Source organism: Ranitomeya imitator, chromosome 4 (genome assembly GCF_032444005.1).
Source record: "Ranitomeya imitator isolate aRanImi1 chromosome 4, aRanImi1.pri, whole genome shotgun sequence".
Classification (NCBI taxonomy): Eukaryota; Metazoa; Chordata; class Amphibia; order Anura; family Dendrobatidae; genus Ranitomeya; species Ranitomeya imitator.
In genome coordinates this window covers 255080347-255148121 of record NC_091285.1, presented here as the reverse complement: position 1 = coordinate 255148121, position 67775 = coordinate 255080347, and the positions used below count along the sequence as shown (strand labels likewise).

The 67775-nt window shown below is 47.5% G+C and overlaps 1 protein-coding gene across 1 annotated transcript; it reads left to right on the top strand.

Annotated features, from left to right (window-relative positions):
* Nucleotides 1-21715: 21715 nt before the first annotated feature.
* On the top strand, nt 21716-30483 carry LOC138675901 (synaptotagmin-1-like). The gene is made up of 2 exons (XM_069764519.1): nt 21716-21846; nt 27632-30483. The coding sequence occupies exons 1-2, from the start codon at nt 21736-21738 to the stop codon at nt 27836-27838; spliced, it is 318 nt and encodes a 105-aa protein (XP_069620620.1). The 5' UTR covers nt 21716-21735; the 3' UTR covers nt 27839-30483.
* The last annotated feature ends 37292 nt before the right edge of the window (nt 30484-67775 follow it).

Below are 67775 nucleotides of genomic sequence, written 5' to 3'. Positions count from 1 at the left end.
CACATGTCCTTACACCTGCTTCAGACTGGGCGGCCTCAGCTGATCCCTTATCGCATGCCGCGGCCATGAGGCCGCACAGTCAGAAGAAGGCGGAAGGAGGGGAGTGAAAACAGGGGAACATATGCACTGCTCGTGCCCATCAATCACACCCTCGCAGTCAAAATATATGAGACAACGGGGGGCGTTGTGTCGGACAGGGGGGACGCACAGGCACAGCCAGCCAACCAATGATGTCAGGAGACGGGCAGCGCTAACAATGGGGGTGCTGCGTGTCATTAAAAAGGAAAGTCACACCTCAGGGACATTGTAATGGTCTGTAATGAGACACATTTTGTACTTGTTGAGTTCCACGTGTGCAAGGAGAAAAAGTCAGCCACCTTGTACAAATGCAGCAGTACTGCTGTACAAGGTGGCTGTTATACATAGAAACACCTGTGGGTGGGGGGCAGGCTCCCTTCAATTTCAGTTCATGTGCCTGCGTGGCGTTTGCAGGTCACGTTGCAAGCTACACAGCAGGGGAACAGCTGGCGTTGCTGAACCCCACTGACACATTGACTGGTGTTTTTCTCTGTGCACATTGCATGTCCGGGCAAAAACTAGCGGTGTTAGAGCCCAGGGTCAGCAGGAGGAGGAGGAGAGGAGCAAAGTGTAGGCCGCAGCCTGCACTGGTGGCAGCTTTTGTTCTGTTGTGCCAGCGTGGCTTGTGCTGGACACGTTGCCGACTACACAGCAGGGGAACAGCTGGCGGTGCTGAACCCCACTAACACATTGGCTGGTGTTTTTCTCTGTGCAGCTAGCATTTCCGGGCAGAAACTGGCGTTGTTTGAGCCCAGGGTCAGCAGGAGGAGTAGAGGAGCAGAGTGTAGGCCGAAGCCTAGTTGAACCAATTTCAAAGGTTACCTTTAACCCCCCCCTCAGGTGTTGCAAGGTACAAGAGCCACACCTTGAACAGCATTAATGATGCACAAGTCAAAGGTTGCTCTATTTAATTTTGCTCCTTGCACACGCTGAATTAAACACGTACACTATTTAGCCCATTATACTGTCAAACAGTTGTGGAGGCGTGACTTGTCTTTTTAACGAGACGCAGCACAGGTGTCAAAATTTGCACCTAGGTACTGGGCGCAGATTCCTGAGCGTTGTTATTTGCTGTACAGGAGTCTGCGCTCTTGTGTTATCCCTTGGCAATACCCTGTTAGTGCAGGCCGTCTCATGACCTCATTTCATGTTGGCCGGTGCGGTTAACGATGGCCATAAATCCCAGACCCACAGTGGCTTTTCCTAAAGTCACACTGCGGTGCTGGGATTCGTGGCCTTGTGCAGTAAATATGATCGCCGCTCACACATGTCCTTACACCTGCTTCAGACTGGGCGGCCTCAGCTGATCCCTTATCGCATGCCGCGGCCATGAGGCCGCACAGTCAGAAGAAGGCGGAAGGAGGGGAGTGAAAACAGGGGAACATATGCACTGCTCGTGCCCATCAATCACACCCTCGCAGTCAAAATATATGAGACAACGGGGGGCGTTGTGTCGGACAGGGGGGACGCACAGGCACAGCCAGCCAACCAATGATGTCAGGAGACGGGCAGCGCTAACAATGGGGGTGCTGCGTGTCATTAAAAAGGAAAGTCACACCTCAGGGACATTGTAATGGTCTGTAATGAGACACATTTTGTACTTGTTGAGTTCCACGTGTGCAAGGAGAAAAAGTCAGCCACCTTGTACAAATGCAGCAGTACTGCTGTACAAGGTGGCTGTTATACATAGAAACACCTGTGGGTGGGGGGCAGGCTCCCTTCAATTTCAGTTCATGTGCCTGCGTGGCGTTTGCAGGTCACGTTGCAAGCTACACAGCAGGGGAACAGCTGGCGTTGCTGAACCCCACTGACACATTGACTGGTGTTTTTCTCTGTGCACATTGCATGTCCGGGCAAAAACTAGCGGTGTTAGAGCCCAGGGTCAGCAGGAGGAGGAGGAGAGGAGCAAAGTGTAGGCCGCAGCCTGCACTGGTGGCAGCTTTTGTTCTGTTGTGCCAGCGTGGCTTGTGCTGGACACGTTGCCGACTACACAGCAGGGGAACAGCTGGCGGTGCTGAACCCCACTAACACATTGGCTGGTGTTTTTCTCTGTGCAGCTAGCATTTCCGGGCAGAAACTGGCGTTGTTTGAGCCCAGGGTCAGCAGGAGGAGTAGAGGAGCAGAGTGTAGGCCGAAGCCTAGTTGAACCAATTTCAAAGGTTACCTTTAACCCCCCCCTCAGGTGTTGCAAGGTACAAGAGCCACACCTTGAACAGCATTAATGATGCACAAGTCAAAGGTTGCTCTATTTAATTTTGCTCCTTGCACACGCTGAATTAAACACGTACACTATTTAGCCCATTATACTGTCAAACAGTTGTGGAGGCGTGACTTGTCTTTTTAACGAGACGCAGCACAGGTGTCAAAATTTGCACCTAGGTACTGGGCGCAGATTCCTGAGCGTTGTTATTTGCTGTACAGAGTCTGCGCTCTTGTGTTATCCCTTGGCAATACCCTGTTAGTGCAGGCCGTCTCATGACCTCATTTCATGTTGGCCGGTGCGGTTAACGATGGCCATAAATCCCAGACCCACAGTGGCTTTTCCTAAAGTCACACTGCGGTGCTGGGATTCGTGGCCTTGTGCAGTAAATATGATCGCCGCTCACACATGTCCTTACACCTGCTTCAGACTGGGCGGCCTCAGCTGATCCCTTATCGCATGCCGCGGCCATGAGGCCGCACAGTCAGAAGAAGGCGGAAGGAGGGGAGTGAAAACAGGGGAACATATGCACTGCTCGTGCCCATCAATCACACCCTCGCAGTCAAAATATATGAGACAACGGGGGGCGTTGTGTCGGACAGGGGGGACGCACAGGCACAGCCAGCCAACCAATGATGTCAGGAGACGGGCAGCGCTAACAATGGGGGTGCTGCGTGTCATTAAAAAGGAAAGTCACACCTCAGGGACATTGTAATGGTCTGTAATGAGACACATTTTGTACTTGTTGAGTTCCACGTGTGCAAGGAGAAAAAGTCAGCCACCTTGTACAAATGCAGCAGTACTGCTGTACAAGGTGGCTGTTATACATAGAAACACCTGTGGGTGGGGGGCAGGCTCCCTTCAATTTCAGTTCATGTGCCTGCGTGGCGTTTGCAGGTCACGTTGCAAGCTACACAGCAGGGGAACAGCTGGCGTTGCTGAACCCCACTGACACATTGACTGGTGTTTTTCTCTGTGCAGATTGCATGTCCGGGCAAAAACTAGCGGTGTTAGAGCCCAGGGTCAGCAGGAGGAGGAGGAGAGGAGCAAAGTGTAGGCCGCAGCCTGCACTGGTGGCAGCTTTTGTTCTGTTGTGCCAGCGTGGCTTGTGCTGGACACGTTGCCGACTACACAGCAGGGGAACAGCTGGCGGTGCTGAACCCCACTAACACATTGGCTGGTGTTTTTCTCTGTGCAGCTAGCATTTCCGGGCAGAAACTGGCGTTGTTTGAGCCCAGGGTCAGCAGGAGGAGTAGAGGAGCAGAGTGTAGGCCGAAGCCTAGTTGAACCAATTTCAAAGGTTACCTTTAACCCCCCCCTCAGGTGTTGCAAGGTACAAGAGCCACACCTTGAACAGCATTAATGATGCACAAGTCAAAGGTTGCTCTATTTAATTTTGCTCCTTGCACACGCTGAATTAAACACGTACACTATTTAGCCCATTATACTGTCAAACAGTTGTGGAGGCGTGACTTGTCTTTTTAACGAGACGCAGCACAGGTGTCAAAATTTGCACCTAGGTACTGGGCGCAGATTCCTGAGCGTTGTTATTTGCTGTACAGGAGTCTGCGCTCTTGTGTTATCCCTTGGCAATACCCTGTTAGTGCAGGCCGTCTCATGACCTCATTTCATGTTGGCCGGTGCGGTTAACGATGGCCATAAATCCCAGACCCACAGTGGCTTTTCCTAAAGTCACACTGCGGTGCTGGGATTCGTGGCCTTGTGCAGTAAATATGATCGCCGCTCACACATGTCCTTACACCTGCTTCAGACTGGGCGGCCTCAGCTGATCCCTTATCGCATGCCGCGGCCATGAGGCCGCACAGTCAGAAGAAGGCGGAAGGAGGGGAGTGAAAACAGGGGAACATATGCACTGCTCGTGCCCATCAATCACACCCTCGCAGTCAAAATATATGAGACAACGGGGGGCGTTGTGTCGGGCAGGGGGGACGCACAGGCACAGCCAGCCAACCAATGATGTCAGGAGACGGGCAGCGCTAACAATGGGGGTGCTGCGTGTCATTACAAAGGAAAGTCACACCTCAGGGACATTGTAATGGTCTCTAATGAGACACATTTTGTACGTGTTGAGTTCCACGTGGGCAAGGAGAAAAAGTCAGCCACCTCGTACAAATGCAGCAGTACTGCTGTACAAGGTGGCTGATATACATAGAAACACCTGTGGGTGGGGGGCAGGCTCCCTTCAATTTCAGTTCATGTGCCTGCGTGGCGTTTGCAGGTCACGTTGCAAGCTACACAGCAGGGGAACAGCTGGCGTTGCTGAACCCCACTAACACATTGGCTGGTGTTTTTCTCTGTGCAGCTAGCATGTCCGGGCAGAAACTGGCGTTGTTTGAGCCCAGGGTCAGCAGGAGGAGGAGAGGAGCAAAGTGTAGGCCGAAGCCTGCACTGGTGGCAGCTTTTGGTCGGTTGTGCCAGCGTGGCTTGTGCTGGACACGTTGCCGACTACACAGCAGGGGAACAGCTGGCGGTGCTGAACCCCACTAACACATTGGCTGGTGTTTTTCTCTGTGCAGCTAGCATTTCCGGGCAAAAACTAGCGGTGTTTGAGCCCAGGGTCAGCAGGAGGAGTAGAGGAGCAGAGTGTAGGCCGAAGCCTAGTTGAACCAATTTCAAAGGTTACCTTTAACCCCCCCCTCAGGTGTTGCAAGGTACAAGAGCCACACCTTGTGCAGCATTAATGCTGCACAAGTAAAAGGTTGCTCTATTTGTTTTGCTCCTTGCACACGCTGACTAAAACACGTACACTATTTAGCCCATTATACTGTCAAACAGTTGTGGAGGCGTGACTTGTCTTTTTAACGAGACGGAGCACAGGTGTCAAAATTTGCACCTAGGTACTGGGCGCAGATTCCTGAGCGTTCTTATTTGCTGTACAGGAGTCTGCGCTATTGTGATCCCTTGGCCATGCGCTGTGAGCGCTTCCTGTCTTCTGACCTCATTTCATGTCGGCCGTTGCGGTTAGCGATGGACATGAATCCCAGACCCACAGTGTGTTTTTAAAAAATCACACTGCGGTGCTGGGATTCGTGCCCTGGTGCACTAAATATGTTTGCCGCTCACACATGTCCTTACACCTGCTTCAGACTGGGCGGCCTCATCTGATCCCTTATCGCCTGCCGCGGCCATGAGGACACCCAGTCTGAAGAAGGCGGAAGGAGATGAGTGAACACAGGCAAACATATGCACTGCACATGCCCATCAATCACACCCTCGCTGTCCAAAAAAATAAGACACCGAGGGCCGTTGTTTCGAGCAGGGGAGATGCACAGGCGCAGCCAGCTAACCAATGATGTCAAAAGACGGGCAGCGCTAACAAGGGTGGTGCTGCGTGTCATTACAAAGGAAAGTCACACCTCAGGGACATTGTAATGGTCTCTAATGAGACACATTTTGTACGTGTTGAGTTCCACGTGGGCAAGGAGAAACAGTCAGCCACCTCGTACAAATGCAGCAGTACTGCTGTACAAGGTGGCTGATATACATAGAAACACCTGTGGGTGGGGGGCAGGCTCCCTTCAATTTCAGTTCATGTGCCTGCGTGGCGTTTGCAGGTCACGTTGCAAGCTACACAGCAGGGGAACAGCTGGCGTTGCTGAACCCCACTGACACATTGACTGGTGTTTTTCTCTGTGCAGATTGCATGTCCGGGCAAAAACTAGCGGTGTTAGAGCCCAGGGTCAGCAGGAGGAGGAGGAGAGGAGCAAAGTGTAGGCCGAAGCCTGCACTGGTGGCAGCTTTTGGTCGGTTGTGCCAGCGTGGCTTGTGCTGGACACGATGCCGGCTACACAGCGGGGGAACAGCAGGCGGTGCTGAACCCCACTAACACATTGGCTGGTGTTTTTCTCTGTGCAGCTAGCATGTCCGGGCAGAAACTGGCGTTGTTTGAGCCCAGGGTCAGCAGGAGGAGGAGAGGAGCAAAGTGTAGGCCGAAGCCTGCACTGGTGGCAGCTTTTGGTCGGTTGTGCCAGCGTGGCTTGTGCTGGACACGTTGCCGACTACACAGCAGGGGAACAGCTGGCGGTGCTGAACCCCACTAACACATTGGCTGGTGTTTTTCTCTGTGCAGCTAGCATTTCCGGGCAAAAACTAGCGGTGTTTGAGCCCAGGGTCAGCAGGAGGAGTAGAGAAGCAGAGTGTAGGCCGAAGCCTAGTTGAACCAATTTCAAAGGTTACCTTTAACCCCCCCCTCAGGTGTTGCAAGGTACAAGAGCCACACCTTGTGCAGCATTAATGCTGCACAAGTAAAAGGTTGCTCTATTTGTTTTGCTCCTTGCACACGCTGACTAAAACACGTACACTATTTAGCCCATTATACTGTCAAACAGTTGTGGAGGCGTGACTTGTCTTTTTAACGAGACGCAGCACAGGTGTAAAAATTTGCACCTAGGTACTGGGCGCAGATTCCTGAGCGTTGTTATTTGCTGTACAGGAGTCTGCGCTATTGTGATCCCTTGGCCATGCGCTGTGAGCGCTTCCTGTCTTCTGACCTCATTTCATGTCGGCCGTTGCGGTTAGCGATGGACATGAATCCCAGACCCACAGTGTGTTTTCAAAAAATCACACTGCGTGGCTGGGATTCGTGGCCTTGTGCAGTAAATAGGTTGGCCGCTTACACATGTCCTTACACCTGCTCCAGACTGGGCGGCCTCAGCTGATCCCTTATCGCCTACCACGGCCAGGAGGCCGCACAGTCTGAAGAAGGCGGAAGGAGATGAGTTAAGACAGGCGAACATATGCACTGCTCGTGCCCATAAACCACACCCTCGCTGACAAAATAAATATGACAACGAGGGGCGTTGTTTCTAGCAGGGCGGATGCACAGGCGCAGCCAGCTAACCATGATGACAAAAGACGGGAAACGCTACCAAGGGGGGTGCTGCGTATCATTACAAAGGAAAGTCACACCTCAGGGACAGTGGAATGGTCTCAATGAGACACATTTTGTACGTGTTGAGTTCCACGTGGGCAAGGAGAAAAAGTCAGCCACCTTGTACAAATGCAGCAGTACTGCTGTACTAGGTGGCTGTTATACATAGAAACACCTGGGGGGGTGGGGCCAGGTTCCCTTTTAATTTCAGTTCCTGTGCCTGCATGGCGTTTGCAGGTCACGTTGCCGGCTACACAGCAGGGGAACAGCTGGCGTTGCTGAACCCCACTAACACATTGGCTGGTGTTTTTCTCTGTGCAGCTAGCACTTCCGGGCAAAAACTAGCGGTGTTTGAGCCCAGGGTCAGCAGGAGGAGGAGAGGAGCAGAGTGTAGGCCGAAGCCTGCACTGGTGGCAGCTTTTGTTCTGTTGTGCCAGCGTGGCTTGTGCTGGACACGTTGCCGACTACACAGCAGGGGAACAGCTGGCGGTGCTGAACCCCACTGACACATCACCTAGTGTTTTTTTCTGTGTAGACAACACTTCCAGGTGGCAACTGACAGTGTTGAAACCCAGGGAATCAAAGAGGAGCAGAGTGTAGGCCGAAGCCTGCAGTGGAGCAAGTTGAAAGGGAACCTTTAACCCCCCCCCCCAGGCATTTGTTGCTGAAAGAGCCATCTTGTACAGCAGTAATACTGCACATGGAAAATGGTGGCTCCGAAAATTATGCTCCTTGCAAACGCTGAAGTACACACTCATATAATGTGTCCCCTCACACCGTCAAACCATCCCGGAAGTGGGACTTTCCTTTGTAATGTGACACAGCACAGCCGTCATTCCAACCCCCTTGGTGCCGGGCACCACCTCCTCAACGTTGTTTGGTTCTGTCACGGAGCCCGCACTGTAATGTTATCCCTTGGCCATGCACAGTTAGCGGTGCCCGTCTTCTGACATCATGTAGGTGTCAGGCTGGCAGTGCCTGTGCGTCCAAGCTGCCCGAGATCCAACCTTGCAGTGTCATCTAATGTAGTCCCACTGCGGGCCAGGGATCCATGGGCATGCGCAGTGCATATCATCGCCTCTCACTCACCTCCTTCCTGCTTCTTCAGACTGTGCGGCGTCACGGCCGTGGCATGCTATTAGGGATCAGCTGACGCCGCCTAGTCTGAAGAAGCGTGAAGAAGGGGAGTGAGAGGCTAGTATATGCACTGCGCATGGCCATGGATACCAGGCCCACTGTGGGATCACATTAGACGACACTGCGAGGTGTGATTTCGGGCAGCGTGGACGCACAGGCGCAGCCAGGACGACAACAAATGATGTCAGAGGACGGGCAGCGCAAACTGTGCATGGCCAAGGGATAACATAACAGCGCAGGGTCCATGACGGAATCAAACAACGCTAAGGAGGCAGCGCACGGTGCCAAGGGGGTAGCAATGACGGCTGTGCTGTGTCACATTACAAAGGAAAGTCCCACCTCCGGGACGGTTGGACGGTGTGAGGGGACACATTACATGAGTGTGTAGTTCAGCGTTTGCAAGGAGCATAATTTCAAGAGCGACCTTTCCCTTGTGCAGTATTAGTGCTGCACATGGTGGCTCTTTCAGTAACAAACGCCTAGGGGGGGGGGGGGACAGGTCCCCTTACATTTTAGTTGTGCCAGCGTGGCGGTCGCATGACACGTTGCCGGATACACAGCTGGGGATCAGCTGACGTTACTGAACCCCAATAACAGAGGAGCGACTGTTGACTGTGCACACAGCACTTCCAGGCACCAACTGGCGGTGTTAGAGCCCAGGGACAGCAGGAGGAGCAGATTGGAGGTATTGCCGCACACACAGCTGGGGATCAGCTGACGTTACTGAACCCCAATAACAGAGGAGCGACTGTTGACTGTGCACACAGCACTTCCAGGCACCAACTGGCGGTGTTAGAGCCCAGGGACAGCAGGAGGAGCAGAGGAACAGAGTGTAGGCCGAAGCCTGATTGGAGCAAGTTGAAAGGAAACCTTTAACCCCCCCCCCCAAGACGTTTGTAGCTGAAAGAGCCATGTTGTGCAGCACTAAGGATGCAAAAGGAAAAGGTTGCTCTTTTAATTATGCTCCTTGCAAACACCGAAGTAAACACTAAAAATGTGTCCCTTTATACCGTTAAACCGTTCCGGAGGTGCGAATTTCCTTCGTAATGGGACACAGCACAGCTGTCATTCCTATCCCCTTGATGCCGTGCGCTGCCTCCTCAGCGTTGTTTTAAGCTGCCACGGAGCCTGCGCTGTTCTGTTAGCCCTTGGCCATGCCCAATTAGCGCTGCCTGTCTTCTGACATAATTTGGTGTCAGGCTGTCAGTGCCTGTGCGTCCACGCTGCTCCAGATCCCACCTCGCAGTCTCATCTAACGTAATCCCACTGCGGGCCTTGGAACCATGGGCATGCACAGTGCATAACCTCGACTCTCACTCCCCTCCTTCCCTCTTCTTCAGACTGTGCGGTGTCACGGCCGTGGCATGCTAGGGATCAGCTGACGGCGCACAGTCTAAAGAAGGCGGAGGGAAATGAGCGAGAGCCCGAGGGGAAGATATGCACTGCGCATGCCCATGGATCCCAGGCCCGCAGTGTGACTCAATCAGAAGACACTGCGAGGCGGGATCTCGGGCAGCGCGGCCGCACAGGCGCAGCCAGCCTGACACCAAATTATGTCAGAAGACAGGCAGCGCAAATAGGGCATGCCCAAGGGATAACAGAACAGCGCAGGCTCCGTGACAGCTTAAAACAACGCTGAGGAGGCAGCGCATGGCACCAAGGGGGTAGGAATGACGGCTGTGCTGCGTCACATTACGAAGGAAAGTCCCAGCTCCGGGACGGTATAACGGTATCAGTGAACACATTTTATAAGTGTTAAGTTCTGCGTGTGCAAAGAGCTAAAAAAAAAGAGCTACCTTTTCCTTGTGCAGCATTACTGCTGCACAAGATGGCTCTTTCAGTAACAAACGACGGGGGGGGGGGGGGACAGGTTCCCTTACATTTAGGTTGTTGTGCCAGCGTGGCGGTCGCAGGACACATTGCCGGCTACACAGCTGGGGATCAGCTGACGTTACTGAAACCCAATAACACTGGGTCGTATGTTTTTACTGTGCAGCCTGCACTTCTGAGCCGCAACTGGCGGTGTTGGAGCCCAGGAATAGCAGTTCAGGTGGTAGAAAGATGAACACAGCAGGAGACCTGGATGACACCCAATTACTTAATCAGGCAGAGGAGTGGCAAATTCCTGCGAGATCCAGGCCTGGTTCATTTTCAGGAAAGTAAGCCGGTCAACGTTATCGGAGGATAGTCGCATGCGACGGTCTGTTAGTACACCACCTGCGGCACTAAAGACACGTTCCGATAAGACACTAGCCGCAGGGCAAGCCAGCACCTCCAATGCATACTGGCTTAGCTCTGGCCATGTATCCAGCTTAGAGACCCAAAACTTGAACGGGGAAGAGCCGTCTGGGAGTACAGTAAGAGGGCAAGCCATGTAGTCTGTCACCATCTGACGGAACCGTTGCCTCCTGCTGACTGGAGCCGCCGGTGATGGTGTAGACATTTGGGGCGGGCACACAAAAGTGTGCCAGAGTTGTGCCATACTGGGCTTGCCTTGGGCAGAGGCACTGCTTCTGCTCCCTCTTTGGGCAGAGCCTCCCCCACTGCCTCGACGCACTGAGCTGCTTTGTAAAGCACTAGCAGCACTCCTCTCAGTTGGACAGGAGAAGATGATGGAATTCACCAGTGTGTCGTGGTACTCCCGCAATTTACGCTCCCGGGTCAACGCAGGGATGAGGTTTTGGACGTTGTCCCGGTAGCGAGGATCGAGGAGGGTGAACACCCAATAATCAGGCATGTTGAGAATGTGGTCGATGCGGCGGTCGTTTCTCAGGCACTGCAGCATGAAATCCACCATGTGCTGCAGAGTGCCAACCGGCCCAGAAACGCTGTCCCCTGCTTGAGACATGATCTCTGCCCGCTCGTCATCACCCCACCCTCGCTGTACACACTGACCACTGGACAATTGTGTCGCTCCCTCCTCTGGACGGAGCTCTTCCTCCTCCATTGACTCCTCCTCATCCTCCTCACAAATTGGCCCCTGCGTACCCCTTTGTGAGGAACCACGTGGCGCTGACTCTCCAGAAGCTGATGGAAAAGGTGACTCCTCATCCTCCACCTCTTCCACCACATCATCCCTTAACCCTTGCAAAGTTTGCTGAAGCAGGCAGATAAGGGGGACAGTCATGCTGACTAGTGCATCATCTGCACTTGCCATCCGCGTGGAATAATCAAAAGGACGCAAAACCTGGCAGACGTCCTTCATAGTGGCCCACTCTGTGGTTGTGAAGTCTGATCGGCGCTGACTGCGACTTCTTTGCGCCTGATGCAGCTGGTACTCCATAACTGCTTGCTGCTGCTCACACAACCGCTCCAACATATGTAACGTGGAATTCCACCGGGTAGGTAGGTCACATATGATGCGGTGTTCCGGAAGGCGGAATCGGCGCTGCAGAGCAGCAATGCGGGATCTGGCCAAGCTGGAACGCCGCAAGTGAGCACACTCTAGGCGGACCTTGTGCAGCAGGGCATCAAGATCCGGATAGTCCCTCAGAAAACTCTGCACAACCAAATTGAGCACATGTGCCAGACATGGGATGTGAGTGAGGTTGCCAAGGGCCAAAGCTGCCACCAGATTTCGGCCATTGTCACACACTACCATGCCTGGCTGGAGATTCGCTGGCAGTAACCACACATCGCTCTCCTGCTTTATGGCATTCCAGAGCTCCTGCGCTGTGTGGCTTCGATGCCCCAATGAAACTAGTTTCAAGACGGCCTGCTGACGTTTGGCCACGGCTGTGCTCATGTCGGTCATAGGTAAACGTTCACGGGTCCATGTGGGGGTGGACTGTGACGGATCCTGCAGAGAGGAATCAGAGGAACTGGTGTAAGAGGAGGAGTCGATGCGTACAGACTGGATTCCTGCAATCCTTGGAGTGGGCAGGACACGTCCTGCGCCACTCGCACGATCTGTACCTGGCTCAACAACATTAACCCAATGGGCAGTGAGGGAAACATATCGCCCCTGTCCATGCTGACTGGTCCACGCATCGGTGGTGAGGTGGACCTTGCTACTGACGGCGTTCAGTAGCGCATGTTTTATGTTTGCCTCAACATGCCTGTGCAGGGCAGGGACAGCCTGCCTGCTGAAGTAAAAGCGGCTGGGCACCTTGTACTGTGGGACTGCCAATGCCATCAAGTCACGGAAGCTGTCAGTCTCCACCAGCCTGAACGAGAGCATTTCCAGGGACAACAGTTTGGCAATGCCTGCATTCAGAGCCTGTGCTCGGGGGTGGTTGGCCGAGAATGCCCGCCTTTTCTCCCATGCCTGTACTACCGATGGCTGTAGAGTAGACTGGGAGTGTGAGGATGACTGGGAAGGTGGTGCTGTGGGTGGAATTACACAAGGTCTCTGGGAGGAAGCCAAACCAGCTGTGCGTGAGCTGGAGGAAGAGGCAACACGAGCTGAAGAGGTGGTAGCTGCCGCTGTTGGTTGGCCTACATCTTCAGTGTGTTTCTGTAACTCCACCGCGTGCCTGGTCCGCACATGTTTCCACATATTTGTGGTATTGAGGTTGCTGACATTTTTCCCTCTTTTTACTTTATGATGACACAGCTTGCATTTGACAAAACAAATGTCATCTGCAACTGTGTCAAAAAAGGACCAGGCACTGCAAGTCTTGGGAGCGCCCTTTTTGGCTTTGGAAAGAGACAGGCTCCTAACGGGTGCCAAAGTGGAGGCTACAGGCTCCGCAGTCTTCCCCCTCCCTCTCCCTCTTTGGCCCGTAAGAGGAAGCTCTTCCTCTGAGCTGCTCCCACCACCTTCCTGTTCCTCACGCCACGATGGGTCAAGGACCTCATCATCTCCACTACCCTCTGCCACCAACTGCTCCTCCTGGGTAGTCTCAGCAGCACAGTACGCACGAGAAAGCGGCACCTGAGTTTCATCATCAGATGCGTACTGCGCTGTGGTCACCGGAGGCACTGGCCCACCTGCCTCTTCAGAGTCAGAGAGATAAAGCTTTTGGGCATCACTGCACACTGCCTCTTCTTCCATTTCTCCAATGCTGCTTGGCTGGCCCCCTGTTTCCAAGCCAAGAGATTCAGAGAACAGAAGTAGAGACGGCTCCTGTCCTGGGCTCTCTGACTGCCTGGCCAATTTGGCAGGTGGTGAAGAGACAGATGGCTGCTCTCCAGTGCTCTGTGCCTGAGAGGATGTGGCACTAACTGAAGTCGATGCCGAGGCGTTAGCTGCCATCCACCCGACAACGGCTTCAATTTGGTCTTCACGCAGCAGCGGTGCACGGCGCTCTCCGACAAAGCTGCGCATGAAGGACTGTTCCCTGCTGAAACTGAGTGACGACGAGTCACCGGCGCCCGCAGCAGGCACAGAATCACCACGTCCTCTCCCTGCTCCTCTCCCTGCTCCGCGCCCACGCCCACGTGCCTTACTCCCTGCCCTCTTCATCTTGGTTGACAGATAAAGATAAGCAGAAAAGTACTAAGGCCTTAGTGTGCTTATTCCTGTAATGCTCCTCCTAACAGGTGTAAGAAACACTAATGTTGTAAATTGTGGACTAAACTTTATTATTTTTCAAATGTGGCCTACACAAGTGTAAGTTGTGTTTGGTGAACTTAACCTTTTTTTTGGTGCAGATCGGGCTACAGAGCTAGTTTAAATCACACGGAGACCGTGCAGACAGCCGTAAACGGCGCTGCAAGGCCAAGAAACCCTCCTCTAGGTTATCCTATATAGTGTTTTTCCACTATTTAGCTGGATACAAGTGGAAAGACACTAATAGGAATTTTTTTTTTCAAATTTTAAACTGGCTGCACTATTTGAAAAAAAGGAAATTGTTTTTCAAGGTATGAGGCAGTAACGCACCCTGAGCTGAATCCAACCGGCTATAGCTGCACACAGACTACAGGGCGAGCTGGGCTCACACGGAGACCGTGCAGACAGCCGTAAACGGCGCTGCAAGGCCAAAAAACCCTCCTCTAGGTTATCCTATATAGTGTTTTTCCACTATTTAGCTGGATACGAGTGGAAAGACACTAATAGGAATTTTTTTTTTCAAATTTTAAACAGGCTGCACTATTTGAAAAAAAGGAAAATTTTTCTCAAGGTATGAGCCAGTAACGAACCCTGAGCTGAATCCAACCGGCTATGGCTGCACACAGACTACAGGGCGAGCTGGGCTCACACGGAGACCGTGCAGACAGCCGTAAACGGCGCTGCAAGGCCAAAAAACCCTCCTCTAGGTTATCCTATATAGTGTTTTTCCACTATTTAGCTGGATACGAGTGGAAAGACACTAATAGGAATTTTTTTTTTCAAATTTTAAACAGGCTGCACTATTTGAAAAAAAGGAAAATTTTTCTCAAGGTATGAGCCAGTAACGAACCCTGAGCTGAATCCAACCGGCTATGGCTGCACACAGACTACAGGGCGAGCTGGGCTCACACGGAGACCGTGCAGACAGCCGTAAACGGCGCTGCAAGGCCAAAAAACCCTCCTCTAGGTTATCCTATATAGTGTTTTTCCACTATTTAGCTGGATACGAGTGGAAAGACACTAATAGGAATTTTTTTTTTCAAATTTTAAACAGGCTGCACTATTTGAAAAAAAGGAAAATTTTTCTCAAGGTATGAGCCAGTAACGAACCCTGAGCTGAATCCAACCGGCTATGGCTGCACACAGACTACAGGGCGAGCTGGGCTCACACGGAGACCGTGCAGACAGCCGTAAACGGCGCTGCAAGGCCCAAAAACCCCCCTCTAGGTTATCCTATGTAGTGTTTTTCCACAATAGAGCTGGAGACTGGTGGAAAAACACTAATAGGAAATTTGAGAAAAAATGTGCAGCAGGCTGCACTAAGAGCAAAAAAGAACAACTGTGTGAGGCAGTGTGAACCCCCCCTGAGCTGAATACAACCGGGTATATGGCTGCACACAGACTACAGAGTGAGCTGCACACACACACACACACAGAGACCTTGCAGAACGCTGTTAAAACAGCGCTGCAAGGCAAGAGCAAGGTGAACAGTGAAGAACACACAGCGTTTTGCTAAATTAGCCTTTGGAAAGGAAAATAAAGCAATTAGCTAGCTCAACTGGCCCTCAGTTAGAACACAGCGTCCTGTCCCTAACTGAAATCACAGCAGAGTGAGCGCAAAATGGCGGCAGCGCTTTTTTATAGTGCAGAGTGACATCATTTCAGCAGCCAATCCAAGCCTTGCCAGTACTTACATGCCCACCATGCTAAACAGGATGTGCCCACACTTTCATTCATTCCTCATTGGCTGCTGCGTTCAATTTGAATTCTGGGAACTTCCGATTCCGGTATCCGATACGCGGGAAGTATCGGAATTCGGTATCGGAATTCCGATACCGCAAATATCGGCCGATACCCGATACTTGCGGTATCGGAATGCTCAACACTAATAATAAGCAATAATTAGTTTCAACAATGGTAGAATATTTTAATCTTACAACTTGGGATAAAATATTTCCATATTTCCAAGTTTCAAGATTTGGATCTGTAGTAGGTAATTCTTTTTTAGAATGTTGGACACCGATAATGATGTAAAAAGTATTTTACATGGCTACAACCTTAGTGAGCCATCCATTCTCTCTTGGCTTCTGCGAAGGCAGTACGCCATCTGCTCTTCTGTGTATTTGTGCTTGCTTAGTCTCTGGAGAGCAATGTCTAGTGGGATGTTTTATGTCATGCACTTGATACCTCATGCTACATTGGTTATGAAGATGGGCAGCATTCTCCACAGGGCTATCGAGCTTTACTTTTTTTTTAGCTTAAAGTCTGTGCTTCCAGGTGTCTGAACAATCAAACACAATTTAAAATCCATCTTTTTTTTTCCAATCATCTTTCTCTGATTGAAAGCATCTTTGGCAGAATTTTGTCTACAAAGTCTGTAAAGCGATCAGCGGCAGCAGGAACAATTGCTTTATCAATTCCTCATAAAAATGTTGTTGCGTGCTGCCTGAATGTATAACTCTTTTCTATTTCAACCTGAAAAAACATCAACTATACCAAGCAGAAAATAAATTGTTTCCATATTCTAACAAGGCATTTGTGAATTCTCAGCTATAGAGACGCATTCGAGTGTGTAAAATTTGGTTGGAATTAAATGTCGCAAAATTTGGTGATAACATAGAGCATAGACAGCCGCAAAATCTAGGAAAAGGCGCAGTAATTACGGATGGAATGGCAGAATGCTTCTAATACAAATGCATAGACACATGTACTGTATATCCCGTCATTGTATGCATATTAATATGATAAATGGAGCAGAAAATATATGTAAAGGTCCACCAAAATGTTTCACTTCCTCAGTAAAATAGTACTGTACACTATAGACCCCATTCATCAAAGTGATTATGTTACACCTGAATTCTGGTGTAAATCACTTTGAATAGTTGCAAAAATTTTACTCAGCGTGGAGATGTGCAAAATTTTTATGACTTTTTGCCATTTCCTCACCAGTGTTGTCCACTTCTACCAAAATGGGCAGAGCTGAGATGGGATGGAGCAGAGTGGGTTAAGTAAGAGTAAGTAAGATTTATGACAAAGTGCACAGAGGCGCACATCACTTTTCAGACATGCCTGATTCATTAGATAAGCACTCTCATCAAAGTTTTTATCATCTTAATATAGTGCAATTCTTATCTTATATGGCACTGTGTACTTACAATTGCTCATTTTGATCTTCTACCTAGCTGATTCTTATATTTTCCATTAAATCTAGGACATTGCATTATTAAAAACTGACTAGCTGAATCCTTCTAAGCTCTATGTAGAAACAGGAGGTCAATTTTCCCTACATAAGTCAATGGGAAAAATCACTGGCAGAGGGCAGGAGTGGAGCAGTTGGGCCAGGAGTTGAAGAGGGGAATGATTTCTGCAGGGAAAAAAGACTTTCTGTTTTAACATAGAACAAAGAAGAATTTACTGGCTAGAAAGGCAAAATGAGCAATAGTACACAGTGCTATATAATATGATTACTGCAATATAGAAAAACTTTCATGGGACGAGTGTTTCTTTAAGAGATTCACATTTCTTAATGAAACTGGTGCCTCTGACTCCAGCACTACCCGTCATCGAGACCAGCATGAACAATGCCAGTCTTGATGAATTAGGTAGGGTCTGTTAGGTGTCGAGTTCCTGCCTCTGCACAGGGGGAATCTTGAACCATCTCTGCTGCGGTCTCCCATTCTTCTCCAGCCGCAGTGGAGCCTGCTCAGCGGAGACATCGGTCCCAGCATCTAGCTCAGGCTGAAACTGTGCGACTGGTTACTGCTGCCCTTCCAGGCTCTGCCTTTGTAGCCAGCACTGATCAGCAGCGATCAGGTCTTTCTGGGACTAAGTCCTGCTTTTCCCATACTGAGCATGCCCACGGGACGACCTTCCATTGGAGGTCGGGGATCACATGCTCAGGTCCTGTTGCAGCTCCTATTGGACCATCTGGAAGGTCTTGCAGCACTGCTGCTATAAAAGGTTTGCATGGCCGCTCGGCCAAGCGCTAGTGTATACTTGAAAACGTGTGTGTGTTGATGTGTGAAAGTCATTCATTAATCATCCCCTCCCTTGTGTATAACTGCTTGCGTAAGGAGGATAATTGCTATCTAGCGCCCGACAGAGCCATCAGTACTTAACACACGATAGAGCGTCTATTGCTGTGACCACTAGTGCAGCGCCATGCGTTATTAGAGCGCTTTCCTGACCCAAGTCTGGGTGGTTAGTGGCGTCCGCCAGAGCGGCACTGCATGCACTCTTGTGCATAAAAATTATTACTTAAGTTAGACTCTGACACCCACTAGCGGTGTCGAGCCCAAGTGGTCTAGACGAACTCTAATCCTGAGTCTTGGGATTGAGCTCTATGATACATCTTTCATACAGGGTGAAGCTAACCCGTGTGTGTATCCTCATTGTACCGCCATATAGTCCGTCATTACTCAGCAGCAGGTTCCATCTCTGCACGTAGGACCCCGGGCTGCGAACGCACCTTATACAATCTCTTTAATTACTTGGTGCATTCTGCTAGCCCTAACAGGGTCTCTATGCTTTACTCTTAACTTGTGATCAAATATATGACCTTCTATGTTGCTGATTATCACTTATATCCTGATTAGAGATAGTCACTACTCTGAATTTCTGGGCAAAGGAAGCTGCTGCCAGTTTACGACATGGCATTGTGGTCAATACATACTGATGTTTACACCCTTTTTGCTTTGTATACAGGATATAGTGCCCTTATGTATTAGCTAATAGGCATTATTTCAATGTTCTGGCCACATATATCCCGTTCAAGTCTTCTCTGTTAGGAGAAAGCAATTCTCAGTGTAATTTGATGTAGTTCCAGAGCCTTAGAATAGGCATTCAATTGTATTTTAATATATTACACCAACTGCTCCAGGACAAGCATGGTAGCATCAGTTTATTGGGAAGTTTACATTCAACATTACAAAGTAATCTGGTTATATTTATTCTACTATATCCATTGGTTGATTAAGGCTGGTTTCACATTCACGGTTGTGTCCGCAGCCTTTCTGACACATACACCCTCATGCGTCTTGATTTCCAATCATTAACATTGTAGACGCAGGTGCCTGCGTTTGCGTGCGTTCGCCCGCGTTTGCTTATGCATGCTTTTTTTGTGGTGTGCGGCAGGGCGCGGCTAACGCACCATGTTGAAATTTTGAGGCTTCAAATTTCCATCAAATATGGGCAGGCATGCACATGCGGATAAGTGCGTTAAAAAAATGGATTACTGTCTATGGGAACGCATGTGTACGCATGTCTTTGCGTACGCATTCGTTCGATGTGCTTGCGAACTTTGGACTGCGCATGTCCAGGAACTGATTTAGACATGCCCATTGAGACACGCCCTCCTGGAAATATCAAACGCATTGGCATAAAAAGTGCAAACGCATGTGAAAACGCATACAAATGCTGCGGGGTTTTTGCTGTCATGCGTAAGCTGATGCGGATAAAAAAATACTGCGTTTGCATGCGGTTGCGGATGATACGCTGAGGACACAACTGCAAATGTGAAACCAGCCTTAGTGACTAAAAGAACCCAGATACATCCAACAACTCTTGGTTGAATTTTTGGCTTGGATATGTCTTCTATAAGAAAAGGGACGAAGTCACTGCCAGAAACATCAGGTAGCAGTTTATATACGCCAACATTGAAATTGAACATTTCAGATCGGTTTCTAAAGAAAAATAGTTTGAAGGCCATTCACAAATAAAAAATCAGCCACTACTAATGAAATCATGAGGTTAAGTAAACTGTACTGTACCTTGGCACAATAAAGTAGGGATGATAGCATTGCTTTGTTCTGTTCACATTATTGTTATGAGTCCTGTTGAAAGGTAGCATTTTCAGGCAAAAAAACAATGTTTCAACCAGATGCAAATAACTTGATGTAAACTTAGCCTAAGGAAGCATTCTTATAGTAATAATTTAACATGTATTAGTATATATTCACTCATGTTATTTTGTACTGTAAAAGCTCAAGAACTCAATGGTAGAACATATCCATGTGGTATGCATCAATAATTCAAACCCGTAGCTTGATATGGACCCACATTTACCTCGGCATGCCATATCATGGAGATATTCATCCACAGAAGCCATATCATGGAGATGTTCATATACAGAACACATATTATTATTATTATTATTATACATTTTTATAGCGCCATTTATTCCATGGCGCTTTACATGTGAATACGGGGCAAATATAGACAATTACATTAAACATGAGCAGATAACAAGGCACATGAGTACATAAGGAGGGAGGACCCTGCCCGCGAGGGCTCACAGTCTGCAGGGGGTGGGTGAGGATACACTAGGAGAGGGAAGAATATCATGGAGATATTCATCCACAGAAGCCATTTCATGGAGATGTTCATACACAGAACCCATATCATGGAGTTGTTCATCCAGAGAAGCCATATCATGGAGATATTCATCCAGAGAAGCCATATCATGGAGATATTCATCCAGAGAAGCCATATCATGGAGATGTTCATCCACAGAAATCATATCATGGACATGTTCATCCACATAAACCAGCTCATGGAGATATTCAACTACAGAAGCCATATCATGGAGATATTCATCCACAGAAATCATATCATGGAGATGTTCATACACAGAACCCATATCATGGAGATGTTCATCCAAAGAAACCATCTCATGGAGATGTTCATCCACAGAAATCATATTATGTACATGTTCATCCACATAAACCAGCGCATAGAGATATTCAACTACAGAAGCTATATCATGTAGATATTCATCCACAGAAATCATATCATGGAGATGTTCATACACAGAACCCATATCATGGAGATGTTCATCCAAAGAAACCATCTCATAGAGATGTTCATCCACAGAAATCATATTATGTACATGTTCATCCACATAAACCAGCGCATAGAGATATTCAACTACAGAAGCTATATCATGTAGATATTCATCCACAGAAATCATATCACGGAGATGTTTATACACAGAACCCATCTCATGGAGATGTTCATCCAAAGAAACCATCTCATGGAGATGTTAATCCAAAGAAACCATCTCATGGAGATGTTCATCCGCAGAAGCCATATCATGGAGATGTTAATCCAAAGAAACCATCTCATGGAGATGTTCATCCGCAGAAGCCATATCATGGAGATATTCATCTACAGAAGTCTATGGATCTATAATTTGTAACTATAAAGACTACATACACAACAGAATAGAGTTCCCAAGCAGCTGCCATTAAGGCAATTAGCCCTTTAAGGGAATCTGTCAGAAGGTTTTTGCTATGTATTCTGAGAACAGAGTGATGTAGAGGCTGAGACCCTGATCCTAGAGATTTCTCACTAACTGGGTTGTGCGCTGTTGTTTCAATAAAATCAGTGTTTTATCAACACCTAGTCAACTTGCTCTGTGTAACCCCACCATCATCACTCATATATACAGTGTACACAGAAATCCGCCCATGGTGTGAGTGGGATTATATAGGGCTCAGCATTTAAAGCACTGCTAGATCTGTAGCAGAGAAAACAGGGTTTTTAACACAACGTCTCTGTCCTACACCATGCTGCTGTCTGATTATATAGCAAAACCTGGAGACAGATTCCTTTTAAGAACAATAACAAATTTTTGTAGCACTGTATTATACTTGTGCACCAAAATATATATACATGTCTTCTCTATAACTAAATATATACTCCGGTTAAAGAACTCTGACGTCGGCAATATGCTATGTGAACTTAGCTCCTCCATGGTCCGTCACACGTCTTATTGTTGTGGTTCATATTATGAGAAATCATTAGCCATATTTCACACAACCGCGTACACTGTTTGCACAGAAATGTTAAATACCAGTTTATAAACCTTTTTTATTCCGCATACTTACTTCTAATTAAATTTAAATCTTCCCAGATCCCTATGTGAAAATTCATCTCATGCAGAACGGCAAGAGACTGAAGAAAAAGAAGACAACTATTAAGAAGAATACACTTAATCCCTACTACAATGAGTCTTTTAGCTTTGAAGTACCATTTGAGCAAATTCAGGTAATCTGAAACATCACCTTGGAGCATCCAAACATTGTTCTATCTGATTTTGCTTTGGAGGGGCTGTAATGAGTGTTGTAATTACCGCTATGCTTTCAGGCCACATTATATATTATACTACTCCGCTTTTCAACATCCCTTTTAAAGTGATATTTCCAGATCAGGGTAAAAATGTGAGGAACAGGAGGGTATTATGAGGCCATCCTTTTCACATTTTTCACTTAATGTTCACTAATCAGGCTGCGTTTTAGCTGCCACCATGTCCTGAGATAGGTGGCCTTAAGTATAGACCCTCAGCACCGTCTCATTACATAAGTACCAAACTCATAATGTGACATTATATTTAAATAGCAATGGCTCTAATAGAAACATCTCTGACTAAATAGCAAGAGGAATCCAGACAAATGTCATACAGATAAGAGCAAATGAAATTTTCTGCTTTTCCTCCCATCATTTTCGATGGTACTGTGCCATAATTTGCCTTATCGCGGGCTGTCACAATGAATAGATATGTAATGCGGATTCACAGGTGTTCGTTCCTTCCAGATATGAAGAATATTCAGTATATATTCCGCATAGTCTTCCATACAAATGTCTTGTTGTTTTAGTGTCATCAGAATCTACTTGTTATTGTAAAATGATAAAATATATATATTTGATTATTACCTCTAAAGTGAGACGTACACACGTCCCTCTGCTGGATGCAACATTTACACATAGAATATAAATATTTGGATGAAAATGATTCACTATTGTAGATTTGCAGCAACATATCCATGCAAAGCTTTGCTCCTATTGGCTTACATCATTGGGAATCTGTTGTTTTTTTGCCACCTAATCTTAGTGCGTCATAATAATTGGAAGAGTCCCTGATTCCAATGATATGTCAATTACTTGGCCGCTTGCGATAGTTTTGATAAAATCACTGTGTAATAATCACTACTTATAAGCACCACTTATTGAGGTTTTTCTGCCTATGCGCTGTGTTCACAGAAAGCTGCCAATCAGTGGGGTGAGCTTAAACAGTACTCAATATTGAGAAAACTGCAGCAGATAAAACCACGATTTTATCAAAACTTCAATAAGCAGTCCAGTAAGTGATATATCGATGAAATCGGGTTGCTACCCCTACATCCTGCTGCTCTTAGATGCAGTAGAAAAAACTTGGTGATGGATTCCCTTTAAAGAGAACCTGTCACCCAGTTTGGCCGATAAAGATACAGCCATCACCTTTCAGGGCTGATACACACCATTCTATAATGCTGTATTATCTGCCCCCAACCCGACCTGCAAGAGAAGAAAAAGAACTTTTATTATACTCACCTGAGGGGCGATCTGGTCCGATGAGCTTTGCTGGTCTTGGTCTGGTGCCTCCCGTCTTCTTACGATCCCTGTCCTCCTGCTTGCTTCATGTGGGTGGCGCATCCATTTATCATCCACACAGTCTCCTCGGCACAGCGCTCCGGCGCAGGCGCACTTCTCTGTCCTGTCAAGGGCAGAGCAAAGTACTGATGTGTGCATGCGCCGGGGCTCTTTGACCTTTCCCGGCACCTGCACACTGCAGTACATTGCTCTGCCATCATCAGGGCAGAGAAGTGCGCCTGCACAGGAGCGGGATGCTGAGGAGATGTGTCATCTTCACGAAGCAAGCAGAAGGGCGGCATCGCAAGAAGATGGAGGCGTTGGACGAAAAAGAGCGACACCCATCTGACCGAACCGCCCCGCAGGTGAGTATAATAAAAGTATTTTCTTCTCTTGCAGGTCAGGTTGGGGGCAGATATACAGCATTATAGAATTATGTATATCAGCCCTGAAAGGTGATGGCCGTATCTCTTATCGGCCAAACCTGGTGACAGTTTCCCTTTAAGCATTCTAGAGATAAGTCATTTTGCATGATTCTTTTTGCTCAGTCATCCGATGTTCCTGCATTGATGAATTTGTTAAATAGAATTCAAATTCATGTATTTTTTTAATCCAGGGAGTTAGCTAACGAGTTCACTTATTTCTGTGATAATGTTATCCATACATTTAATTGGAAATATTCTTAGGTTTAACTTGGATACAATCTTAAAACATTTATTGCAAATTCTTAATGAAGAAGAAAAAACTGCGAAAGAATAAAGCGCAATAGGGTCTTATCTGGTGACAATGGAGTGTCAAAGAAGTAGGATGCATTCACCTTGTTATGTGTAATGGGCATGTAAAACAGCTGCTGCATAGATACCGGTCAGGAAGTAGACCAAGGGTACAGGAAGGAGGCTGGAGGTATCACTTATGCGTTGCTGATAGCAGATAATTGATAAAATACGACATTTATTAACAGGTTAAAAGTCAATGCGTTTCGAGGTCACACAGGACCTATTCATCAGGACAAACCTCCTGTGCTGATGAAGAGGTCCTGTGTGACCTCAAAACGCGTTGATGTTTAACCTGTTAATAAATGTTGTTATTTTATCGATTATCCAGCAGCAGCAGCGCATGAGTGATACCTCCAGCCTCCTTATTGCAAATTCATGACAAAGCATATGCTAAAAATATTTGCCCCAGACCCCTCTTTTCTCCTGGTGAGGCAATCTACATTCGCCACATTAGCGAAAAAAGAATGGACATGCTAATGTGACTGCCCGACAAGTATGGCACAAAGTGTCCCGAAAGTAAGGAATTATCCATGTAAAATATGATGTGAAGGATGAAGTTTTAATATTGGTCTCACTTCGGATGAATGAATCACTCCTGTAATGAAAGGAAATCTCAACCAATGCCACTGAAAAAGGCTGCCCATTAACCACTGCACCATAGACTTGACTAAACAACTGAATTGAGCACAGGCAAACATAGACCAAAAAGGGATCCCTGAGCAAGAAGAGTATATGGGCCCTTTACAGCCCAAAAGCTCATGATAATGCAAAATTTCACCAGCATTTTAAGTGGAAATGGGCCCGATTACCACTTGGGCCCCTGTGCAGCCAATGATGTTTCCGCCCCTGGATTTGGGAAAGAAAGGGTTTATGTGAAGTTGCTGTGTCACTCATTTTGAAAATTCTAACAAACTGTCTGGGTCACTATCAGTAACATATTTCAGCACCTATGGGTGCCATTTATGGGTAGACAATATTAGCACCATAACCAGGAAAAGCTACAAATTTTTTCAACTACAGTGAGGATAAGGTTGGAAAGCCTTTTTGCTTTTATTGTTTGAAATCCTCTGCAATGACACATATGCTTTGTTCACCAGAAATAATCTCAATTATGCTTGGGATACCATTAATCCTTCACATCACCTGGAGAGGAGAAAAATCTCTGTGAACATGAAAATGAATAAAGCTATCATAAATGGAACCTGTCAGCAGATTTTGCCGCTTTAAGATGCAGCCACTGCCTTTTGGGCTTATCTACAGCATTCTGTAATGCTGAAGACAAGCCCCCGGTCCAACCGGCAAGTGAAGAAAAATAAGTTAAATTATACTCACACGGGGGGGGGGGGTGGGCGGTCCGGTCCGATGGGTGTCGCAGGTTCGGGTCCACTGCCTCCAATCGTCTTGCGACACCGCCCTCCTGCTTCTTCATTGCTCCCCAGAATCTCGCTCCTGCGCAGGTGTACTTCTCTACCCTGTTGAGGGCTGACCAAAGTATTGCAGTGAGCAGGCCCTGGGAAAGGTCAGAGAGGCCCAGCGCCTGCGCACTGCAGTACTTTACTCTGCCCTTAACAGGGCAGAGAAGTACGCCTTGAAGCAGGAGGGCGGCACTGCAAGAAGATGGGATGTGCCAGTCCCGAACCTGTGACACCCATCAGACCAGACCGCCCCTCGGGTGAGTATAATATTACTTATTTTTCTTCTCTTTCAGGTCGGACTGGGGGTTTATCTACAGCATTATAGAATGTGGTAGATAAGCCCTGAAAGGCAGTGGATGCATTTTTTAGCTGCAAAATCTGTTGACAGCTTCCCTTTAACATGAAGCACACCATTGTTTTTTGAGCCACATTCTTTACTTGATTGATGTTTCACATACTTAGCTGTTGTGAATTCTGTTGTCAAGCTCCCTCCTGTGGTCATGAATGGTACTTCGGCTGGTTCTGTCCATGGGCTTCCTCTGGTGGTTGTGAGTGGGGCTGCGGCTTCTGAGTTTCCTTCCACAGGTGACGAGGTTAATTCGTTAGCTGGCTGCTCTACTTAACTCCACTTAGATCATTGCTCCATGCCACCTGTCAATGTTCCAGTATTGGTCTAGTTCGCTCCTGGATCGTTCTTGTGACCTGTCTTCCCAGCAGAAGCTAAGTTCCTGCTTGCTTTTCTCTTGTTTGCTTTTTTTCTGTCCAGCTTGCTATTTTGATTTTTGTCTTGCTTGCTGGAAGCTCTGGGACGCAGAGGGAGCGCCTCCGCACCGTGAGTCGGTGTGGAGGGTCTTTTTGCGCCCTCTGCGTGGTCTTTTTGTAGTTTTTGTGCTGACCGCAAAGTTACCTTTCCTATCCTTTGTCTGTTCAGTAAGTCGGGCCTCACTTTGCTAAATCTATTTCATCTCTGTGTTTGTATTTTCATCTTACTCACAGTCATTATATGTGGGGGGTTGCCTTTTCCTTTGGGGAATTTCTCTGAGGCAAGGTAGGCCTTATTTTTCTATCTTTAGGGCTAGCTAGTTCCTTAGGCTGTGACGAGTTGCATAGGGAGCGTTAGGAGCAATCCACGGCTATTTCTAGTGTGTGTGATAGGATTAGGGATTGCGGTCAGCAGAGTTCCCACGTCTCAGAGCTTGTTGGTAACTATCAGGTCATTCCGTGTGCTCTTAACCACCAGGTCCATTATTGTCCTAATCACCAGGTCATAACACTTAGCTGCCCGGTTAAAAAACTAAAGTTGAATTAAAGTTAGGGGCATTAAAGATGTCCACCATGCTGATGACATAGCTTAACCTCTTTCTCTTTTCTCCCAACGCTTATGTGTAAATAATGAATTGCCATCGGTCAACCATTTTCATTATATGTAGATATTTCCTTACTTTCAAGACATCCTGTATAGTATTTGTACTCCTCTAATGTAGTATAAAAACTAATAGGTCACCTCAAGTACTATTTCCCAGAAGTAATAATAGTCAAAATTAGTATGTCACAATGCAGGAATAGGAACCACAGTAATAATGGCCACAGTGTATCTGTCACGTAGAGGCAAGGGACATTGGGCACCTAATTGATCAATCAAACTGGGGATACCCTTGGCTATCCATGTTCCCTGAATTGTTATGCTCCTATCTTAACCCTTAACTGTTCCCTCCCCCACCCATGGAGGGGTGAGTCTAAAGTGTATTGGAAAATGCAAACCAGACAGACAGGAGTAAACAGACAGGGATAAAAGAAAACTACAATCATACAAATACATTTACAAAACAACAGAGAGAGAAACAGGGGAGGAATAGGGGCCACAAACCAAATGGGAGTGGATTAGGATACATATGCAAATCAACTCCATGCAGAAATCACCTGAAAGAATCTCCACCCACCTACTCCAAACACTGAACTTCTCCTTCAACTCAAAACCAGCCAGGGAGAGACCTGTCAGTCACTTAAAGAGGCTGTGGAAAAAGACAGCTGAGAGCGGTGCCGGACTAGTCTTGTCTCTGCCGGATCTTCAAACTATTTATTTTCTGAAATGCCAGAGCGTTTAAGAGAAGAATATACCTGATATGAGCAGCATAAATCATCTGACAGGTTTCCTTTATCCTCTTTGATTCATAATTTTGTTTCCTATTAAAATGCAATTTTATATTTGCTTGTTTGTTTTCTCTTTTCCAGAAAGTGCAAGTTGTTGTTACTGTTTTGGACTATGACAAGATTGGAAAAAATGATGCTATTGGGAAGGTGTTTGTGGGCTACAACAGTACCGGCGCAGAGCTGCGACATTGGTCAGACATGTTGGCCAACCCACGACGGCCCATTGCACAATGGCATACTTTACAGCCTGAGGAGGAAGTAGATGTAATGCTTGGCGTCAAAAAATAAAGAGAATCTAATCTGCAGTTGCCCATATAGTGCTCTTTAGCCAGTATATGTAAATACCTCAGTAGTATGGGTCCTTTCATGTCTTTCCATGCATTCCTATTTCAGGTCATTCGTACCTATTCATTTAATTTGCACAAATTTTAATGTCCTTACTTCCCTTGAAAAGAAAACATATTGTGCGCCACACAACTGCCCTCTTACTCTTCTTTTAAGCAATATGATGTGTAGATAGAGCATGAATCAATTTATTACCACACTCTTGTATATAACAGTATGCCAACATTTCTTTCTAGTCTGTGTATTTGTATGTCGTACGCGTTTCTTATTCCGTGTATACTTCGGTGTTTTTAATAAGATGTTCTATTTTAAACAATGTAAATTGACTAAATATAGAAGAGCTGATATTATATTACAGGTTTAACTATTGTATCGTCCGCATTCCAGGAGAAATTCCAACTTCTAAGGCACTAGTAGAGTTGCACTGACATCTTAAAGGACAACTTAAATCTGAGCGCGACCAGATCCATACGATTACGAACTAGGCGTACATTCCATATTTTCTGTGAGCAAATTAGTTCATACGTGTAGATTTCAGTCAGGGGCAACGGCTACGAATAGAGGAGAGGTGTAAATGTCCATAACAAGTCTGGTCACTAGATGCCAAGATATTTCTTTGTATATATTTATGTGTTTAAAAAAAAAAAAAGCTAAAATTGTGGCATTTTTTCAATCTGAGTGACGAGGTACTAACAGGGAATACAGAGATTCTATATATGTATATATAGTCTCCGAGACTTCTAATATCCCATGAGATTTGCTTGCGCAAACGGCACCTTTTGCTCGTCAGACACCGTCCTGTAAATTTTAGCTTTAGATAGAATGTACATCTTGGGGTTTATCTGTACGTCTCCATGCCACATCTCATACACTCTATGTGTGTGTGTACTCGCGTAACCCCGTTTCATGGACAGACCGCGAAGCATACTGAACATTGCTGAAAAGCACTGTGCCGAGTACACCGTCACCTACGTTTCCATAGTTAACAAACAGTATTGTGACCCAATATATATATATATAAAGACTAAACTGATTTAGCCATAATTCTGAATGCACTTCAAGTAAGCCAAAACAGCTAGTGACCTTTTTTATATATATACTATTTGTATAATGAGTTTTAATTTGTCCTTTAAAAATGGTATAAAACAAAGAACAAGTGCTAGCAAACTGGAGCACCCTCTTGTGTATACTAGATGCTCATTTCAGGAGGAGTTTTTAAATGTTTTCAATGTTATTATGTAGTAAATGGCACTATTATGAAGCTATTAGTCATTCCATAAGAGTCTTAAACGACTGCTCTGTGTATCACTGTGACTGCCGTGTGTGCTTAGATGAAACTTAGTTCTCTCAGTGAATAGCAATCAATTAATTCTATAGTGATATTGTACTGATACTGCCATCTCTTTCTACTGCACTGCTGCAGGAGAGCATAGCACAAATAGGTTACTATGGACCAATTTGAACATGGGAGCTATGCTGGATATTGGATACAGAATAGGTAGATCACACAGCAATGTATTGAGCACTGTGCAATATTAGCCGTCAATTATTATCTATATTGAAACATATCTATAAAAATATATCAATAAACATTGTACATTCTATCCTTTATTTAGAGGGAAAAGACTCTAATTCTTAATGCATTGATCTTTATTTTTATTGCACAGATCAGTAATAGGGAATCTTTATTTTTATTTTTTTATTATTTTATTCTTTATTTTTTACTTGCTTTTGTTTTAAAACCGCAGGATCATAGATACAAAACAGGGCATTACACCCCCAATAAATGACTTTACGGGCAAAGGCATACCAGTGATGTCCCTGCCAAGATACAACTAGCAGTTATATCAATATGATCATTCTTAACGGAGTTTCTCTTATGATAGTGTTAAGGACTTAAAGATAGAAAATGTTATCAATTAGCAGAAATCTTTTTACTACCGAACCTTAAGAATGGCATTAATAACGTAGGACGGGTTTTGAGGCCCGTACACTGTATAATATGAAATAGTAGGGTGATAAATATACTTACAATAATGAAGTTGACCAAAACTCATCATACTATCTCAGCTTATTACTATTATTGTTCTTCTTGGTTATTTTTCCAAACTTTGTGTATATGTCTAATGGATAAGCTCAAAATGCAGGTTCACACTGCCGAAAGTGCATTCCTAATAGATGTCAATGCATCGTACTGAAATGCAAATGTACTTACTGAACCTGCGATTTGACTAGAAAAGGGTAAAAACCATAAACAGCCACATCTACCTTTTGGACAAAGCTGTGTAAGTCTTAGAATCTGATGCTGTAGAAATCCTAGTTGCCTTTGTCTATACTTACTGCCTGCTTGAGTGTTTCTATGTGTGAGTTTCTCTCCTGTATCTCGTAGAAATGTTTGGGTGTTTTCTCTTGCCATATCGCTCGTGACCCGCGGGCTAACAAAGTTTGCTGTGTATACCTTCATTTTTGATGAAGTGGTTCCAATTTAGTTTCACTTTGTGTAGTGATTCCCACAGTAGAGTTTTCAGATCGTTGTTAAAAACCTTGACATATTAAGCAAATATTCAATAAAAATATTTTATTTCCTGCTTCAGTCTTAATTTTTTTAATGGCAAGTTATATACTTGGGTCACTACCTAATATACACAAAGAAAAAGATTACTCACATTTCTTGTGAATTTGAAAAATTGAAGTTGTGAGATGAAATGAGAATTCAGTAGTAGAGATAGATGAATTTATTCGAGTGGAATTGAATTGTCTTCAAAGTTTACAAAAACCCTCAATTTGGAGAATGTGGATTTTAGATAATTCTCTCTGTGCAAATTCAGCCAAAGGGCGGCTGGATGTGGCCGTCATCTTAATGAACAGAAGAGGTTCATTTGTAGTGATCTCCGGGGCCTGCTTATGGCTGGAAGCCCCAACCTAGAGTGAACGCCCCATCAAAGATGCATCACAATGAAGCTGTGGAAGACAAAGAGCAGCAGAGGCGGCCGGAAAGGAGAGCAGTGAGGTGAGTATGAGCTTTTATCTATTTTTTATTCTAAAAAATAGCAAACTAGAGAAAATTAAATTCCCTTAGAATAATTTTGCTGCAAATCTAATTTCCTTGGAAAATTGCATGTTTTGGCAAATTAAAATTTTGTTAGAGTAGAGTAAAAATTAAAGGCTCTATCTCTGAATTAATAAAACCCTGTGACCCGTATTAATCAAAGTGATTTATGCCAGAATTCCATGATAAATGATTTTCAAAAGTTGGTACATTTTTGTGGAATGCTAAGTTGCACAACAATGTTGCAACTTTTAATGTTGTTTAGCTTAGAAAAGAGACATCTCAGAGGAGTTCTCATTTATATGTATAGTATAAATATATGTGTGGTCAGTACAAAGGACTGGCGCATGACTTATTCCTTCCAAGCACCATACTAAGGAACAGGGAGCACTCATTACGGGTGGGAAAAAGGCGAATTCGGCATCTACCATTTATACTCGAGTATAAACCGACCCGAGTATAAGCCGAGACCCCTAATTTTGCCACAAAAAACTGGGAAAACTTAATGACTCGAGTAAAAGCCTACGGTGGGAAATGCAGCAGCTACTGGTAACTTTCAAAAATAAAAATAGATACCAATAAAAGTAAAATTAATTGAGACACCAGTAGTAGGGTTGAGCGAAACGGGTCGGCCAGATTCAGAAGTCGGGTTTCATAAAACCCGACCCGACCCCTGTGTGGGGTCGGCCATGAGGTCGGCGATCTTCTGATCTGGAATCGGAATTCCGATACCGAGTTCTGATATGTTTAAGATATCGGGAATCGGTATCGGAATTCATATTTAAGTGTAAAATAAAGAATAAAAATAAAAAAATATTGATATACTCACCCTCGGACGCGCCCTGGTTCTCACCGGCAGCCTTCCTTCCTAAGAATTAGCGCCTGAAGGGCCTTCGATGACGTCGCGGCTTGTGATTGGTCGCGTGAGCGGTCACATGGGCGGCCACGCGATCAATCACAAGCCATGACGTCATCTAAGGTCCTTCAGGCGCTAATTCTTAGGGAGGAAGCATCCGAGGGCGTGTCCGAGGGTGAGTATATTCCTAATAGGTATATACTCACCCTCGGACGCGCCCTGGTTCTAACCCGCAGCCTTCCTTCCTAAGAAGTTTCCTCTCCTTCAGACCCTGGGAACGATTAGAAACCCAATGCACTGGGGTTTCATGTTTCGGCCGACCCCGACTTTTCTATAGGATCGGCCGATTTCACTCGACCCGACTTTTAAAAAAGTCGGGTTTCGTGAAACCCGACCCGATCCTATAAAAAGAAAAGTCGCTCAACCCTAATCAGTAGGTTAAGTGGTTTTGAATATCCATTTTAAAATATGCCCCATATAATGCTGCACAAAGGTTAATAATGGCCTGATAAGATGTTTCATAATAAAATATGCTCCATAAAGTTTATGATGGGCCCCATAAGATGCTTCATACACAAATATGCCCCATATAATGCTGCACAAAGGTTGATTATGGCCCCATAAGATGCTCCATAGAAACATTTGCCCCATATAATGCTGCATAAAGGTTGGTTATGGCCCCATAAGATGCTCCATAGAAACATTTGCCCCATATGCTACTGCTGCGATAAAGAAAAATGACATACTCACCTCTTGTCCTGAGCAGGCGGGGACACCAGCACTTGCAATATTCACCTGTCCCCGTTCCGCTGCCGCGCGCCGCTCTGTCTTCCATCTCTCTGCAGTGACTGTTCAGGCAGAGGGCGGCACGCACACTAAACATGTCATCGCGCCCTCTGACCTGAGCGCCACAGCCAGAGGATGCAGAAGACACAGTGGCGGTGGAACGGGGATGGGTGAATATCGCAATGCTCACCCTCCCCCATTATACTCACCCTCCCGGCGCGGTCCCTGGCAGCTTCTCCGATGCGATGGTCTCTGATGCCGGCAGCTTGTTCCTGTGTTCAGCGGTCACTGGTACCGCTCGTTAAAGTAATGAATATGCGCTCCACCCCTATGGGAGTGGAGTCGCGTCATATTAATTACTTTAATAAGTGGTACCACGTGACCCCTGAACACAGGAAGAGCTGCGGGCACCGGAGAAGCAAGGACATGCAGAGATGCGCCGGGAGCAGGTGAGTATGATTTGACAGCTGCCGCTCCCCCTCCCCCACCGACCCCCTGGGACAATGACTCAAGTAAAAGCCGAGAGGGGCACCTTCAGCCTAAAAAAAATGGGCTGAAAATCTCAGCTTATACTTGAGTATATACTGTAAATAGGAAAGGGTTTTTTACAGTTAGAGCAGTCATACTGTGAAATGCCAACCACGAAAGGTAGTAATGTAAGGCACTATAACAGCTTTTACAAATGAGCTGGATGATTTCCTCAGAACGCATAATATTGTGGTTTATATTTTATTTAGTGATAAAATGTACAATTGGTGGAGAAAGGTTGAACTTGATTGACATAGGTCTTTTTTAAACCTACATAACTATATAACTATATGTTTTCACAACAGCTTTGCCCAGCTCCGCCATAATGGATGGGCCAGGGGTGGGACAGAAGAAACCATGATGCCACAGCTCATTACGGACTATAGTGTACCTTATGCCAGAATTCTTACTCCAGTTCTTGACTGGAGTAAATCAGTGGGGAGGTGCATGCCAATTTTCAGATGCACTTGTGAATCAGACGCATTTGACTCCAGCACACCCATTCATGGACAGTGGCATGAACAATGAATCAGGACCTATGGGTATCCAGTCAGTCAGAATTTAAAAACTAGTATTAATTTTATATTTAGGTATAAAGCTAATCAAAAACACAGGAAGACTACAATTTTCAACTATTTTTATCCAATAGGACAAAGCAAAAAGGTAGGTTTTATTTTTCTCTCCAGTTATGGAAATCAAGACAAATCAGCTGTGATGAGTAGTAAAGTTTGCATACACATTAGACTAAAGTTGATGAAAAACAATTATTTTAATCATCAAAAATTATATAATGGTTACATTTAACAGCTAATAATTATTTAGCAAGCAAATAACATACCAGCCAAGAAGTTTCCCTCATTTAAAAAATTAAAAGTATTATGTCTTTCTGTACTCACCTGCTCCATTTGAATAATTGGCTTGTTCAACTACTGACCAAAGTATACCTAATATGTATGGCTTTTTTGGACAGAGTTTCAGAATTTGAAAACATTGTTATCTGCTAATTAGCCTGCTTTTCTATTACATATATGGGTATTCATTTAGCTACTAAGGCTGCAAGGTAAAACTTGCTATTATCTTTCTCCAGTGATTACGGCTGATCTGAAGCCAAAATTGCAGCTATCAGCTAATGCTTGGTTGGCTTCAGTCTTGAAAGGGTTGTCATGATGAGATGACCACTTTTTGATTACCTCTATGCATAATTTGTGGCATTTTGTAAACACAAATTCAAACATTTACACTGTGTGTTTTATTTCTAAAGAGAGAAAATGAAAAATGCAGTGTTTGTATTGTTTTTCATCTTTCTGTTATGCTATATTTTTTACTGAAGAATCTGTGTGACAGGCAGCAACAGACTTGGACTGTAATTGAGCTCTGGCATCATACATACCTTTCCAGGATGCTCCTTAATTTCCTCACATGCACCAACACCTCAATCAACAATGAGGGACCCAGTCAGGGCCGTATTTGCCACTAGGCACTTGAGGGCACGTGCCTAGGGTGGGACGACGCGGGGGGGGGGGGGGGATGCGGCACCTGAACAAGTTTTTTGTTCTGTTTTTTTTTTTTTTTAAATTTAAGTCCGGGGTCTCCTCCCAGCCTGCGCCCGCCCGCCTCCCACCTCACAATCCCCCCCCCGCTTGAGGACGTCATACTCAACTACTCCAGCGATGCCTGGTCTCAGCGCCTGCAGCTCGTCCTGTGTGTGCGGTCACGTGGTACCGCTCATTAAGGTGATGAATATGAACGCATATTCATTTAAGGGTAAGGACGAAAGCTGGGCCATTCATACAAGGATGAGGTACAATAACAATTTGTATTGTGGTACCGTGTTAGCCAGAAAAATTGATGTGAATATTTTTCTGCCCAATGATATTGACATCTTTCAGGTGCTCTGTAATGTGAGTTTTTAATTTGCGCGATGTGCAGCCCACATAGGATTTCTGACATGTAGTGCACTCTATTTCATAGACTACATTTTTTGTATGGCAATTTATAAAGCTATTTATATTATAGCTTTTAGAGTGCACTACATGTCAGAAATCCTATGTGGGCTGCACATCGCGCAAATTAAAAACTCGCATTACAGAGCACCTGAAAGATGTCAATATATGTAATATGACTAATAGAAATATATCAATGGCTGCAAAACATTTTCGTACGATGCATAATGGTGATACTTCATCCTTTAAGGTGCATGGCATAGAAAAAATCTATCCGCCTAATCGAGGAGACATAAAAAGACGTCTACTCACAAGAGAGGCGTTCTGGATTTTTAATTTCAACACTCGATTTCCATCAGGGTTAAACAAAAGAAACGAATTATTATACTACTATTGCTAATTGTTTAGTGTTATTGTTTTAAATTGTAGGACCTTGTAGGACCTTTCACTAGAGATCATGTGATGTGGAGAGGGCGGAACCTTCTGTCTAGGAACACTATATGTGTAGCTTTCACTTGCAATGTAACACAGGCATGAGTAAGACCGATTCAGGTCGAAACGCGTAGCCTTATCTATTACAAACACCTGTCTGGTCCACCACATGTAAGGACTGTCTATTTTAACCATTTGGATTATTAAAGATTTCAAGTTTTTATCGGAGCTGGAGTATCTATTTTCTGTTGGATTTGCTGTTGCTGGACGTTTGGATCAAGACGGACTCTCGTGCTCCATTACTGCTGGTCTGGCTGGTGAGCTGGCTTAGGCTTTTTAAGCCGCTTTTCGTATATATGTGCTATTACTATTTTGATCCTGCCGATGTCTCCCAACCTACATCCTACTGTTGAATGAAGGTGGACTTAGGGTGTTTGTTTATTCGTTTCTTTTTATCATGTATTCCCAAGAAAGACTGGCCAAAGTGGCACAGGTGTTCAGAGATGCTGGATCTGACCCTATAGGGAGTGGTGATTTCACTTCACATTTAAATGAATCTGAGAGACTTTTGAAAACTGAAATGAAAATATGGTGGAATCTCACCACTCTACAAAATTATGTAGCGAAAGAGATGGTCCCAAGAGGTCTTAGGATCAAAAAAATCTCTACTACAATTTACTCAAATGAGTTTACGAATGAATGGAATCAGATCCTAACCAATTGCTCTCTGAACCTAATGAAGCTTATAATTAAAAATGAGGAAAACAAGCTGAAGGAAATTCAGGAAAATGTGGAAAAAATAAAAAATACTTTGGAAGAATTTAAATCATTACCGAATTATGAGTTATCTATGGATAGAGTGAAAGGCAATGTCAGCACATTGGAAGATGACATAATGAATCGCAAAAGACAGAAATTTGAAAGAGATCTAAAAGATTACTCCACAGACAGTGTGTATGACTGGAGTCGATGGGAGAGGAATTACAAATCTCCGAAATCCATCTTAAAAAATAGCCATGCTCGTCATAAATCTAATACCTGACCTCAGGTGAATTTCTCATCCACGGAACTTGATTCATCCGATACTAATGCCAGTATGTCAGATACGTCTATACCAAATTATACATCGGAAAACAGAAGAAAATTTGGAAAAGTGTCAAAAAACGGAAGAGAAGAGCTGGGAGAAAACATAAAAATCCATCAGGAATAATGACCCGCAACAAAAAGAAACACAAACAATAAAAGGAAGTAATGTGGTCAATTTATCTGCCCAAACATTGACACAAGATCAACTAGATGTATTGGCTCTGGGACTTAATTTTGTACCAGATGCCGACTTTAATCTGTTTATGACCATTCTAGACATCAACAAATTTGTAAGAAATCTGACTCTAAAAAAACATTTCTTTGCAGATGAAATAACAACTGTGAATCAAGATCATGATATGGAAATTAATGAATTTGAGAGCCTTACCTTTAAGGAACAAGTTACTCTGAACTGTCTAATGAAATTATCCAAAGAAAATCAGGATGAATCAATGGAAGGAACTACAAACGCATCTAAAAACTTTAAGACTAAAAACCCATACTTCTACCCTATACAGACTAGAGTGGAATGTATGGATAAATTTCAAGAACTAGTCGAAAAAGACCTATAGAATTTAGAACACAGTTTGAATAGTAACAATAAAATGCAGAGAAACCTTTCTTATCGGCAGCGGAAAGCACTTAATGAACTAAAATCCTTTAAAAATATTATCATTAAGAGAAGTGATAAGGGGGGTCTAATAGTTATCTTAAATGAAAAGGATTACAAGGACAAAATGTATGAATTATTATCTGATAATGCTACCTACAACAAATTAAAAAAGAATCCAACTAAAGAATATAATGAGAATATTAAAAAATTAATTGAGGAGGGTGCATTTTTAGCAGTCCTGAGTAAAAAACAAGCCGAATATTTATATGTAGAAACCCCAAAAACTGCCTATCATGTATGGCCTTCCTAAGGTACACAAAAGCACAGGTTTACCAGCCATGCGACCGATAATTTCGGGCAAAGGCTCCATGTCAGAACACCTATGTGAATGGGTTGACTCATTATTGCAACCTTTGGTGAAAAAAATGCCAGGATATGTGAAAGACTCCAGAGAAATTTTAAAAACATTTAAAAATCGTAAATGGGAGGTTAATCACACCTGGCTCAGTTGTGATGTAATCTCGTTATACACAAGCATACCCCATAATGTAGCCATGAAAGCGCTAGAGTTCCATTTAAAAGATTATGGTCAATACTCTCAAAACCTGATAGATTTTCTACTGAGAATAACGTACTTTCTTATGGAACATAATATTTTTTCATTTGATGGTGAAATATATATTCAGAAGTCGGGAGTCCCAATGGGGGCAAAATATTCACCATCTCTGGCAAATTTGACAATGGCTTATTGGGAACAAGAATTTATTTATGCTGTTGAGAACCCCTATGTTGACCACATCTCCTGGTATGGCAGATACATAGATGACACCCTCATTATTTGGGGGGGTGATGTGTCTGCCATACCGGGATTTGTGGAATACATTAACTCTAATAATTTTGGTATAAAATTCACTTATGTTCAGGACAACAAATCCATTTCTTTTTTAGATCTGGAGCTGAGTGGTACTGTTGGCGAAGAAATCACTAGTCGAACTCATATAAAACCAATTAGCGGCAATACAATTCTACATGCTAATAGCAGTCACCCATCTCACACTATAAAATCCATACCAGTGGGGGAGTTCACCAGGCTGAAACGAAATTGCAGCAAAAAAGAGGATCAATCAAAAGAGTTCCAGGAACTAAAAACCAAGCTAAAAGCTAGAAATTATCCAAATTGGACACTGAATAGGGCCATTAATATAGTGGAGAAAAAACAAAGGGAGGACCTTCTAGTCCCTTCTAAAATCAAAAAAGGTGCTAATGACAATAAAAATAAAAACAGAAAATATGCAAATAATTTACATTTATGTTTACAATTTTCCCCACAGTTTAATTTAATCAGAAATATTATTAATAACAGATTACCTATTCTATATGAAGATGAAGGGCTATCACATTTATTAAAGGATGGTGTAAATATAGTTGCTAGAAGGGCACAAACCATTGGTGATATAATTGCCCCTAATTCACTTCAATCTAAAACTAAATCTAAGTCCACTACTTGGTTAGACTGCAAGGGTTTCTTTAAATGCGGTACCGCAGCTTGCAGCACTTGTATTCATGCGCAGCTGGGAAATAAACTCTGGAACTCTGATAAATCTAAAAGCTATAATATAAATAGCTTTATAAATTGCCATACAAAAAATGTAGTCTATGAAATAGAGTGCACTACATGTCAGAAATCCTCTGAGGGCTGCACATCGCGCAAATTAAAAACTCGCATTACAGAGCACCTGAAAGATGTCAATATATGTAATATGACTAATAGAAATATATCAATGGCTGCAAAACATTTTCGTACGATGCATAATGGTGATACTTCATCCTTTAAAGTGCATGGCATAGAAAAAATCTATCCGCCTAATCGAGGAGAAGACATAAAAAGACGTCTACTCACAAGAGAGGCGTTCTGGATTTTTAATCTCAACACTCGATTTCCATCAGGGTTAAACAAAAGAAACGAATTATTATACTACTATTGCTAATTGTTTAGTGTTATTGTTTTAAATTGTATATTATACTCACATATGTGTTTGTAGGACCTTGTAGGACCTTTCACTAGAGATCATGTGATGTGGAGAGGGCGGAACCTTCTGTCTAGGAACACTATATGTGTAGCTTTTACTTGCAATGTAACACAGGCATGAGTAAGACCGATTCAGGTCGAAACGCGTAGCCTTATCTATTACAAACACCTGTCTGGTCCACCACATGTAAGGATTGTCTATTTTAACCATTTGGATTATTAAAGATTTCAAGTTTTTATCGGAGCTGGAGTATCTATTTTCTGTTGGATTTGCTGTTGCTGGACGTTTGGATCAAGACGGACTCTCGTGCTCCATTACTGCTGGTCTGGTTGATGAGCTGGCTTAGGCTTTTTAAGCCGCTTTTCGTATATATGTGCTATGAGGAAACAGTACTGGGAAATGGGGGGCTTGTATGGGCAATGGGGGGTATGTATGCGGAAACAGTACGGGGGATGGGTGTAGACATTATGGGGAGCAAATGTGGGAATGTATGCAGGCACAGTATGAGGAGCGATGTGAAAATTGTATGAGGACAGAGCACAGGGAGTGAGGGTGATGGGATGTGTGCAGACACATTATGGGGAGTCAGGTGCACAGGCAGTATAGAAAGCAAGGGGGTAAATATATGAGGAGACAGTATGGTGAACAGGAGGGATGTGAGAGGAGACAGTATGAGGAGGGAGGGGACTAGTGTGAGGAGACAGAATGGGGGGAGAAAAGTGAGTGGGCACTGAATAGAAACTGAGTAGTGGGTTCATAGCATGGGGGACAGTGTAAAGGCACAGCCAGGAGTGGACAGTATACCAAGGAGGGGGAGTGTGATGAGAGAGTACAGTATAAATACTGGGCCCTATGGGGGGACAGAGTGTGAGTGGACAGTGTGAAGAGGGGGCCGGTATGAAAAGGAGAGGTCAGTGTAAAGAGCATGTACCATATGAGGGACAGTGTGGGGGTCATGTTTTGTGCAGACAATATAGTGAGGGGCAATTTTTCATTCAGGAGTAGTGTTGAGCATTCCGATACCGCAAGTATCGGGTATCGGCCGATATTTGCGGTATCGGAATTCCGATACCGAATTCCGATACTTCCCGCGTATCGGATACCGGAATCGGAAGTTCCCAGAATTCAAACTGAACGCAGCAGCCAATGAGGAATGATTGGAAGTGTGGGCACATCCTGTTTAGCATGGTGGGCATGTAAGTACTGGCAAGGCTGTGATTGGCTGCTGAAATGATGTCACTCTGCACTATAAAAAACGCTGCCGCCATTTTGCGCTCACTCTGCTGTGATTTCAGTTAGGGACAGGACGCTGTGTTCTAACTGAGGGCCAGTTGAGCTAGCTAATTGCTTTATTTTCCTTTCCAAAGGCTAATTTAGCAAAACGCTGTGTGTTCTTCACTGTTCACCTTGCTCTTGCCTTGCAGCGCTGTTTTAACAGCGTTCTGCAAGGTCTCTGTGTGTGTGTGTGTGTGTGTGTGCAGCTCACTCTGTAGTCTGTGTGCAGCCATATACCCGGTTGTATTCAGCTCAGGGGGGGTTCACACTGCCTCACACAGTTGTCCTTTTTTGCTCATAGTGCAGCCTGCTGCACATTTTTTCTCAAATTTCCTATTAGTGTTTTTCCACCAGTCTCCAGCTAAATTGTGGAAAAACACTACATAGGATAACCTAGAGGGGGGTTTTTGGGCCTTGCAGCGCCGTTTACGGCTGTCTGCACGGTCTCCGTGTGAGCCCAGCTCGCCCTGTAGTCTGTGTGCAGCCATAGCCGGTTGGATTCAGCTCAGGGTTCGTTAATGGCTCATACCTTGAGAAAAATTTTCCTTTTTTTCAAATAGTGCAGCCTGTTTAAAAATGTAAAAAAAAATTCCCTATTAGTGTTTTTCCACCCGTCTCCAGCTAAATTGTGGAAAAACACTACATAGGATAACCTAGAGGGGGGTTTTTGGGCCTTGCAGCGCCGTTTACGGCTGTCTGCACAGTCTCCGTGTGAGCCCAGCTCGCCCTGTAGTCTGTGTGCAGCCATAGCCGGTTGGATTCAGCTCAGGGTTCGTTACTGGCTCATACCTTGAGAAAAATTTTCCTTTTTTTCAAATAGTGCAGCCTGTTTAAAATTTAAAAAAAAAAATTCCTATTAGTGTTTTTCCACCCGTCTCCAGCTAAATAGTGGAAAAACACTACATAGGATAACCTAGAGGGGGTTTATTGGGCCTTGCAGCGCTGTTTACGGCTGTCTGCACGGTCTCTGTGTGAGCGCAGCTCGCCCTGTAGTCTGTGTGCAGCCATAGCCGGTTGGATTCAGCTCAGGGTTCGTTACTGGCTCATACCTTGAGAAAAATTTTCCTTTTTTTCAAATAGTGCAGCCTGTTTAAAATTTTAAAAAAAAAATTCCTATTAGTGTCTTTCCACCTGTCTCCAGCTAAATAGTGGAAAAACACTACATAGGATAACCTAGAGGAGGGTTTTTTGGCCTTGCAGCGCCGTTTACGGCTGTCTGCACGGTCTCCGTGTGATTTAAACTAGCTCTGTAGCCCGATCTGCACAAAAAAAAAGTAAAGTTCACCAAACACAACTTAACACTTGTGTAGGCCACATTTGAAAAATAATAAAGTTTAGTCCACACTTTACAACATTAGTGTTTCTTACACCTGTTAGGAGGAGCATTTCAGGAATAAGCAAACTAAGGCCTTAGTACTTTTCTGCTTATCTTTATCTGTCAACCAAGATGAAGAGGGCAGGGAGTAAGGCACGTGGGCGTGGGCGCGGAGCAGGGAGAGGAGCAGGGAGAGGACGTGGTGATTCTGTGCCTGCTGCGGGCGCCGGTGACTCGTCGTCACTTAGTTTCAGCAGGGAACAGTCCTTCATGCGCAGCTTTGTCGGAGAGCGCCGTGCACCGCTGCTGCGTGAAGACCAAATTGAAGCCGTTGTCGGGTGGATGGCAGCTAATGCCTCGGCATCGACTTCAGTTAGTGCCACATCCTCTCAGGCACAGAGCACTGGAGAGCAGCCATCTGTCTCTTCACCACCTGCCAAATTGGCCAGGCAGTCAGAGAGCCCAGGACAGGAGCCGTCTCTACTTCTGTTCTCTGAATCTCTTGGCTTGGAAACAGGGGGCCAGCCAAGCAGCATTGGAGAAATGGAAGAAGAGGCAGTGTGCAGTGATGCCCAACAGCTTTTTCTCTCTGACTCTGAAGAGGCAGGTGGGCCAGTGCCTCCGGTGACCACAGCGCAGTACGCATCTGATGATGAAACTCAGGTGCCGCTTTCTGGTGCGTACTGTGCTGCCGAGACTACCCAGGAGGAGCAGTTGGTGGCAGAGGGTAGTGGAGATGATGAGGTCCTTGACCCATCGTGGCGTGAGGAACAGGAAGGTGGTGGGAGCAGCTCTGAGGAAGAGCTTCCCCTTACGGGCCAAAGAGGGAGAGGGAGGGGGAAGACTGCGGAGCCTGTAGCCTCCACTTTGGCACCCGTTAGGAGCCTGTCTCTTTCCAAAGCCAAAAAGGGCGCTCCCAAGACTTGCAGTGCCTGGTCCTTTTTTGACACAGTTGCAGATGACATTTGTTTTGTCAAATGCAAGCTGTGTCATCAGAAAGTAAAAAGAGGTAAAAATATCAGCAACCTCAATACCACAAATATGTGGAAACATGTGCGGACCAGGCACGCGGTGGAGTTACAGAAACAGACTGAAGATGTAGGCCAACCAACAGCGGCAGCTACCACCTCTTCAGCTCGTGTTGCCTCTTCCTCCAGCTCACGCACAGCTGGTTTGGCTTCCTCCCAGGATCGCCATGGAAGAACCTCTGGCACTGTTGTCCAGAGACCTTGTGTAATTCCACCCACAGCACCACCTTCCCAGTCATCCTCACACTCCCAGTCTACTCTACAGCCATCGGTAGTACAGGCATGGGAGAAAAGGCGGGCATTCTCGGCCAACCACCCCCGAGCACAGGCTCTGAATGCAGGCATTGCCAAACTGTTGTCCCTGGAAATGCTCTCGTTCAGGCTGGTGGAGACTGACAGCTTCCGTGACTTGATGGCATTGGCAGTCCCACAGTACAAGGTGCCCAGCCGCTTTTACTTCAGCAGGCAGGCTGTCCCTGCCCTGCACAGGCATGTTGAGGCAAACATAAAACATGCGCTACTGAACGCCGTCAGTAGCAAGGTCCACCTCACCACCGATGCGTGGACCAGTCAGCATGGACAGGGGCGATACGTTTCCCTCACTGCCCATTGGGTTAATGTTGTTGAGCCAGGTACAGATCGTGCGAGTGGCGCAGGACGTGTCCTGCCCACTCCAAGGATTGCAGGAATCCAGTCTGTACGCATCGACTCCTCCTCTTACACCAGTTCCTCAGATTCCTCTCTGCAGGATCCGTCACAGTCCACCTCCACATGGACCCGTGAACGTTTACCTATGACCGACATGAGCACAGCCGTGGCCAAACGTCAGCAGGCCGTCTTGAAACTAGTTTCATTGGGGCATCGAAGCCACACAGCGCAGGAGCTCTGGAATGCCATCAAGCAGGAGAGCGATGTGTGGTTACTGCCAGCGAATCTCCAGCCAGGCATGGTAGTGTGTGACAATGGCCGAAATCTGGTGGCAGCTTTGGCCCTTGGCAACCTCACTCACATCCCATGTCTGGCACATGTGCTCAATTTGGTTGTGCAGAGTTTTCTGAGGGACTATCCGGATCTTGATGCCCTGCTGCACAAGGTCCGCCTAGAGTGTGCTCACTTGCGGCGTTCCAGCTTGGCCAGATCCCGCATTGCTGCTCTGCAGCGCCGATTCCGCCTTCCGGAACACCGCATCATATGTGACCTACCTACCCGGTGGAATTCCACGTTACATATGTTGGAGCGGTTGTGTGAGCAGCAGCAAGCAGTTATGGAGTACCAGCTGCATCAGGCGCAAAGAAGTCGCAGTCAGCGCCGATCAGACTTCACAACCACAGAGTGGGCCACTATGAAGGACGTCTGCCAGGTTTTGCGTCCTTTTGATTATTCCACGCGGATGGCGAGTGCAGATGATGCACTAGTCAGCATGACTGTCCCCCTTATCTGCCTGCTTCAGCAAACTTTGCAAGGGTTAAGGGATGATGTTGTGGAAGAGGTGGAGGATGAGGAGTCACCTTTTCCATCAGCTTCTGGAGAGTCAGCGCCACGTGGTTCCTCACAAAGGGGTACGCAGGGGCCAATTTGTGAGGAGGATGAGGAGGAGTCAATGGAGGAGGAAGAGCTCCGTCCAGAGGAGGGAGCGACACAATTGTCCAGTGGTCAGTGTGTACAGCGAGGGTGGGGTGATGACGAGCGGGCAGAGATCATGTCTCAAGCAGGGGACAGCGTTTCTGGGCCAGTTGGCACTCTGCAGCACATGGTGGATTTCATGCTGCAGTGCCTGAGAAACGACCGCCGCATCGACCACATTCTCAACATGCCTGATTATTGGGTGTTCACCCTCCTCGATCCTCGCTACCGGCACAACGTCCAAAACCTCATCCCAGCGTTGACCCGGGAGCGTAAATTGCGGGAGTACCACGACACACTGGTGAACTCCATCATCTTCTCCTGTCCAACTGAGAGGAGTGCTGCTAGTGCTTTACAAAGCAGCTCAGTGCGTCGAGGCAGTGGGGGAGGCTCTGCCCAAAAAGGGAGCAGAAGCAGTGCCTCTGCCCAAGGCAAGCCCAGTATGGCACAACTCTGGCACACTTTTGTGTACCCGCCCCAAATGTCTACACCATCACCGCCGGCTCCAGTAAGCAGGAGGCAACGGTTCCGTCAGATGGTGACAGACTACATGGCTTGCCCTCTTACTGTACTCAAAGACGGCTCTTCCCCGTTCAAGTTTTGGGTCTCTAAGCTGGATACATGGCCAGAGCTAAGCCAGTATGCATTGGAGGTGCTGGCTTGCCCTGCGGCTAGTGTCTTATCGGAACGTGTCTTTAGTGCCGCAGGTGGTGTACTAACAGACCGTCGCATGCGACTGTCCTCCGATAACGTTGACCGGCTTACTTTCCTGAAAATGAACCAGGCCTGGATCTCGCAGGAATTTGCCACTCCTCTGCCTGATTAAGTAGTTGGGTGTCATCCAGGTCTCCTGCTGTGTTCATCTTTCTACCACCTGAACTGCTATTCCTGGGCTCCAACACCGCCAGTTGCGGCTCAGAAGTGCAGGCTGCACAGTAAAAACATACGACCCAGTGTTATTGTGTTTCAGTAACGTCAGCTGATCCCCAGCTGTGTAGCCGGCAATGTGTCCTGCGACCGCCACGCTGGCACAACAACTTAAATGTAAGGGAACCTGTCCCCCCCCCCCATCGTTTGTTACTGAAAGAGCCATCTTGTGCAGCAGTAATGCTGCACAAGGAAAAGGTAGCTCTTTTGGTTTAGCTCCTTGCACACGCAGAACTTAACACTTACAAAATGTGTTCACTGATACCGTTATACCGTCCCGGAGCTGGGACTTTCCTTCGTAATGTGACGCAGCACAGCCGTCATTCCTACCCCCTTGGTGCCATACGCCTCCTCAGCGTTGTTTTAAGCTGTCACGGAGCCTGCGCTGTTCTGTTATCCCTTGGGCATGCCCTATTTGCGCTGCCTGTCTTCTGACTTAATATGGTGTCAGGCTGGCTGCGCCTGTGTGGCCGCGCTGCCCGAGATCCCGCCTCGCAGTGTCTTCTGATTTAGTCACACTGCGGGCCTGGGATCCATGGGCATGCGCAGTGCATATACTAGCCTCTCACTCCCCTTCTTCACGCTTCTTCAGACTAGGCGGCGTCAGCTGATCCCTAATAGCATGCCACGGCCGTGACGCCGCACAGTCTGAAGAAGCAGGAAGGAGGTGAGTGAGAGGCGATGATATGCACTGCGCATGCCCATGGATCCAAGGCCCGCAGTGGGATTACGTTAGACGAGACTGCGAGGTGGGATCTGGAGCAGCGTGGACGCACAGGCACTGACAGCCTGACACCAAATTATGTCAGAAGACAGGCAGCGCTAATTGGGCATGGCCAAGGGCTAACAGAACAGCGCAGGCTCCGTGACAGCTTAAAACAACGCTGAGGAGGCAGCGCACGGCACCAAGGGGATAGGAATGACAGCTGTGCTGTGTACCATTACGAAGGAAATTTGCACCTCCGGGACAGTTGAACGGTATAAGGGGACACATTTTTAGTGTTTACTTCAGTGTTTGCAAGGAGCATAATTAAAAGAGCAACCTTTTCCTTTTGCATCCTTAGTGCTACACAAGATGGCTCTTTCAGCTACAAACGTCTTGGGGGGGGGGTTAAAGGTTCCCTTTCAACTTGCTCCAATCAGGCTTCGGCTTACACTCTGTTCCTCTGCTCCTCCTGCTGACCCTGGGCTCTAACACCGCCAGTTGGTGCCTGGAAGTGCTGTGTGCACAGTTAACAGTCGCTCCTCTGTTATTGGGGTTCAGTAACGTCAGCTGATCCCCAGCTGTGTGTGCGGCAATACCTCCAATCTGCTCCTCCTGCTGTCCCTGGGCTCTAACACCGCCAGTTGGTGCCTGGAAGTGCTGTCTGCACAGTCAACAGTCACTCCTCTGTTATTGGGGTTCAGTAACGTCAGCTGATCCCCAGCTGTGTATCCGGCAACGTGTCATGCGACCGCCACGCTGGCACACCTAAAATGTAAGGGGACCTGTCCCCCCCCCCCTAGGCGTTTGTTACTGAAAGAGCCACCATGTGCAGCACTAATACTGCACAAGGGAAAGGTCGCTCTTGAAATTATGCTCCTTGCAAACGCTGAACTACACACTCATGTAATGTGTCCCCTCACACCATCCAACCGTCCCGGAGGTTGGACTTTCCTTTGTAATGTGACGCAGCACAGCCGTCATTGCTACCCCCTTGCCACCGTGCGCTGGCTCCTTAGCGTTGTTTGATTCCGTCATGGACCCTGCGCTGTTATGTTATCCCTTGGCCATGCACAGTTTGCGCTGCCCGTCCTCTGACATCATTTGTTGTCGTCCTGGCTGCGCCTGTGCGTCCACGCTGCCCGAAATCCCACCTCGCAGTGTCGTCTAATGTGATCCCACAGTGGGCCTGGTATCCATGGCCATGCGTAGTGCATATACTAGCCTCTCACTCCCCTTCTTCACGCTTCTTCAGACTAGGTGGCGTCAGCTGATCCCTAATAGCATGCCACGGCCGTGACGCCGCACAGTCTGAAGAAGCAGGAAGGAGGTGAGTGAGAGGCAATGATATGCACTGCGCATGCCCATGGATCCATGGCCCGCAGTGGGACTACATTAGATGACACTGCAAGGTTGAATCTCGGGCAGCTTGGACGCACAGGCACTGCCAGCCTGACACCTACATGATGTCAGAAGACGGGCACCGCTAACTGTGCATGGCCAAGGGATAACATTACAGCGCGGGCTCCGTGACAGAACCAAACAACGTTGAGGAGGTGGCGCACGGCACCAAGGGGGTTGGAATGACGGCTTTGCTGTGTCACATTACAAAGGAAAGTCCCACTTCCGGGACGGTTTGACAGTGTGAGGGGACACATTATATAAGTGTGTACTTCAGCGTTTGCAAGGAGCATAATTTTCGGAGTCACCATTTTCCATGTGCAGTATTACTGCTGTACAAGATGGCTCTTTCAGCAACAAATGCCTGGGGGGGGGGGTTAAAGGTTCCCTTTCAACTTGCTCCACTGCAGGCTTCGGCCTACACTCTGCTCCTCTTTGATTCCCTGGGTGTCAATACTGTCAGTTGCCACCTGGAAGTGTTGTCTACACAGAAAAAATACTAGGTGATGTGTCAGTGGGGTTCAGCACCGCCAGCTGTTCCCCTGCTGTGTAGTCGGCAACGTGTCCAGCACAAGCCACGCTGGCACAACAGAACAAAAGCTGCCACCAGTGCAGGCTTCGGCCTACACTCTGCTCCTCTCCTCCTCCTGCTGACCCTGGGCTTAAACACCGCTAGTTTTTGCCCGGAAGTGCTAGCTGCACAGAGAAAAACAGCCAATGTGTTAGTGGGGTTCAGCAACGCCAGCTGTTCCCCTGCTGTGTAGCCGGCAACGTGACCTGCAAACGCCACGCAGGCACATGAACAGCCCCACCCCCCCAGGTGTTTCTATGTATAACAGCCACCTAGTACAGCAGTACTGCTGCATTTGTACAAGGTGGCTTTTTTTTTTATCCTTGCCCACGTAGAATTAAACACGTAAAATATGTGTCTCATTACAGACCATTACAATGTCCCTGAGGTGTGACTTTCCTTTTTAATGACACGCACCACCCCCCTTGGTAGCGCTGCCTGTCTTCTGACATCATTGGTTGGCTGCCTGTGCCTGTGCGTCCGCCCTGCCCGACACAACCCCCCTCGTTTCATATATTTTGGCTGCGAGGGTGTGATTGATGGGCATGTGCAGTGCATATGTTCGCCTGTCTTAACTCATCTCCTTCCGCCTTCTTCAGACTGTGCGGCCTCCTGGCCGTGGTAGGCGATAAGGGATCAGCTGAGGCCGCCCAGTCTGAAGCAGGTGTAAGGACATGTGTGAGCGGCAAACATATTTACTGCACAAGGCCACGAATCCCAGCCTGGGATTCATATCCATTGCTAACCGCAACGGCCAACATGAAATGAGGTGAGAAGACAGGCAGCGCTCACAGCGCATGGCCAAGGGATCACAATAGCGCAGACTCCTGTACAGCTAATACAACACTCAGGAATCTGCGCCCAGCACCTAGGTGTAAATTTTGACACCTGTGCTGCGTCTCCTTAAAAAGACAAGTCACGCCTCCACTACTGTTTGACAGTATAATGGGCTAAATAGTGTACGTGTTTTATTCAGCGTGTGCAAGGAGCAAACTAAATAGAGCAACCTTTTACTTGTGCAGCATTAATGCTGCACAAGGTGCGGCTCTTGTACCTTGCAACACCTGAGGGGGGGTTAAAGGTTACCTTTGAAATTGGTTCAACTAGGCTTCGGCCTACACTCTGCTCCTCTCCTCCTCCTGCTGACCCTGGGCTCTAACACCGCTAGTTTTTGCCCGGAAATGCGAGCTTCACAGAGAAAAACACCAGCCAATGTGTTAGTGGGGTTCAGCACCGCCAGCTGTTCCCCTGCTGTGTAGCCGGCATCGTGTCCAGCACAAGCCACGCTGGCACAACCGACCAAAAGCTGCCACCAGTGCAGGCTTCGGCCTACACTTTGCTCCTCTCCTCCTCCTGCTGCCCCTGGGCTCAAACACCGCTAGTTTTTGCCCGGAAATGCGAGCTTCACAGAGAAAAACAACAGCCAATGTGTTAGTGGGGTTCAGCAACGCCAGCTGTTCCCCTGCTGTGTAGCCGGCATCGTGTCCAGCACAAGCCACGCTGGCACAACCGACCAAAAGCTGCCACCAGTGCAGGCTTCGGCCTACACTTTTCTCCTCTCCTCCTCCTGCTGACCCTGGGCTCTAACACCGCCAGTTTTTGCCCGGACATGCGAGCTGCACAGAGAAAAACACCAGTCAATGTGTCAGTGGGGTTCAGCAACGCCAGCTGTTCCCCTGCTGTGTAGCTGGCAACGTGTCCTGCAAACGCCACGCAGGCACATGAACTGAAATTGAAGGAAGCCTGCCCGCCACCCCCAGGTGTTTCTATGTATAACAGCCACCTTGTACAGCAGTACTGCTGCATTTGTACAAGGTGGCAGACTTTTTCTCCTTGCCCACGTTTAATTAAACACGTACTAAATGTGTCTCATTGAGACCATTCCACTGTCCCTGAGGTGTGACTTTCCTTTCTAATGATACGCAGCACCACCCTTGTTAGCGCTGCCCGTCTTTTGACATCATTGGTTAGCTGGCTGCGCCTGTGCGTCTGCCCTGCTCGAAACAACGCCCCTCGGTGTCTAATTTTTTTGGACAACGAGGATGTGATTGATGGGCATGTGCAGTGCATATGTTTGCCTGTGTTCACTCATCTCCTTCCACCTTCTTCAGACTGGGTGGCCTCATGACTGCGGCATGCGATAAGGGATCAGATGAGGCCGCCCAGTCTGAAGCAGGTGTAAGGACATGTGTGAGCGGCAAACATATTTACTGCAGAAGGCCACGAATCCCAGCCACGCAGTGTGATTTTTAGAAAACACACTGTGGGTCTGGGATTCATGTCCATCGCTAACCGCAACGGCCGACATGAAATGAGGTCAGAAGACAGGAAGCGCTCACAGCGCATGGCCAAGGGATAACAAGAGCGCAGACTCCTGTACAGCAAATAACAACGCTCAGGAAGCTGCGCCCATGCACCAAGGTGTTATTTTCGACACCTGTGCTGCTTTTCTTTAAAAAGACAAGTCACGCCTCCACTACTGTTCTACAGTAGAATGGGCTAAATAGTGTACGTGTTTTATTCAGCGTGTGCAAGGAGCAAAATTAAGAGAGCAACCTTTTACTTGTGCAGCATTAATGATGCACAAGGTGTTGCTCTTGTACCTTGCTACACCTGAGGGGGGGTTAAAGGTTACCTTTGAAATTGGTTCAACTAGGCTTCGGCCTACACTCTGCTCCTCTCCTCCTCCTGCTGACCCTGGGCTATAACACCGCCAGTTGTAGCCTGGAAGTGCTAGCTGCACAGAGAAAAACACCCGCCAATGTGATAGTGGGGTTCAGCACCGCCAGCTGTTCCCCTGCTGTGTAGCCGGCATCGTGTCCAGCACAAGCCACGCTGGCACAACTGACCAAAAGCTGCCACCAGTGCAGGCTTCGGCCTACACTCTGCTCCTCTCCTCCTCCTGCTGCCCCTGGGCTCAAACACCGCTAGTTTTTGCCCGGAAATGCGAGCTGCACAGAGAAAAAAAACAGCCAATGTGTTAGTGGGGTTCAGCACCGCCAGCTGTTCCCCTGCTGTGTAGCCTGCATCGTGTCCAGCACAAGCCACGCTGGCACAACTGACCAAAAGCTGCCACCAGTGCTGGCTTCGGCCTACACTCTGCTCCTCTCCTCCTCCTGCTGACCCTGTGCTCTAACAACGCTAGTTTTTGCCCGGAATTGCTAGCTGCACAGAGAAAAACACCTGCCAATGTGTTAGTGGGGTTCAGCACCGCCAGCTGTTCCCCTGCTGTGTAGCCGGCAACGTGACCTGCAAACGCCACGCAGGCACATGAACTGAAATTGAAGTGAGCCTGCCCCCCACCCCCAGGTGTTTCTATGTATAACAGCCACCTTGTACAGCAGTACTGCTGCATTTGTACAAGGTGGCTGACTTTTTCTCCTTGCCCACGTGGAACTCAACACGTACAAAATGTGTCTCATTAGAGACCATTACAATGTCCCTGAGGTGTGACTTTCCTTTTTAATGACACGCAGCACCCCCATTGTTAGCGCTGCCCGTCTTCAGACATCATTGGTTGGCTGGCTGTGCCTGTGCGTCCGCCCTGCCCGACACAACGCCCCTCGTTGTCTCATATATTTTGACTGCGAGGGTGTGATTGATGGGCACGAGCAGTGCATATGTTCGCCTGTATTCACTCCCCTCCTTCCGCCTTCTTCAGACTGTGCGGTCTCATGGCCGTGGCAGGCAATAAGGGATCAGCTGAGGCCGCCCAGTCTGAAGCAGGTGTAAGGACATGTGTGAGCGGCGAACATATTTACTGCACAAGGCCACGAATCCCAGCACCGCAGTGTGACTTTATGGAAAGGCAGTGTGGTTCTGGGATTTATGGCCATCGTTAACCGCAGCGGCCAACATGAAATGAGGTCATAAGACGGCCTGCACTAACAGGGTATTGCCAAGGGATAACACAAGAGCGCACTCTCCTGTACTGCAAATAACAACGGTAAGGAGTCTGCGCCCAGCACCTAGGTGTAAATTTTGACACCAGTGCTGCGTCTTCTTCAAAAGAAAAGTCACGCCTCCACTACTGTTTGACAGTATAATGGGCTAAATAGTGTACGTGTTTTATTCAGCGTGTGCAAGGAGCAAAATGAAGAGAGCAACCTTAGACTTGTGCAGCATTAATGCTGTTCAAGGTGTTGCTCTTGTACCTTGCAACACCTGAGGGGTGGTTAAAGGTTTCCTTTGAAATTGGTTCAACTAGGCTTCGGCCTACACTCTGCTCCTCTCCTCCTCCTGCTGACCCTGGGCTCTAACACTGCCAGTTTTTGCCCGGACGTGCTAGCTGCACAGAGAAAAACACCAGCCAATGTGTTAGTGGGGTTCAGCACCGCCAGCTGTTCCCCAGCTGTGTAGCCGGCAACGTGACCTGCAAACGCCACGCATGCACAACAGAACAAAAGCTGCCACCAGTGCAGGCTTCGGCCTACACTCTGCTCCTCTCCTCCTCCTGCTGACCCTGGGCTCTAGCACCGCTAGTTTTTGCCCGGAAATGCGAGCTTCACAGAGAAAAACAACAGCCAATGTGTTAGTGGGGTTCAGCACCGCCAGCTGTTCCCCTGATGTGTAGCCGGCATCGTGTCCAGCACAAGCCACTCTGGCACAACCGACCAAAAGCTGCCACCAGTGCAGGCTTCAGCCTACACTTTGCTCCTCTCCTCCTCCTGCTGACCCTGGGCTCTAACACCGCTAGTTTTTGCCCGGAAATGCGAGCTTCACAGAGAAGAACAACAGCCAATGTGTTAGTGGGGTTCAGCACCGCCAGCTGTTCCCCTGCTGTGAAGCTGGCAACGTGTCCTGCAAACGCCACGCAGGCACATGAACTGAAATTGAAGGAAGCCTGCCCCCCACCCCCAGGTGTTTCTATGTATAACAGCCACCTTGTACAGCAGTACTGCTGCATTTGTACAAGGTGGCTGACTTTTTCTAATTGCCCACATGGAACTCAACACGTACAAAATGTGTCTCATTGAGACCATTCAACTGTCCCTGAGGTGTGACTTTCCTTTCTAATGATACGCAGCACCACCCTTGGTAGCGCTGCCCGTCTTCTGACATCATTGGTTGGCTGCCTGTGCCTATGCGTCCGCCCTGCCCAACACAACGCCCCTCGTTATCTCATATATTTTGGCTGCGAGGGTGTTATTGATGGGCATGTGCAGTGCATATGTTCGCCTGTCTTAACTCATCTCCTTCCGCCTTCTTCAGACTGTGCGGCCTCATGGCCGCGGCATGCGATAAGGGATCAGATGAGGCCGCCCAGTCTGAAGTAGGTGTAAGGACATGTGTGAGCGGCAAACATATTAACTGCACAAGGGCACGAATCCCAGCCACGCAGTGTGATTTTTTCCAAACACACTGTGGGTCTGGGATTCATGTCCACCGCTAACCGCATCGGCCAACATGAAATGAGGTCAGAAGACAGGAAGCGCTCACAGCGCATGGCCAAGGGATAACAAGAGCGCAGACTCCTGTACAGCAAATAACAACGCTCAGGAAGCTGCGCCCATGCACCAAGGTGTTATTTTCAACACCTGAGCTGCTTTTCTTTAAAAAGACAAGTCACACCTCCACTACTGTTTAACAGTAGAATGGGCTAAATAGTGTACGTGTTTTATTCAGCGTGTGCAAGGAGCAAACTAAATAGAGCAACCTTTTACTTGTGCAGCATTAATGCTGCACAAGGTGTGGCTCTTGTACCTTGCAACACCTGAGGGGGGGTTAAAGGTTACCTTTGAAATTGGTTCAACTAGGCTTCGGCCTACACTCTGCTCCTCTCCTCCTCCTGCTGACCCTGGGCTCTAACACCGCCAGTTTGTGCCCGGACGTGCTAGCTGCACAGAGAAAAACACCAGCCAATGTGTTAGTGGGGTTCAGCACCGCCAGCTGTTCCCCAGCTGTGTAGCCGGCAACGTGACCTGCAAACGCCACGCAGGCACAACAGAACAAAAGCTGCCACCAGTGCAGGCTTCGGCCTACACTCTGCTCCTCTCCTCCTCCTGCTGACCCTGGGCTCATAACACCGCCAGTTTTAGCCTGGAAGTGCTAGCTGCACAGAGAAAAACACCAGCCAATGTGTCAGTGGGGTTCAGCACCACCAGCTGTTCCCCAGCTGTGTAGCCGGCAACGTGCCCTGCAACGCCATGCAGGCACATGAACTGAAATTGAAGGGAGCCTGCCCCCCACCCCCAGGTGTTTCTATGTATAACAGCCACCTTGTTCAGCAGTACTGCTGCATTTCTACAAGGTGGCTGACTTTTTCTCCTTGCCCACGTGGAACTCAATACGTACAAAATGTGTCTTATTGAGACCATTCCACTGTCCCTGAGGTGTGACTTTCCTTTGTAATGATACGCAGCACCCCCCTTGGTAGCGATTCCCGTCTTTTGACATCATGGTTAGCTGGCTGCGCCTGTGCATCCGCCCTGCATGAAACAACGCCCCTCGTTGTCTTATTTATTTTGTCAGCGAGGGTGTGGTTTATGGGCACGAGCAGTGCATATGTTCGCCTGTCGTCACTCATCTCCTTCCGCCTTCTTCAGACTGTGCGGCCTCCTGGCCGCGGCATGCGAAAAGGGATCAGCAGAGGCCGCCCAGTCTGAAGCAGGTGTAAGGACGTGTGTGAGCGTCGAAAATATTTACTGCTCAAGGCCACGAATCCCAGCACCGCAGTGTGACTTTATGAAAAGGCTGTGTGGGTCTGGGATTTATGGCCATCATTAACCGCAGCGGCCAACATGAAATGAGGTCATAAGACGGGCAGCGCTAAGAGGGCATTGCCAAGGGATAACACAAGAGCGCAGACTCCTGTACAGCAAAAAACAACGCTCAGGAAGCTGCGCCAAGCACAAAGGCGTTATTTGGGACACCTATGCTGCGTCTCCTTAAAAATACAAGTCACGCCTCAACTACAGTTTGACTGTAGAATGGGCTAAATTGTGTACGTGTTGCATTCAGCGTGTGCAAGTAGACAAATTAATAGAGCAACCTTTTCTTGTGCAGCATTAATGCTGCACAAGGTGTGGCTCTTGTACTTTGTAACACCTGAGGGGGGGTTAAAGGTTACCTTTGAAATTGGTTCAACTAGGCTTCGGCCTACACTCTGCTCCTCTCCTCCTCCTGCTGACCCTGGGCTTAAACACCACTAGTTTTTGCCCTGAAGTGCTAGCTGCACAGAGAAAAACACCAGCCAATGTGTTAGTGGGGTTCAGCACCGCCTGCTGTTCCCCCACTGTGTAGCCGGCAAAGTGTCCTGCAAACGCAACGCAGACACAAAGCTGACTCCAGTGCAGGCTTTGGCCTACACTCTGCTCCCCCTGCTTACCCTTTGCTCCAACACCGCTAGTTGGGGCTGTAGGAAGACAATGTTTGATAGGCAAAGCATCCGGGTTCCAGCACCGTCAGCTGGTCCTCGGTGCCATTGGCTCTTGCACACTGGGGCAACGCATCTGGGTTCCAGCACCGCCAGCTGGTTCTCGGCAGTGTTTTTGTCACAGGTACTCCCTCGTGCCAAACCTGGTTTCAGCACCATCAGCTGTTTCCGGGTTGTGTCAAGCTCACTGAGACGCCTATGCTTGCCCCGTCGTGGTGCGGTCGGGTTAGCCAACTCCAGGGTGCCTCCAGTTTAGGAGCTTCCTATGTGGGCTGCGTGAACTGGTAGTCAAGGCTGGTTCTGTAGTGCCAGTAGGCCCAGCTCCCCCTGTAGGACTGTTGGGGTTCGGTAACTGCGGCTGCCTTGCGGCCTAGCTGTTCTCTCCTCTCCTGTGGGTCTTGGGGTCCACCACCTGGTTCCAGCACCGTCAGCTGGTTCCGGGCCGAGCCTTTGGCTTAGGTGCCTCCTCCTGGGTATCCGAGTTCCGCCAACGCCAGGCGGTCCTTGGTAGTGCTTTTAAGCGCGGGCACCTACAGCTTAGTAACCGGGTTCCAGCACCGTCAGCTGTTCCTCGGTCGTACCATTGGCTCTTGCACACTGGGGCAACGCATCTGGGTTCCAGCACCGCCAGCTGGTTCTCGGCAGTGTTTTTGTCACAGGTACTCCCTCGTGCCAAACCTGGTTTCAGCACCGTCAGCTGTTTCCGGGTTGTGTCAAGCTCACTGAGACGCCTATGCTTGCCCCGTCGTGGTGCGGTCGGGTTAGCCAACTCCAGGGTGCCTCCAGTTTAGGAGCTTCCTATGTGGGCTGCGTGAACTGGTAGTCAAGGCTGGTTCTGTAGTGCCAGTAGGCCCAGCTCCCCCTGTAGGACTGTTGGGGTTCGGTAACTGCGGCTGCCTCACGGCCTAGCTGTTCTCTCCTCTCCTGTGGGCCTTGGGGTCCACCACCTGGTTCCAGCACCGTCAGCTGGTTCCGGGCCGAGCCTTTGGCTTAGGTGCCTCCTCCTGGGTATCCGAGTTCCGCCAACGTCAGGCGGTCCTTGGTAGTGCTTTTAAGCGCGGGCACCTACAGCTTAGTAACCGGGTTCCAGCACCGTCAGCTGGTCCTCGGTGCCATTGGCTCTTGCACACTGGGGCAACGCATCCGGGTTCCAGCACCGCCAGCTGGTTTTCGGCAGTGTTCTTGTCACAGGTACTCCCTCATGCCAAGCCTGGTTTCAGCACCGTCAGCTGGTTCCGGGCCGAGCCTTTGGCTTAGGTGCCTCCTCCTGGGTATCCGAGTTCCGCCAACGCCAGGCGGTCCTTGGTAGTGCTTTTAAGCGTGGGCACCTACAGCTTAGTAACCGGGTTCCAGCACCGTCAGCTGGTCCTCGGTGCCATTGGCTCTTGCACACTGGGGCAACGCATCCGGGTTCCAGCACCGCCAGCTGGTTCTCGGCAGTGTTCTTGTCACAGGTACTCCCTCGTGCCAAGCCTGGTTTCAGCACCGTCAGCTGTTTCCGGGTTGTGTCAAGCTCACTGAGACGCCTATGCTTGCCCCGTCGTGGTGCGGTCGGGTTAGCCAACTCCAGGGTGCCTCCAGTTTAGGAGCTTCCTATGTGGGCTGCGTGAACTGGTAGTCAAGGCTGGTTCTGTAGTGCCAGTAGGCCCAGATCCCCCTGTAGGACTGTTGGGGTTCGGTAACTGCGGCTGCCTCGCGGCCTAGCTGTTCTCTTCTCTCCTGTGGGCCTTGGGGTCCACCACCTGGTTCCAGCACCGTCAGCTGGTTCCGGGCCGAGCCTTTGGCTTAGGTGCCTCCTCCTGGGTATCCGAGTTCCGCCAACGTCAGGCGGTCCTTGGTAGTGCTTTTAAGCGCGGGCACCTACAGCTTAGTATCCGGGTTCCAGCACCGTCAGCTGGTCCTCGGTGCCATTGGCTCTTGCACACTGGGGCAACGCATCCGGGTTCCAGCACCGCCAGCTGGTTCTCGGCAGTGTTCTTGTCACAGGTACTCCCTCGTGCCAAGCCTGGTTTCAGCACCGTCAGCTGTTTCCGGGTTGTGTCAAGCTCACTGAGACGCCTATGCTTGCCCCGTCGTGGTGCGGTCGGGTTAGCCAACTCCAGGGTGCCTCCAGTTTAGGAGCTTCCTATGTGGGCTGCGTGAACTGGTAGTCAAGGCTGGTTCTGTAGTGCCAGTAGGCCCAGCTCCCCCTGTAGGACTGTTGGGGTTCGGTAACTGCGGCTGCCTCGCGGCCTAGCTGTTCTCTCCTCTCCTGTGGGCCTTGGGGTCCACCACCTGGTTCCAGCACCGTCAGCTGGTTCCGGGCCGAGCCTTTGGCTTAGGTGCCTCCTCCTGGGTATCCGAGTTCCGCCAACGCCAAGCGGTCGTTGGTAGTGCTTTTAAGCGCGGGCACCTACAGCTTAGTAACCGGGTTCCAGCACCGTCAGCTGGTCCTCGGTGCCATTGGCTCTTGCACACTGGGGCAACGCATCCGGGTTCCAGCACCGCCAGCTGGTTCTCGGCAGTGTTCTTGTCACAGGTACTCCCTCGTGCCAAGCCTGGTTTCAGCACCGTCAGCTGTTTCCGGGTTGTGTCAAGCTCACTGAGACGCCTATGCTTGCCCCGTCGTGGTGCGGTCGGGTTAGCCAACTCCAGGGTGCCTCCAGTTTAGGAGCTTCCTATGTGGGCTGCGTGAACTGGTAGTCAAGGCTGGTTCTGTAGTGCCAGTAGGCCCAGCTCCCCCTGTAGGACTGTTGGGGTTCGGTAACTGCGGCTGCCTCGCGGCCTAGCTGTTCTCTCCTCTCCTGTGGGCCTTGGGGTCCACCACCTGGTTCCAGCACCGTCAGCTGGTTCCGGGCCGAGCCTTTGGCTTAGGTGCCTCCTCCTGGGTATCCGAGTTCCGCCAACGCCAGGCGGTCCTTTGTAGTGCTTTTAAGCGCGGGCACCTACAGCTTAGTAACCGGGTTCCAGCACCGTCAGCTGGTCCTCGGTGCCATTGGCTCTTGCACACTGGGGCAACGCATCCGGGTTCCAGCACCGCCAGCTGGTTCTCGGCAGTGTTCTTGTCACAGGTACTCCCTCGTGCCAAGCCTGGTTTCAGCACTGTCAGCTGTTTCCGGGTTGTGTCAAGCTCACTGAGACGCCTATGCTTGCCCCGTCGTGGTGCGGTCGGGTTAGCCAACTCCAGGGTGCCTCCAGTTTAGGAGCTTCCTATGTGGGCTGCGTGAACTGGTAGTCAAGGCTGGTCCTGTAGTGCCAGTAGGCCCAGCTCCCCCTGTAGGACTGTTGGGGTTCGGTAACTGCGGCTGCCTCGCGGCCTAGCTGTTCTCTCCTCTCCTGTGGGCCTTGGGGTCCACCACCTGGTTCCAGCACCGTCAGCTGGTTCCGGGCCGAGCCTTTGGCTTAGGTGCCTCCTCCTGGGTATCCGAGTTCCGCCAACGTCAGGCGGTCCTTGGTAGTGCTTTTAAGCGCGGGCACCTACAGCTTAGTATCCGGTTTCCAGCACCGTCAGCTGGTCCTCGGTGTCATTGGCTCTTGCACACTGGGGCAACGCATCCGGGTTCCAGCACCGCCAGCTGGTTCTCGGCAGTGTTCTTGTCACAGGTACTCCCTCGTGCCAAGCCTGGTTTCAGCACCGTCAGCTGTTTCCGGGTTGTGTCAAGCTCACTGAGACGCCTATGCTTGCCCCGTCGTGGTGCGGTCGGGTTAGCCAACTCCAGGGTGCCTCCAGTTTAGGAGCTTCCTATGTGGGCTGCGTGAACTGGTAGTCAAGGCTGGTTCTGTAGTGCCAGTAGGCCCAGCTCCCCCTGTAGGACTGTTGGGGTTTGGTAACTGCGGCTGCCTCGCGGCCTAGCTGTTCTCTCCTCTCCTGTGGGCCTTCGGGTCCACCACCTGGTTCCAGCACCGTCAGCTGGTTCTCGGCAGTGTCTTTTGCTCTTGTAACTTCTGCTCCCCATCCTGGTTCCAGTACCGTCAGCTGGTTCCGGGCAGAGCCTTTGGCTTAGGTGCCTCCTTCTGGGTATCCAAGTTCCACCAACGTCAGGTGGTCCTTGGTAGTGCTTTCAGGCACGGGTACCTCCTGCTTAGTAACCGGGTTCCAGTAACGTCAGCTGGTCCTCGGTAGTTCCATTGGCTCTTGGACCTTCGGCTACCCATCCGGGTTCCAGTACCGTCAGCTGGTTCTCGGCAGTGTCTTTTGCTCTTGTACCTTCTGCTCCCCATCCTGGTTCCAGTAACGTCAGCTGGTTCCGGGCAGAGCCTTTGGCTTAGGTGCCTCCTTCTGGGTATCCGAGTTCCGCCAACGTCAGGCGGTCCTTGGTAGTGCTTTTTAGCACGGGTACCTCCTGCTTAGTAACCGGGTTCCAGTAACGTCAGCTGGTCCTCGGTAGTTCCATAGGCTCTTGAACCTTCGGGTAGCCATCCGAGTTCCAGTTCCATCAGCTGGTTCTTGGCATTTTCTCAGCCTTCTTGTACCTTCTGCTACATTTCCAAGTTGAAGACCCTAAAGTCGACGACCCGGAAGACCACCCCGATGACGACGACGACGACCCGGAAGACCACCCCGATGACGACGACGACGACGCCGGAGACGACGACGGCGGAGACGACGACGGCGGAGACGACGGCGGCTGAGACGACGATGGCGGAGATGACGACACTGGAGACAACGACCCTGGAGACGACGACATGGAAGACCGAGAAGCAGAAGAACAAGAGGCTGCAGAACAAAGAGCAGAAGAACATTAAGCATAAGACTTAATATCAGAGCAAAAGATATTATCTAAATTATATGCAGAAGAAGACTAAGCAGTGTATGGGGGTGAGTCCGTACCTCCTCGTGGTGCCCCTGGATAAAGCCTGATGCTGCAGGCCAAACTGAACGCGGACAAATGTAACTTTTGTGACTGGCAGAACGGAAGGTGTAATCTTCAAACTTTTATAGATAACAACTACGGGAATGCCTGTCACAAATGAGAATATGATGAAGAAGTAGAATAGGAAGAATAATAACAGTGGAATAAAAAGAATATGTAGAATAGGAAGAATAATAATAGTTGAATAAAATGAATATGAAGAATGTAATAAAAAAAAAAAAAAGGTAAAGGATGAAGAAGAAGATGAATAAGGTGAAGAAGAAGTTGATGTCAAAGATGCTGATGATGATGATGAAGATGAAAGTGTGGGAAAGGTAAAAAAAAAAAGAAAAAAAAGTAGGGGAAGGGCGTGGAATAGTGAAACATCAATATCTGACAAAATAAAAAAAAAATTTACATAGTCAATATCTTTGTCACTCCGAACGTCTTAAAAAAAAAAAAACATGCTATTCTATTTGATTGGGATAAACCTCTATGACTTTAATGTCTCCGCCACCTCCCCAAATACATCCGGCATTATTCTTAGTTGTTTTCCTTCATGTAGAATGAACCTACAAGGCAAGAAAGGGTTTATTTTAATTCCGATATTTTGGTCCCATTGACTTGCATTGGGATCGGGTATCGGTATCGGCGATATCCGATATTTTTTGAATATCGGCCGATCCTATCCGATACCGATACTTTCCGATATCGGAAGGTATCGCTCAACACTATTCAGGAGCATTATAATGACACTTGTATCTTTAAGGGCATCATGTGGAAATTTTCTGCAAAAGAGCGGAGAAGATGGAGGTCTGCAGAGATGACTGTGGATGAGAAAACTCATCATGGGGTCTGGACAAGATGAAGTAAAAAAGGAGAATGGCTCCAGAGACGACGCAATCTATCAGGTACCTGGATGTAAATGTTATTTGTGAAGCTAACTAACTCTCATGTTTTATTTATGTTAGGAGTATTAAAGGGAATGTCTAGGTTTGTAATGAGTCTGCCGTCATTCTTTGTGACTGCAGACTTCTGACTTCTCACAGTGCGCACTGCATGCTGTCAGGATTCTCTTGTGCCGCAGATTTACATACATGCAGTCACGTGCCAACTAGACATGTGTGGCCTCACTCTATGAAAATGAACTGAGCGAGGCCGGGAACGTCTAGTCGGAATGTGGTCAGAAGTATACAAATCACATGCTTATGCTGACATGACTGTCCACCGGCAAGGGAGAATCCTAAAAGTGTGCAGTGCATGCGTTGTGAGAATTCAGAAGCCTGCAATGTCAGGACTCTGCAGGTTCTAGTAGTTGTCACATGGACACTTCACTCACATGCGACTTTCACACTTATGGTCCTGTGACAACGAGCTTCTCTTCTGCTTCTCTCTGTTTTTCACTGAACATTAAGAGTATTAGGAAGAGAAGCTCGTTGGTACATGACTAAGTGTGCAAATCGCATGTGTGCTGGGGGGTCGACAAAATGAATTCTTTCCCGGGGTGCCAGAAAACCGACATACACCTCTTCCGGTAAGCTACTGTGAGCGGTGATTATCGGGTCCGGTGGAGGGAGGTCTGTGCACAGGCATTGAGGCAGGGACTGAGGATGTGCACAGCGAGAGAATGGAGACACGGAGACTGCTCGTCTCAGTCTACGCCATAGCCTGGAGCCCTCATTATCGTAGGAATATGTCAGGTAATAAATTGTTTTTGTAAAGCTTTATAGTGTAGTTTTAGGTCAGAGAGGGATGGTTAGGGATGAGCTAGTGCAGCGCCCCAGGGTCCTGGTCATTGCAGTAATATCATTCTCCTCTAGGGGGGAATGATGTTACGTTTGGAGGCAATAAAGGAGATCACTTTACCAGGTATCACAAACATGCAACACATTTCACACTCCAGTCCACCAGGGGGAGCTATGCTCCTATTTATTAGGGTACTCTTCACAATTAGGTAAAACTGGTGGTCTGGATAGGAAGTTAGTCAGAAGCAGGATGGGCTTCACCCAGTTACCTGCTATCTGAGCTCCGCTCAGGTAGTTGGTCCCTGACAGGGGTGGGATCCTGTCAGAGGCCTAGACAGAAGGCCATGGAGCTGCGCCTGCCCCACGTGCGGCAGCATCCTAAGAAAGAGACACGAACAGAGAACTGTGTTGTAGATGGTGAGAAACGAAGTCATAGCAAAAGGAGAGGAAACAGAAGGAGTTCTGCCCTACGCAGGCTGCCTCCTTCTGAGGCGCAGGATCCGGTAGCCGGAACACCGAGGGAGTAACAGTCCATTATGCCTTGCTCCACAGACCGGCAGGACAGATAATTGCAAGTTACTGATCCACCCCACACACAGGAGACACGGTGGCAACCCTCGGAGGCCGGGGCATGCTAGAGTTCTTGTAAAAAGCCTCAAGCCACCAGTCATACGGGTTTGTCCTATCCATCGGGGGACAGAGAGAGATATAACATCTAGAACATCTACAACAGTTGTGAGGACCTTATGAGAGGCTCAGCAGTAAGGTACTACAACACCAAGGCTCTAGAGGAAGGCTACTGATTTCCACCTGGATAAGGGGACTCTGGATTTGCCTCCAAACCGTCCGGACTCTGCCTGCCCTGTGATCTGGTGCTCTGGACTGTGGATGCTGAAGCCTTCAGTAAAAAGATAAAGAGACTGCAACCTTGTGTCCTCGTTCTTCACTGCGCCTCACACCATCCACCATCTTACACACTGGGAAGCCCTGGGGACACACTTTACCTGTGGGAAGGTATACCATCTAGCTGCCATAACATCACCCCAGCGGACCCCTAGGCAGCGTCTGTCACCCTGACCAAATACCACAGGTGGCATCACTAACATATCCCTTTAAAGAACTTTCCCTTTTACAATGGACCTACCGAGGGCCACAGACCGGGTCAGCCACCGTGACATAACCCTTGAGAACCGAAGGACCCGGTTCCGAGTACCCCTAGCCCTGGGGGGCGCTCCTCTAGCAAGGTGCAGGGATAGGTAGTGATGTATATTTGCAGACATGTGCAGCACTTGCGATTTTGAACTTGCGGTGAGACAAAAAAACACTGCTAGCAGCGTTTTTTTCCATTGCTGCAAGTACTGCATATGCTGGATCGTGGCAAAACCGCAAATGCCGCACATGTCTGCAAGTCCCATAGGGAATGAATGAGGCCGAACGCAGTGTTGCTGCAAGTGATCCGTTACACGACAAATGCGGAAAAAATGCCGGATCTGCTGTAAAAGGCTACTTTCACATCAGCGATTTTTGCCAAAGTCACTGTCGATAGTGTTATACTCACCAAAGGGGGAGGCAGCACTAAAAGTGCCTAGGGCAGCAGAAACTCTAAATACGGCCCTGGACCCAGTGGCACGAAGCACTCCGCTGAGGGCCTCATTGTTGATGGAGGTGTTGGTGCATATCAAAAGGGCGACTCCACCTTACTACTATCCCTTGATGAACCCCTAGAATGAGGAAGGGGAAATGTTTTGGGAATCCAGGACTACCTTGAGATGATACACCGAAAAGTGTGAATTTTTATTGTCGCAATATCTGCTGTGACTGGAGAGACATTGTTTCCCTTATAGTGGGCTGTCTATATAAATACTGGTGTCACAGAGCGATGAAGTAATAATATTTTTCCTCCTCTTGCTTCTAATTTGAGCATTATAGACATTATGATATTGCGAATATTATGGGCATGAGCCATTTGCACATGGTATTTATTATCTATACTGACTTTATGACACAGATGCACATCTGTATCATTCTATAAATTTTGTTCACAATAGGATCCTTTATTTAAGGGACTATTCTCCACTATCTGCCGATTGAAAGGATTCAGGGGCTATTTTTCACTAGGTGATTAGGTGCTAAGATGAGTAGATAGGGACTCACAGGGACTATTAGGATCAGTGCATTGTGAGCGGGGGTGGCATATCACCTACAATAGGGTTCCAACCTCCGCGGACAGGTAGGGATACTTTAGGGTATCTTTCAGATGAACTCGAGCGTGGGAATTTTTCTGAATATTTTCTCACGCTCGAGTTCATCTGAGGTTATGCCAGCAAGGGGTGCAGCACCGCAAGTCTAGGTAGCTACGTTCCCCTGCTTTTCAATCATTCCCGGGTTTTTACAGGCTGGGGCAGCTGCATTAGCAACCTCCTGCTTGTAAAATTAGTTAACCCTTTCAGATGGATTTACAGCATGGGACAAGACTGAACGACGGAAGGTATGGGATATTGTTGTATTTTATTTTAACTTTGTTTCAGGTGACAAGGGTCTTCAATTGGATTGAAAGTATAATAAACTATTACAACACCTTGTGTCTTTATTTCATTAAAATACTTTTTTCCTAATGTGTGTGTGTTTTATTAACCATTTACTACTATTTGATTAATAATGGATAGGTGTCTTATTGACGCCTCTTCATTATTAACCTGGCTTAATGTCACCTTAAAATAGCAAGGTGACATTAACCCTTTATTACCCCATATCCCACCGCTACACGGGAGTGGGAAGAGAGAGGCTAAGTGCCAGAATAGGTGCATCTTACAGATGTGCCTTTTCTGGGATGGCTGGGGGCAGATTTTTTTAGCCAGGGGGGCCCAATATCCATGGTCTCTCTCTAGGCTATTAATATCTGCCCTCACTTTCCCACTCTGGCGGACAAAATTGCGCAGGAGCCCACGCCAATTTTTTCCGTGATTTAACCCTTTATTTTAACAGCTAGATCCCCAAAATTTTACACACATACACTTGTAACATTACTAATGAGGAACATGTAAAAAAATAAGGGATATGAAATGGTTTACTGTATGCAAACCATGTCTCATATCATGTCGGGTTTGGGAAGGAGATAGCAAAAGCCGGCAATTGAATTACCAGCTTTTCTGCTATCTAACGCTGTATGAAATATAAATATATACAGTGGGGCAAAAAAGTATTTAGTCAGTCAGCAATAGTGCAAGTTCCACCACTTAAAAAGATGAGAGGAGTCTGTAATTTACATCATAGGTAGACCTCAACTATGGGAGACAAACTGAGAAAAAAAAAATCCAGAAAATCACATTGTCTGTTTTTTTAACATTTTATTTGCATATTATGGTGGAAAATAAGTATTTGGTCAGAAACAAAATTTCATCTCAATACTTTGTAATATATCCTTTGTCGGCAATGACAGAGGTCAAACGTTTTCTGTAAGTCTTCACAAGGTTGCCACACACTGTTGTTGGTATGTTGGCCCATTCCTCCATGCAGATCTCCTCTAGAGCAGAGATGTTTTTGGCTTTTCGCTTGGCAACACGGACTTTCAACTCCCTCCAAAGGTTTTCTATAGGGTTGAGATCTGGAGACTGGCTAGGCCACCCCAGGACCTTGAAATGCTTCTTACGAAGCCACTCCTTCGTTGCCCTGGCGGTGTGCTTTGGATCATTGTCATGTTGAAAGACCCAGCCACGTTTCATCTTCAATGCCCTTGCCGATGGAAGGAGGTTTGCACTCAAAATCTCACGATACATGGCCCCATTCATTCTTTCATGTACCCGGATAAGTCGTCCTGGCCCCTTTGCAGAGAAACAGCCCCAAAGCATGATGTTTCCACCACCATGCTTTACAGTAGGTATGGTGTTTGATGGATGCAACTCAGTATTCTTTTTCCTCCAAACATGACAAGTTGTGTTTCTACCAAACAGTTCCAGTTTGGTTTCATCAGACCATAGGACATTCTCCCAAAACTCCTCTGGATCATCCAAATGCTCTCTAGCAAACTTCAGACGGGCCCGGACATGTACTGGCTTAAGCAGTGGGACACGTCTGGCACTGCAGGATCTGAGTCCATGGTGGCGTAGTGTGTTAATTATGGTAGGCCTTGTTACATTGGTCCCAGCTCTCTGCAGTTCATTCACTAGGTCCCCCCGCGTGGTTCTGGGAATTTTGCTCACCGTTCTTGTGATCATTCTGACCCCACGGGGTGGGATTTTGCGTGGAGCCCCAGATCGAGGGAGATTATCAGTGGTCTTCTATGTCTTCCATTTTCTAATTATTGCTCCCACTGTTGATTTCTTCACTCCAAGCTGGTTGGCTATTGCAGATTCAGTCTTCCCAGCCTGGTGCAGGGCTACAATTTTGTTTCTGGTGTCCTTTGACAGCTCTTTGGTCTTCACCATAGTGGAGTTTGGAGTCAGACTGTTTGAGGGTGTGCACAGGTTTTTTTTTTTATACTGATAACAAGTTTAAACAGGTGCCATTACTACAGGTAATGAGTGGAGGAAAGAGGAGACTCTTAAAGAAGAAGTTACAGGTCTGTGAGAGCCAGAAATCTTGATTGTTTGTTTCTGACCAAATACTTATTTTCCACCATAATATGCAAAAAAAATGATAAAAAAAACAGACAATGTGATTTTCTGGATTTTTTTTCTCAGTTTGTCTCCCATAGTTGAGGTCTACCTATGATGTAAATTACAGACGCCTCTCATCTTTTTAAGTGGTGGAACTTGCACTATTGCTGACTGACTAAATACTTTTTTGCCCCACTGTATATATATATAAATATATATATATAAATATATATATATATATATATGTCAGTGTCTCACTGACATATATATATATATATATATATATATATATATATATATATATAGACTTTATATATGTTTTAACGATTATTTGAGCCTATGGATCCATTGTATGTCCGTTTTGCAAGCAGGCGAGAAAATCTCGCTGTACGGATGCAATACGGATTACATACGGAGGATGACATGTGCAAAATACGATGCCACACCCTGCCTACAGATGACATACGGATCACTATTTTGGGAAAATTTCTTCGCATTGCGGCCGTAAAAAACGGACTGTATTTTCATACGCCTAGTGTGACGCCGGCCTTAAGCAGCACCCCCATAGGCAGATCCTGTTTATACAGTTGTGGCCAAAAGTATTGACACCCCTGCAATTCTGTCAGATAATACTCAGTTTCTTCCTGAAAATAATTGCAATCATAAATTCTTTGGTATTATTATCTTCATTTAATTTGTCTTAAATGAAAAAAACACAAAAGAGAATGAAGCAAAAAGCAAAACATTGATCATTTCACACAAAACTCCAAAAATGGGCCAGACAAAAGTATTGGCACCCTCAGCCTAATACTTGTTTTCACAACCTTTAGCCAAAATAACTGTGACCAACTGCTTCCAGTAACCATCAATGAGTTTCTTACAATGCTCTCCTGGAATTTTAGACCATTCTTCTTTGGCAAACTGCTCCAGGTCCCTGATATTTGAAGGGTGCCTTCTCCACACTGCCATTTTTAGATCTTTCCACAGGTGTTCTATGGGATTCAGGTCTGGACTCATTGCTGGCCACCTTAGAAGTCTCCAGTGCTTTCTCTCAAACCATTTTCTAGTGCTTTTTGAAGTGTGTTTTGGGTCATTGTCCTGCTGGAAGACCCATGACCTCTGAGGTCTTTCTCACACTGGGCCCTACATTATGCTGCAATATTTGTT

Bases quoted from the DNA above. Each gene is read 5' to 3' on its own strand.
- LOC138675901 (XM_069764519.1), top strand. From the start codon at position 21,736: ATGCAGAACGGCAAGAGACTGAAGAAAAAGAAGACAACTATTAAGAAG. The intron at 21,847-27,631 runs GTAATCTGAAAC...TCTCTTTTCCAG, and splicing joins TACCATTTGAGCAAATTCAG to AAAGTGCAAGTTGTTGTTAC.